The sequence below is a fragment of the Zea mays genome, chromosome 5 (assembly GCF_902167145.1).
Source record: "Zea mays cultivar B73 chromosome 5, Zm-B73-REFERENCE-NAM-5.0, whole genome shotgun sequence".
Lineage (NCBI taxonomy): Eukaryota > Viridiplantae > Streptophyta > Magnoliopsida > Poales > Poaceae > Zea > Zea mays.
The window spans coordinates 213,237,152-213,308,813 of NC_050100.1; the positions used below are offsets into that span (position 1 = coordinate 213,237,152).

At 49.5% G+C, this 71,662-nt stretch overlaps 3 protein-coding genes across 3 annotated transcripts; 1 reads left to right on the plus strand and 2 right to left on the minus strand.

Moving 5' to 3' along the window:
• Nucleotides 1–30,332: 30,332 nt before the first annotated feature.
• LOC100280598 (uncharacterized) lies at nt 30,333–32,449 on the minus strand. Its single transcript, NM_001153517.1, is given in 2 exon segments — nt 30,333–30,655; nt 31,907–32,449. Coding segments are annotated over 2 exon segments (465 nt in total). The 5' UTR covers nt 32,225–32,449; the 3' UTR covers nt 30,333–30,508.
• A 6,599-nt stretch (nt 32,450–39,048) lies between these two features.
• LOC100192969 (endoglucanase 1) lies at nt 39,049–42,071 on the plus strand. The gene is made up of 5 exons (NM_001138145.2): nt 39,049–39,389; nt 39,512–39,919; nt 40,008–40,262; nt 41,128–41,242; nt 41,315–42,071. The coding sequence occupies exons 1-5, from the start codon at nt 39,162–39,164 to the stop codon at nt 41,827–41,829; spliced, it is 1,521 nt and encodes a 506-aa protein (NP_001131617.2). The 5' UTR covers nt 39,049–39,161; the 3' UTR covers nt 41,830–42,071.
• A 25,076-nt stretch (nt 42,072–67,147) lies between these two features.
• LOC100284929 (polcalcin Jun o 2) lies at nt 67,148–67,967 on the minus strand. The gene has a single exon (NM_001157824.2). It carries the CDS (start codon nt 67,882–67,884, stop codon nt 67,345–67,347), a length of 540 nt encoding a protein of 179 aa, NP_001151296.1. The 5' UTR covers nt 67,885–67,967; the 3' UTR covers nt 67,148–67,344.
• Between the last annotated feature and the right edge of the window lie 3,695 nt (nt 67,968–71,662).

Consider the following 71,662-nt stretch of genomic DNA (forward strand, 5'->3'; position numbering starts at 1 on the left):
TGATCTCTTTAGTGTGTCTAGAATTGAATGCTAGAGCTCTTGTAGTAGTTGAGAAGTGGAAAACTTGGATGCAATGAATGGTGGGGTGGTTGGGGTATTTATAGCCCCAACCACCAAACTTGACCGTTGGCTGGAGGCTTCTGCTCGATGGCGCACCGGACAGTCCGGTGCACACCGGACAGTCCGGTGCCCCTGCCACGTCATCACTGCCGTTGGATTCTAGCCGTTGGAGCTTCTGACTTGTGGGCCCGCCTGGGTGTCCGGTGCACACCGGACATGTACTGTTTGATGTCCGGTGCACCGGTATGGGCAAGTCTGACGTCTGCGCGCGCTGCGCGCGCAATTAATGCACCGCAGGGAGCCGTTGGCGCCGCAGGGAGCCGTTGCTCCGCTGGCACACCGGACAGTCCGGTGCACACCGGACAGTCCGGTGAATTATAGCGGAGCGGCTGCCGCGCGAACCCGAGGCTGGCGAGTTCAGGAGGCCGAGTTTCCTTGGAGCACCGGACATGTCCGGTGCACACCGGACAGTCCGGTGAATTATAGCGCGCCGGCTTCCGAGAATTCCCGAGAGTGAAGAGTTTGAGTCTGAGTCCCCTGGTGCACCGGACAGGTACTGTTTACTGCCCGGTGGCACACCGGACAGTCCGGTGCGCCAGACCAGGGGTGCCCTCGGTTGCCCCTTTGCTCCTTTATTGAATCCAAAACTTGGTCTTTTTATTGGCTGAGTGTGAACCTTTTACACCTGTATAATCTATACACTTGGGCAAACTAGTTAGTCCAAAGATTTGTGTTGGGCAATTCAACCACCAAAATTATTTAGGAACTAGGTGTAAGCCTAATTCCCTTTCAATCTCCAATCACACGACATATGTAGCACTTAACCCTTGCATATGTCAACCCGCCACCGGGGTTCTTAAGACCAGATCAGGTTCACGCAAACCGAGAGCACAGATACACCACCGTCCAGCCTCTTGCCACGGAGGGTACACGCTACTCTCGCCACCGCTCCACGCCCATTTCGTGTTATCTTATTCTGGCCTTAGTCTGCCCGAGGCAAGGCTTACCCATGACGAGGCATGTGACCAGTTAAAGGGTCCTCGATCATCAAGCCTACATCGACAAGGTCCTTAATCGACTCAGACGGAGACACTACACCGAGACTCTCTTCTCGTGCAAGTCACCCGCCCGGTCTCAGCTTAATCATTTAACCCCAAAGGTTGGTACCTGGCAGAGGTACATCTTTTCCGACGTTGAATCCATCACGGCCCCGTGGACTTGCGTGCCGTTAGCCTGGTGCGTGGCGGCATCTTTTCTAAGGGGAAAATGTTATTAGTAAGATTCTTAGCATGATGCATGTATAATTACAGAATCAACCTTAGTCGATTCAACCTTCTATACGTTGCACTCTTCCTATCTGGTCTTTAAGATAGACTCTTCAGAATACTTAGGTAAGAAGGGAAAAGAATTTTTTTTAGGTAAGACTTTTTGAAAATCCCTTTTGAAGATGCCTCATAATATCTGCAAAGAAGGGCTACGCTCCGATACCAGCTGTGACGGAACCTCCCAAGTAATTAGGCCCACCTATAGTTGTCCTTGTCCAAAAGACGTCAGACACCCTGTAGATGTTCCTAAGTTACTTGACAAGCTCGGTATCTTTCCTTACCTTACCAGGAACGTTTCACCCGTCTTGCAGACATTACAGAACATCGGAGATAAAGAAATGCGGAAGCGAATTACATAAACTTACATTTATTTCAAAAGCAAGCTTGAGTTATTTTATTACAGACCAGACTAAAAGTGAGTGCAGAGTAGTAATATTATACAAACCAGGGAGGCACAAACTCCTCCCGAGAAGCTAAAAGCAAAAGATCCTAAGTGGAGGACCGAGTCCTCCCGCACTTCAGTCTTGTTTTTCTTCTTTTTTTTCTCTTTTTTCAAACAACAAAGGGATAAACCCTGAGTATGGAATTACTCAGCAAGTCTTACCCGACTAAAGAAAAGACTCTCAAGGGTATGCTGGTTATGTGGGAGTCTAGGTAAGGCTTTTCAATCGTCAATGACTCTGTTTTTGCAGAAATGCTTACTAAAGTGGATCCTTAAAAATCCAATTTTTATTAGTCAAGTTAGGTAAAATTACCTGCACTAGAGTTCTTTCTACCCTAGTTCAATCACTGGTCCTGCACTAGCCAATTTCTTATCAAAAGCCCATCGTCTTTAGTGGAATGCTACGTGTAGGGTAGTGACCAAGTCTTCATAACCGCGAAGGTACGGCGATCCGAATCGATTATACTCAGCTGAGGATCTCCAATCACATGACATATGTAGCACTTAACCCTTGCATATGTCAACCCGCCACCGGGGTTCTTAAGACCAGATCAGGTTCACGCAAACCGAGAGCACAGATACACCACCGTCCAGCCTCTTGCCACGGAGGGTACACGCTACTCTCGCCACCGCTCCACGCCCATTTCGTGTTATCTTATTCTGGCCTTAGTCTGCCCGAGGCAAGGCTTACCCATGACGAGGCATGTGACCAGTTAAAGGGTCCTCGATCATCAAGCCTACATCGACAAGGTCCTTAATCGACTCAGACGGAGACACTACACCGAGACTCTCTTCTCGTGCAAGTCACCCGCCCGGTCTCAGCTTAATCATTTAACCCCAAAGGTTGGTACCTGGCAGAGGTACATCTTTTCCGATGTTGAATCCATCACGGCCCCGTGGACTTGCGTGCCGTTAGCCTGGTGCGTGGCGGCATCTTTTCTAAGGGGAAAATGTTATTAGTAAGATTCTTAGCATGATGCATGTATAATTACAGAATCAACCTTAGTCGATTCAACCTTCTATACGTTGCACTCTTCCTATCTAGTCTTTAAGATAGACTCTTCAGAATACTTAGGTAAGAAGGGAAAAGAATTTTTTTTTAGGTAAGACTTTTTGAAAATCCCTTTTGAAGATGCCTCATAATATCTGCAAAGAAGGGCTACGCTCCGATACCAGCTGTGACGGAACCTCCCAAGTAATTAGGCCCACCTACAGTTGTCCTTGTCCAACAGACGTCAGACACCCTGTAGATGTTCCTAAGTTACTTGACAAGCTCGGTATCTTTCCTTACCTTACTAGGAACGTTTCACCCGTCTTGCAGACATTACAGAACATCGGAGATAAAGAAATGCGGAAGCGAATTACATAAACTTACATTTATTTCAAAAGCAAGCTTGAGTTATTTTATTACAGACCAGACTAAAAGTGAGTGCAGAGTAGTAATATTATACAAACCAGGGAGGCACAAACTCCTCCCGAGAAGCTAAAAGCAAAAGATCCTAAGTGGAGGACCGAGTCCTCCCGCACTTCAGTCTTGTTTTTCTTCTTTTTTCTCTCTTTTTTCAAACAACGAAGGGATAAACCCTGAGTATGGAATTACTCAGCAAGTCTTACCCGACTAAAGAAAAGACTCTCAAGGGTATGCTGGTTATGTGGGAGTCAAGGTAAGGCTTTTCAATCGTCAATGACTCTGTTTTTGCAGAAATGCTTACTAAAGTGGATCCTTAAAAATCCAATTTTTATTAGTCAAGTTAGGTAAAATTACCTGCACTAGAGTTCTTTCTACCCTAGTTCAATCACTGGTCCTGCACTAGCCAATTTCTTATCAAAAGCCCATCGTCTTTAGTGGAATGCTACGTGTAGGGTAGTGACCAAGTCTTCATAACCGCGAAGGTACGGCGATCCGAATCGATTATACTCAGCTGAGGATCTCCAATCACACGACATATGTAGCACTTAACCCTTGCATATGTCAACCCGCCACCGGGGTTCTTAAGACCAGATCAGGTTCACGCAAACCGAGAGCATAGATACACCACCGTCCAGCCTCTTGCCACGGAGGGTACACGCTACTCTCGCCACCGCTCCACGCCCATTTCGTGTTATCTTATTCTGGCCTTAGTCTGCCCGAGGCAAGGCTTACCCATGACGAGGCATGTGACCAGTTAAAGGGTCCTCGATCATCAAGCCTACATCGACAAGGTCCTTAATCGACTCAGACGGAGACACTACACCGAGACTCTCTTCTCGTGCAAGTCACCCGCCCGGTCTCAGCTTAATCATTTAACCCCAAAGGTTGGTACCTGGCAGAGGTACATCTTTTCCGATGTTGAATCCATCACGGCCGTGATGGATTCACCATCAAGTTTTATTTTCGAAAACATCCCACCCACCTTTTGCCACATCATATTTTGTAAAAACAAAACATTTTGTTTATCTAAAGCAAGACTAAGCATCAAAAGCTTTTATAAAACGGGTGATCAAGGAAGGTAATCAAGTCCAAGGAAGGTAATGCAGGAATTGTTTTAGCAATCAACTCCTATCACCTAATGCAGCAATCAAGTGAAAAAGATTTTAAAAACATCAAGGGAGGTGGCAAATGCACCGGGGCTTGCCTTCGTTCACAGGTGAATCAGGCTCAGATCCACAGATATCAAAGTAAAAATGATTCCCGGCCTGAGACTCCGAAGGTGGTGGTGTCTCCTCTTCAGTTACTTCGATTTCTTCCTCACGTTCTAATCATAACCATACATATGTATAAGAGTGGATGCCATGGGATGCTCATGAGGATGCAAAGATAACATAAACTTACTATCTATGTCTTGAATACAACTTTCCTTCACGGAGTTCCGGGAACTTAGGGTTTCCGGAGTCGGTAAAGGAGTTCATAGGGCGGGGGGGGGGGGTGTTTTGGGGTTTGGTGATCAAACAAGGTCCAAATCAATTCAAACTCTACCCAAGGCTTCTAAATAGTGTATAACACTCATATAAAAATTTTGGGCATTTTAGGACTTACCAATTATTTTCTAAAAATCTATAACCAAGACTTTTAAATACTTTAAATACCTTAAAATTTCTTATTTCCACTAAAAATCACAAAACTATTTTTTTAAAATACTAGGGAAAATAACAAACCTAGGAAAATTAGTTTCACAATTTTAGCATTTTTCTACATTTTTCTACATATTTTTAAAGCTCTGCTGTAAAAGAAAAAGGAAAAGAATTAAATAGAACTGGGCCGGTTCTGGCCCAGACGGCCCAAGTCCAGGGCAATGCGCGCCCGCGCGCCCGCGCGCCCTGGCGGTTTTGCGCAGAGACCCTCGCGTCTTTATCTAATAGCGAACGAGCCCTTTCACTATTCCTGTGTGTCGCTGACCGATCACAAAAAGGCCCCTGCACTTCTACTAATTCACAATTGGAAGTCCACGACGCCGTTCAAGCGCGGCCGTGCTCCGGCGAGCATCTACGCCGACCGATTGAGGCTAAGACAGGCGCTAGGCTTCGGCCGAGACCAAATCCGAGTCCCCATGAACGTTTCCCCCAACTTAATTTGGCTCATGATCGATTAAGGAGCTCTGGCCACGGTGGCCGTGAGCAGCGTGGCAGGACCGACGCGTTCCCGGCGACCAGAGGCTACTCCGTGCAAATTAAGGGTTTGGCAGGCATCACAACGATGTGAGAGTGCTCAAACAAGAAAGCAGGGGACGAGAACTGACCGGAGTTGGGCTGGCGACGGTGAGCTCGGTTTCACGGTGGCGGAAATCGGATTTGGGGGGAATTCCAAATTCAAGCTCTCTGGTGGGAGGTTTGGGATGCAAGCGGGTGCAATAGCTAGTAGAGTACATGGCGAAGCAGAGGGGGGGCTCAATTTATAGACTCCGAGAGCGGTGGCTCTCAATTTGCCCACGGCGAGCTGGCGGCCGGAAAGGGAGAAGAAGGCGCTGGCATGTTTTCCGCGCGGCGGCTTCCGGTGAGAGCACGGGGTCGCCGCTTAACCAGAGGTCGCCACCTCGGTAACTTTTGCCACGGTGCCAAGGGACTTTACCACGACCACCGACGACCGGTCATGCCGCGGTGGCGTTCTTATCGCCGGCGGGGTGAATCGTGATCTTCAGTGCGATATTTCTGATGGCTATGAACAGTACTCTGAATTCAATAAAGAGCCTGACTGACAGAGCAAGTTCAGGTCACATTTTCTCTAAATTTTCCTTAGCAACTCATCCAAGGCTCTGCATGAAAGTTGTAGTGCTACATACCAGCTACAACTCGACTATAGGACTTGAACACATTTGAGCACTAAATCAAGGTGGAATTCATACTCAAAGTTGACTCTGCTACACTGAATATCTGAATTTCAGATTGAATCAGCCTGACAACCAGTCTTTAGGCTTAAATATCTCCAAAATTTTCTTAACAACTCTGCTAACACTCTTAAGCAAAGTTATGCTCCTATAGTTGGGCTACAATTTTGATGTGGTGACCTAGGGCAAAAACCCTATGCTTTGAAAGTTACAAAGCCCCAAAGTGGAGCCAATTCTCTGATTTTCAGACTTCATCACATGAGTCAAGTGTGGCCCTTTTGCACTTAAGTCCAAATCTCAGGGTTTGGCTTGTAAATTCACATATTTGTGAACCAATTGGCTTTAGATGCTTAAACATAGTAGTTTTTACATTTTAGTCCAAAGGTTCATCACTTTTGCACATAAGCCCCTAGGGTTTGGTTTTAGGGTTTTCTAGGGTTCCAATTAGGGTTTCTGGTATTCCAGGGGTATAAAAGTGATTCAAGTTTATTCTTGGGGTCATTTTAGGACTTTTACCCTAAAGCTTTTAGGTTTTCTTAACTTGGGTTAAGTTTTACCCCTTTAACCACTATTTAGGGTTAAGTCCATTAACCAGGGTTTCATTTGCAAAAACACTTAAAACAATACAACTTGTTTGAAATTTTTGCCTAGTGAATGCACTCTAGGTGTATCAAACATATGCAATGCCAATGCTATGATGTCATGCTCAAGTTTTAGTTATAGTAACACCAGGGGTGTTACAATACGGATACCTCACTCATCACCTTCTGCGATAAGTAACTCGCGTTCGGATAAAGTGATTCCGCAGACCGAACAAGTCTTCACGTTCGGAAGCTCTTCTGCCAAAGCGATCCTTCGAGCCTTCTCGACTGAGTCGGTGACGGGGCCTCATGGACGGGTGAAAGTGCGCGTAAGCGGCAAGGCCGACCGAGCCGAGGGACTCCCACGCCTCCGGGATACGGATACCTCACTCATCACCTTCCGCGAGAAGCAACTCTCGCTCGCATAAACATCCCTGTTACCGACAAAAAAGTCCAGATACTCGAAACAAGAGGAAAGGAGACGCAGCTTTACAACACAGCAAGGGTGTGTATTCTGGCCTCGGCGGCCGCAGAAGGCACACGCTACAAGACACTCTGATCCTGCAGGCTCGGGTCTTGACGCTGGAAGGGGGCAGCAGCGCCCTCGGCATCGACGACACCTTCGGCAAGGTCCGACCTAGCCTCGGACGGCGACGCGGTCCAAGGATCCCCACTCCGGAGGACGACATCATCATCACGCCCGGACAATCGCTGTCAGGGACTTCTCCGGGAGTTCGGCCCGAGCAGGCGGCTCGGCCGGTTACCCCTGGGGCCTCGGCCAACCATCTTCCAAGGGCGCCAGTCCGACCCGAGGCTTCGGCTGGTCAACTCCGGCGTCGGTCCCGCTAACGGACAACCCGGCTAGGCTTCGACCAACCAGGTTTCATTTTCAAGCCAACTCCGCCTCTGTTCATGCTGATATCGCTACCCCTGGCCTCGGCTCGTCGAAGAGCGGCCGAGGGGTCCCTTTAACTAAGCTAGAGGAGCCTCAGACAACAAGGTCGACCGAGCCGAGGGACTCCTACGCCTCCGGGATACGGATACCTCACTCGTCACCTTGACACGGGGCGACTCATGCTTGGTGAAGCGGTTCAGATAATCAACAGGCGAGTCTTAGTGCTCGAAAATGAGGAAAAAACACGGCTCCGTGCCAAAATTACATACATGTTCAGGCCTCGACAGCCACAATGAACAAAAACACTGGCATTCAAAGTGCCATTACAAACGGAACTCCGGTTCCCCCTCCGCAGGTACGAACAACCCCACTCGATAGGGGTGGGCCTGCGGAGCAACGAAAGACTGACGAGCGGCTCGCCGCCGCCCGCTCTAACCACGACGACAACGACCCCCGCTCCGGATGGCCGAACTGCAGCAGCGCAGGCCTCAGGGTGGGCGCTGCTGCAATCTTGCCCTCGCCCACGCCGACGCTCGAGGGGCGAGGACAAGTACAAAGAGCCGGAGGCCCGAAGCGCGGATGGTGGCGGTGATCCCGTCGGCGACGGGGACTTCTCGAGCCGCCTCCGCCTCGGCACCGACGGCGGGGGCCATCAGCCCTCCGGCAGATCCCACTCAAATCCTCCCGGACGAGTGGGGCACCGGCCTCCGCGTGAAGATGCCACGCCGGTGCAAAGGAAGGACCACCCCAGAACACGAACGCCACCCTAGCAGCGCGCGGCATCTGGAGCGGTCCTCCCGTGCACGCGGCGCGGCAGCCGCCCTCCGGCAGAAGGGGTCGCCGGGAGCCAAGCCGACGAGCCCGACCCGCTGGAGGTGACGACGTCCGCCGTCGACCAGCCCCGCGTTGTCGAAGTCCGGGCCGCCCGCAGGGCCAGTGAGCGCCCCCTCCCTCGAACGCCGCAGGAGAGGGTGACCCGCGAACCCGCGCGGGAGGTAGAGCGCCGGCTCAGCCCGGCCCCCACCCCAGCGAGGATGATGAACATCCTTGAAGCTGAGGGTGGGACCAAGATCGCAGCCCGGCTGGCTTCTCCCCACCCAGGAGCTGGTGGTCACCGTCTCGGGTGACCGCCGGCGGGGGGGGGGGGGGTACAGCCGGGCTACATGATGAAAATCCTTGAAGCCGAACGATGGCTGAAAGGTACCAACTCCCACGGAGTTGCGTTCCTCCAACGATGAGGCAAAAAGACGGCGGGTATCCCCCATCCGGGGGCTTGGAAGGTGGAAAGACGCGATGCATAAGGGAGCAAGAAGACATGGTCGCCTTCCGAAAGGGGTCGCCCTCCTTTTAAAGGTCACTCTCCCTACTTGCGCCTCCAACCGTCACGGGTTGAGTCTTCTCCAACACGCTCCAAGGCCCTCCCCTGCGGCGCGGGGGCTGGGTCCCGCATGTCATGCAAACCGGCTCAGAGCGGAAGAAGCCAAACCGCCGCGCATGGTTCACACAACCGCCCAGCGGTCACAAGTGACCCTCCACTTTTGCCCAGACCAACGGGCGAAAGAGGCGGGCAGCCATGCAGGCGGCATGCAACCGCGCCAAGTGGACGCGCTTCTCCGACTCCTGACACGCCAGCATGAAGGCCCAGGCCCACGCGTCACGCAACCGGCGCGCCGGATGCTGCATGCAAGCAACTGCACCGCCACTTGCGCCACCACCACGCCTCCTCGATTGCGAAACCAATACCGCTACTCGACGCGACCCAGCGCACGACCCAGCAGCGCCAGCCTGACGCGGCGGTCAATGCGGCCGAAAGTGGGCCGGCAGTAATGACGGTGGCAGGCGGGCGGGAGCAGCGGTCACGTCGTCGGCCAAGCTCACGGAGTCACGTCCCATCCGGGGGCAGCAAGAGAACCCCCTCTCACGGCGTGAAGACAACGCACCCGTGATCCGTTCCTCGAACGGCTCGCGCACGCGCAATGGCCGCCCCGCCAACCGCTCGCCCCGTCGCATTAACTCCGCGGCAGGACAGGCGGCGCTTCTGGCAGGAGCAGTGGGCGACGCTTCGCCTTCGCCGTAATAACTGCGCCAAAAAAGGTACGCCGTGTCGTTCGATTTCGCATCCTTTTCCTTTTTTCCTCTTTCTCTATCTCTTGCAATAGGGACCGGGAAAGGGGGATACCCCGAAAAGGATCCTTCCCCGTGAAGGAACCAGGCTCCGAGCCTCCTTACTGATCAGAGGTTCGAAGGCTGGCCCCCCGAAGGGTTTCAACAGCCGCCTCAGATCGCGTGGGCCCTACACCCACTACTGGTCAGAGGTTCGAAGGCCGGCCCCCCGAAGGGTTCCATGGCCGCCTCAGGCTACCTGGGCTCCGCGCCTATTACTGATCAGGGGTTCGAAGGCTGGCCCCCGAAGGGTTCACAGCCGCCTCAGACGCCGAGCGAGGGATGACCAGGGGTACGTTCTGTCAAACAATTAAGCCCAGCTCCAGTTAGTTCAGTTACTGCATATTGCATATTCAGTTAAGTTACATGTCTGCATTTGAGTTAGTTAGTTCAGTTAGTCTATATTATCAGTCAAGGGTCGAGCCCCGATTTGTGGAGGCCAATGTCCTGTAGAATAGGTCCAGTTTGTTATCCACAACGGAGAACTCGCGCAGCATGCGGCGTGGGGATGGACGCGCACTCGAGCACGTCGCGCGGCTTACTCGGTCAGCTTATTTTACTGCATGTACGTTCCACTTCTACTGTAATAAATAGAAGAAACAGAAAACGTCGTGAAGCTCTCGCGGCACAAAAACTCTGTCTCTGTTGGTTCCAGTTTTACAACTGTGTGTGAGCTGATAGTGAGTAGAGAGCTTCGTTCTCAACTCCGGTAGTTGCCCAGGTCAGATCTGACACGTGGTATCAGAGCCATGTCGCTTCCTCCTGAGCGCTCGCGCACGCCGCAGCGCCGTGGTCGTTCTCCACCCCGTCGTCCGAGGAACCGCGAGGTCGTCGTGGAGCGCCTTGTTCCAACGGCCGGTCCGGCAAACTACCCCATGTTGACGAAGACGAATTACAACGAGTGGTCATTGTTGATGAAAATCAAGTTAGAGGCCAGGTGTCTCTGCAACGCCGTCGATCCCGGCGACGTCGAGTTCCACGTTGATCGCATGGCATTGGACGCGATCTGCAGCGCCGTCCCACCGGAGATGGTGGCATCGATCGCCACCAAGCCATCGGCAAGAGCAGCCTGGAATGCAATCCGCACCATGCATGTGGGTGATGATCGAGTGCGGAAGTCCAGTGCGCAGCGGGTGCGACGTCAATATGAAGAATTGACGTTCAAGGACGGTGAGGGCGTTGAGGATTTCGCTCTGCGTCTCACCGGGCTCGTCAACCAACTCGCCATCCTCGGTGACCCGGAGGATCCTGCCAAGGTTGTCGAGAAGTACCTACGCATCGCCCGAAGTAGGTACAAACAACTTGTTATCTCCATGGAAACTCTGTTGGACATCTCTGCTCTCTCTGTTGAGGAAGTCACCGGAAGACTACTAGCGTCGGAGGATTCATCTGGTCCAGCACCGTCCCCAACCGATGGCAAACTGTTTTTGACTGAAGAACAGTGGCTGCAGCGATACAAGCTGAAGGAGGGTGAGAGCGGTCGCTCCAGTGGCGGTAACCGTGGTCGTGGCAGACGTCGTGGTGGCCGAGGAAGGGGCCATAACGGCGGGAACCGGAACCCACGGGAGACATCTGGTGGTTCATCCAGCAGGAACGGTGATGAATGTCACAATTGTGGCAAATCTGGCCATTGGGCCAGGGAGTGTCCAAGCCGAAAGAAGGAGCAGGCGCGCCAAGGTGGACAGGTGCACGTGGCTCAAGATGACGAACCAAGCCTCCTCCTCATTCATGGCAGCTCCATCAACACCATGCTGGAACCTGCGTCGAGCTCAGTTTCAACACCAGGGCATTGGGCAGAGGCTACCCCGTACACAACTTGTGTGCTATCGGGGTCATCCTCTGACGAAGTTCAATTGCAGGAGAAGAGTGTGCATGCTGTACTCGACGGCGACTCGGATCGAGATCCATATCGATGGATTTTTGACACCGGAGCAACGAATCACATGACAGGATGCTGGGAGGTCTTCTCCGACCTTGACACGGGCGTCACGGGCACGGTGAAATTCGGCGACGACTCCGTCGCGCAAATTGAAGGTTGTGGCACCGTCCTCTTCAACTGCAAGAACGGGGAGCATCATGCACTCTTCAACACTTATTTCATACCCCGCCTCACTGCTAATATTATCAGTTGTGGTCAATTGGATGAGGTTGATTGTGAAATACTCATCAAGCGAGGGATGATGCGCGTCAGGGACCAACAGCATTGTCTTCTTGCCAAAATCCACAGGGGGCCGGGGCGCCTGTATGTGCTTGACATCGTGGTCGCTCAACCAGTGTGCCTGGCGACGCGAGCTGAAGAGGATGCCTGGTGTTGGCATTCACGCTTTGGGCACACCAACTTTGCTGCGCTGAGGAAGATGGCCAGAGATGGGTTGATTCGAGGCCTGCCTGCTCTGACTCAAGTTGAACAGCTCTGTGATGCTTGCATCGCAGGGAAGCATCGGCGTGCCCCCTTTCCGACGCAGGTGCAAGGACGCTCCGAGCACCCACTTGACCTGCTCCACGGTGACATTTGTGGGCCGATCACCCCTGCCACTCCAAGTGGCAATCGCTATTTTCTACTCCTCGTCGACGACTTCAGCCGCTTCATGTGGGTGGTGCTCCTGGGGTCCAAGGACCTCGCTTCAACGGCGATCAAGCGAGTCCAGGCGGCTGCTGAACGCAAGTGCGGAAGAAAGCTTCTCGCCCTCCGTACCGATCGGGGGGGGGAGTTTACGTCGCGCCACTTCAATGAGTACTGCGCCGAGCTCGGCGTCGAACGTCAGCTGACGGCCCCGTACACCCCACAACAGAACGGGGTCGTTGAAAGGAGGAACCAGACCGTGGTGGCTATGGCGAGAAGCATGATCAAGGCGAAGGGCCTCTCAGGCACGTTCTGGGGGGAGGCTGTTAATACCGCCGTTTACATCCTGAACCGAACCACAACTCGAGGAACAGGCGGCAAGACACCGTACGAGCTCTGGGTTGGGACCACGCCAGCGGTGCACCACCTCCGGACCTTTGGTTGTGTGGCGCACGTGAAGAACACCGGTCCAAATCTGAAGAAACTCGAAGATAGGAGCAGACCGATGATATTTGTGGGATATGAACCCGGGAGCAAGGCGTACAGGGTCTATGATCCGACCACAAGGCGTGTGCACATCAGCCGTGATGTCATCTTTGACGAAATGGCCAAATGGAGATGGGAAGACGATCAGATGGTGAACCACAGTGATGACTTCGCAGTGGAGTACATGACGACAGTGCATCAAGAGCCAATGACCAGGCTCCAATCTCAGCACGGTGCGACGTCGCACTCGCCCACACCTTCTTCGGTGGCTCCTATAACACCTGCGGTGACTGCGACGCCAGCCGTGGAGTTTGTGTCACCGCCGACTGTTGTCGATGAAGACCTGGACGCAGACCACGATGCGGATGTGCCCCTCAGATTCCGCACCATGTCTGATGTCTTCGGACAGTCGATGGCTCTAGGACTGTCGCATGGTGAACTGAATGAAGACTTGATGCTGGCAAACTCTGATGACCCAATCAGCTTTGAGCAGGCTCAGCAGCACGACTGCTGGAAATTGGCCATGTTGGATGAGATGACATCCATCGAAGCCAATGGTACCTGGGAGCTGGTGAATCCGCCGCCTCGTTCTCGGCCGATCGGACTTAAGTGGGTCTTCAAGACGAAGAGAGACGCGGCGGGCATCGTCACCAAGCATAAGGCCCGCCTCGTCGCGAAAGGCTATGTACAGCGCCACGGCATCGACTACTCGGAGGTGTTTGCTCCGGTTGCTCGCCTAGAGTCTGTACGTCTCCTACTCGCTCTGGCGGCGACTGAAGGATGGGTCATGCATCACATGGATGTGAAATCGGCATTCCTCAATGGTGAACTGAAGGAGGAAGTTTTCGTTACACAGCCACCGGGGTTCGTCGTCGCCGGCAAAGAGCACATGGTGATGCGCCTCGACAAGGCGCTGTATGGACTTCGTCAGGCTCCACGCTCCTGGTATGCCAAGCTGGATACTTCATTGACATCACTTGGTTTCAGACGCAGTGCATTTGAGCATGCAGTTTACACCCGGGGGAGGATGCAACAACGACTGATTGTCGGCGTGTATGTCGACGATCTAGTGATCACTGGTGCAGACCCTGTCGAGCTCAACCAGTTCAAGAGAGAGATGATGAACACGTTTCAGATGAGCGACTTGGGGTTACTCAGTTACTATCTCGGACTAGAGGTGTGTCAGACCGAGACAGGCATCACCATCAGCCAGGGAGCATACGCAACGAAGATCTTGGAGGGAGCAGGACTCTCCACTTGCAATCCCAGCACAACCCCCATGGAATCCCGATTGAAGCTCAGTAAGTTCAGTACCAGCCCACTAGTTGATCCTACTCAGTACAGGAAGATCGTTGGAGCCCTACGGTTTTTGGTAAATACACGTCCAGATTTGGCGTATGCAGTTGGATACGTCTCAAGATTCATGGAGAAACCAACAATCGAACACCTTGTAGCTGTCAAAAGGATACTGCGGTACATCGCGGGGACTGTCAACTTTGGGTGCAGCTACCAGAGGAAGAGAGGAGAAGTGTGCCTCATTGGTTTCAGTGACAGTGATCACGGTGCTGACATAGACGTGAGAAAGAGTACCACAGGAGTCTTTTTTTCCCTTGGAGAGAACCTGATCACCTGGCAGTCACAGAAGCAAAAGGTCGTAGCCTTGTCAAGTTGTGAAGCTGAATACATAGCAGGAGCAACGGCGTGCTGTCAAGGGGTGTGGCTGTCTCGACTGCTAGCTGAACTCAGAGGACGTGAGGCGAATATATTCACCCTCAACATCGACAACAAATCTGCAATCGAGCTAAGTAAAAATCCTGTTTTTCATGATCGCAGTAAGCATATCGATGTGAGATATCACTACATCTGCGAGTGCATTGAGGAAGACAGGGTGAACATAGAACAGATCAATACTAAGCTCCAATTGGCGGACATTTTGACAAAGGCTCTCGGGCGAAACCAGTTTCTTCTGCTACGTGAGAAGATCGGTCTTGTTGAGATTGTCCAAAGGAGCAAGGCTTAGGGGGAGATTTGTCAAACAATTAAGCCCAGCTCCAGTTAGTTCAGTTACTGCATATTGCATATTCAGTTAAGTTACATGTCTGCATTTGAGTTAGTTAGTTCAGTTAGTCTATATTATCAGTCAAGGGTCGAGCCCCGATTTGTGGAGGCCGATGTCCTGTAGAATAGGTCCAGTTTGTTATCCACAACGGAGAACTCGCGCAGCGTGCGGCGTGGGGATGGACGCGCACTCGAGCACGTCGCGCGGCTTACTCGGTCAGCTTATTTTACTGCATGTACGTTCCACTTCTACTGTAATAAATAGAAGAAACAGAAAACGTCGTGAAGCTCTCGCGGCACAAAAACTCTGTCTCTGTTGGTTCCAGTTTTACAACTGTGTGTGAGCTGATAGTGAGTAGAGAGCTTCGTTCTCAACTCCGGTAGTTGCCCAGGTCAGATCCGACACGTTCGATACATAACCAAGGCTCGGGCTACGCTCCCAAGGTACCCTAGGACATTTCCGAGACCAGCGGGAGCGATCTTGTAACGGAATCCCATCGGAGGGAGGCATCGAGCCCTCGGACCCCGTCGCCAGGGGACCGTGTCCGGCAGATCACCCGCAGGTACTTTTGGGCATGCCTCTGGGCCCTAGCCGACCCCTAACGAACGGGGCACGGACGTCCACTCGGATTACCCGCTTGCAGCTCACCGGAGACACCATGTTCGGCGCCCATCGAGGGTAACATGGCGTTTTCCCCCCTCCTCCTTGCGGAAAGGCGACGCAGGGGCGTATGTAAAAAAGCCGAGTCTGTCCCTGATCGCCCTCTCGCCCTGTGCGGAGGCTCGGGGCTGCTCTCGCAAACCCGGCTCCGGCCGAACCGTTGACAGCGTCAACATACCAGCCCGAGAACTTGGGCCCCGACCGTACACCCGGGCTACGGCCAGTTCGCATGAGGGAACAACCAGACCAGCCGAAGCGTTACGCAAGGCATTAAGACCTCGGAGGAGTGAAACCACTCCTTCGAGGCCTCGAGGGCTACACCGGAACAAAATGCAACCGAGAAAGGCTGGTCCCCTTGCAAAAAAGTGCGACGAAAGCCTCCAAGCGAGTGCTAACACTCCCTTCGAGGCTCGGAGGCTACTGTCGGGGACCATAATTAGGGGTACCCTCAAGACTCCTAATTCTCAGCTGGTAACCCCCATCAGCATAAAGCTGCAAAGGCCTGATGGGTGCGATTAAGTCAGGGATCAGTCCATTCGAGTGACTTGATCATGCCTCGCCCGAGCCTAGCCTCGGACAAGGGCAACCGACCCCGGAGGATTTCCGCCTCGCCCGAGGCCCCCCTCCAACGGCGGACACATCTCCGGCTCGCCCGAGGCCCTGCCTTCGCTAAGAAGCAACCCTGACTAAATCGTCGCACCGACCGACCAAATCGCAGGAGCATTTAACGCAAAGGTGGCCTGACACCTTTATCCTGACGCACGCCCCCCGGCAGAGCCGAAGTGACCGCCGTCACTTCACCGCTCCACTGACCGGCCTGACAGAAGGACAGCGCCGCCTGCGCCACTCCGACTACAGTGTCATTTGACAGAGTGAGACTGACAGGCAGTCAGGCCCTGCCAAAGGCACCATAGGAAGCTCCGCTCCGCCCGACCCAGGGCTCTGACTCGGGCTAAGACCCGGAAGACGGCGAACTCCGCTCCGCCCGACCCAGGGCTCGGACTCGGGCTAAGTCCCGGAAGACGGCGAACTCCGCTCCGCCCGACCCAGGGCTCGGACTCGGGCTAAGTCCCGGAAGACGGCGAACTCCGCTCCGCCCGACCCAGGGCTCGGACTCGGGCTAAGACCCGGAAGACGGCGAACTCCGCTCCGCCCGACCCAGGGCTCGGACTCGGGCTAAGTCCCGGAAGACGGCGAACTCCGCTCCGCCCGACCCAGGGCTCGGACTCGGGCTAAGACCCGGAAGACGGCGAACTCCGCTCCGCCCGACCCAGGGCTCGGACTCGGGCTCAGCCCCAGAAGACGACGAACTCCGCTTCGCCCGACCCCAGGGCTCGGACTCCGCCCTGGCCTCTCCCGAACGACCTCCGCCTCGCCCGACCCAGGGGCTCGGACTCGGCCTCGGCCATGGAAGACAGACTCGACCTCGGCTTCGGAGGAGCCTCCACGTCGCCCAACCTAGGGCGCAGGTGAAAGGGAAATGTGCCCTTGGGCCATTTCTAAGTATTTTGGTGATTGAGTGCCAACACAAGTGCTTAAATGTGAATTTATGCTCATGGATGGACAAAGTGCAAATCAAGAGTAAAGGTATGTTTCTAAGCCTTAGTACATTGGTTTTGTGTACTAATATACTTGTCTAAGTGTTAGAAACAGAAAGAAGAAGAAAAGAAAAGAGGTGAAAAAGGCTTGGCTGTGTACAGCCAAGACTCAGCTCAGTCTGGCACACCGGACTGTCCGGTGGTGCACCGGACAGTGTCCGGTGCGCCAGGCTGACTCGGCGTGAAGTGGCCGCTCTCGGGAATTCGCCGACGGCGTACGGCTAAAATTCACCGGACTGTCCGGTGTGCACCGGACTGTCCGGTGAGCCAACGGTCGGTCGGGCCAACGGTCGGCCGCGGAATCTGCGCGCGACACGTGGCCGGGCCAACGGTCGGGAGGGGGCACCGGACTGTCCGGTGTGCACCGGACATGTCCGGTGCGCCAACGGCTCCCAGATCTGCAACGGTCGGCCGCGCCATTTTAGGAAGGAAATCGGGCACCGGACAGTGTCCGGTGTGCACCGGACTGTCCGGTGCACCCGATGACAGAAGGCAACAATGGCTTTCCAGATTTGTGCTCAACGGCTCCTAGCTACCTTGGGGCTATAAAAGGGACCCTAGGCGCATGGAGGAGAACACCAAGCATCCCTTGAGCATTGTTGATCACTCACACTACATTCTTGCGCACTTGTTCGATATTCTAGTGATTTGAGCTCCGTTCTAGTGTGCTAGTCACTTGAGCTCAAGTCTTGGTTTTGTGTGTGCGTATTCGCTGTGATCTTTGTGTCGTGTGTGAGTTGCTGATCCCTCCCTTGCTCCGTGATTCTTTGTGAACATCTTTTAGGGCGAGAGGCTCCAAGCTGTGGAGATTCCTCGCAAGTGGGATTAAGAAAAGCAAAGCAACACCGTGGTATTCAAGTTGGTCTTTGGACCGCTTGAGAGGGGTTGATTGCAACCCTCGTCCGTTGGGACGCCACAACGTGGAGTAGGCAAGCGTTGGTCTTGGCCGAACCACGGGATAACCACCGTGCCATCTCTGTGATTGATATCTCTTGGTTATTGTGTTGTGTTGAGATCCTTCTCTAGCCACTTGGCAAATTACTGTGCTAACAATTAATCAAGTTTTGTGGCTTAAGATTTTGAAGTATTACAGGATCACCTATTCACCCCCCCCTCTAGGTGCTCTCAATTGGTATCAGAGCCGTTCTCTTCAAGAAAGGGACTAACCGCCCGAAGAGATGGATCCTAAGGGCAATGGGATGGTGATCAACGACAAGGAGAAGGAGACCTTCGTCAACGAGCCCAATGATGACAAGCTCACCGACTCAGGCTCGGGCCACAAAAGAAAAGACGGGAGGAAGAAGAAGACAAGGCGCATCAAGGAAATTGTCTACTACGATAGCGACGAATCTTCCTCCTCCCAAAAGGACGACGACGACCACGATAGACGAAAGACGGTTAACTCAAACTTTTCTTTCGATTATTCACGCATCCCGCATAGTTCAAATGCTCAATTGCTCCCCATTCCACTTGGCAAGCCCCCTCACTTTGATGGAGAGGACTACGGATTTTGGAGCCACAAAATGCGTACTCACCTGTTTTCTCTCCATCCAAGCATTTGGGAGATTGTGGAAAGTGGAATGAAATTTGATAGCTCGGATAGCCCTGTGTTTATTAATGAACAGATTCATAAAAATGCACAAGCTACTACTGTGTTGCTAGCCTCTTTATGCAGGGACGAGTATCACAAGGTGAGCGGCTTGGACAATGCCAAGCAGATCTGGGACACCCTCAAGATCTCTCATGAGGGAAACGACGTCACCTTGCTCACCAAAATGGAGTTGGTGGAAGGCGAGCTTGGACGGTTCGCGATGATAAGGGGCGAGGAGCCGACACAAACATACAACCGGCTCAAGACCCTTATCAACAAAATAAGGAGCTACGGGAGCACGCGATGGACGGACCACGACGTCGTCCGCCTAATGCTAAGGTCATTTACCGTTCTTGATCCTCATTTGGTGAACAATATTCGTGAAAATCCCAGGTACACCAAGATGTCGCCCGAAGAAGTTCTTGGGAAATTTGTTAGCGGGCGAATGATGATCAAGGAGGCGAGGTACGTGGACGACGCCTTGAATGGTCCGGTCAACGAGCCGCAACCCCTTGCTCTCAAGGCAACACGAAGCAAGGAGGCGCTACCAAGCAAGGTGGCACAGATTGAGGCGACCGGACTTAATGATGAAGAGATGGCTCTCATCATCAAAAGATTCAAGACGGTGCTTAAAGGTCGCAAGGGACAGCCAAGCAAGACCAAAGCCAAGGGGAAGCGCTCATGCTTCAAATGCGGTAAGCTTGGTCATTTTATTGCTAACTGTCCCGACAATGATAGTGATCAGGATCAAGGGAACAAGAGGGAGAAAAAGAAGAACTATAAGAAGGCAAAGGGCGAGGCTCATCTTGGCAAGGAGTGGGATTCGGACTGCTCCTCGTCCGACTCTGATAATGAGGGACTCGCCGCCACTGCCTTCAACAAGTCATCCCTCTTCCCCAACGAGCGTCACACTTGCCTCATGGCAAGGGAGAAGAAAGTAAGCACTCCTAATACTAGTACTTATGCTTCTTCAAGTGAGGATGAGTCTAGTGATGATGATGAGATAGATTACTCATGCTTATTCAAGGGATTAGATAGAACTAAGGTAGACAAAATTAATGAATTGATTGATGCCTTGAATGATAGGAATATACTGTTAGAAAAGCAAGAGGATTTGTTGTATGAAGAACATGATAAATTTGTAGAAGCTCAGAAATCTCTTGCTCTAGAAATTAAGAGGAATGAAATGCTCTCTAGTGAATTATCTTCTTGTCATGAAACTATTGCTAAGTTAAAAAGTTTTAATGATGATTTAAATGCTAAACTAGAAGTAGCTAGTAAATCTAATTCTTGTGTAGAAATTGTTGAAACTTGTAATAGGTGTAAAGATTTTGACATTGATGCTTGTAGTGATCATTTAGTTTCAATTTCTAAATTAAATGAGGAATTAGCTAGTCTTAATGCCCAACTTAAGACTAGCAAGAATGAATTTGACAAGCTAAAATTTGCAAGGGATGCCTACACGATCGGTAGACACCCCTCAATTAAGGATGGACTTGGCTACAAGAGGGAAGCCAAGAACTTGACAAGCCATAAGGCCCCATCTCCGCCAAGGAGAAAGGAAAGGCCCCTATGGCTAGTAGTGTGCAAAAGAACCATGCTTTTATGTACCATGATAGGAGACAATCTAGAAATGCTTATAGAAGTTGTAATGCATATAATGCCTTTGATTCTCATGCCATGTTTGCTTCTAGTTCTTCTTATGTGCATGATAGAAATGTTGGTAGGAGAAATGCTGTTCATAATTTGCCTAGGAGAAATGTTGTTAATGTTCCTAGGAAAGTAAATGAACCCTCTACAATATATCATGCTTTAAATGCTTCTTTTGCTATTTGTAGAAAGGATAGGAAGATAGTTGCTAGAAAATTAGGGGCAAGATGCAAGGGAGACAAAACTTGCATTTGGGTCCCTAAGGATATTTGTGCTAACCTTGCAGGACCCAACATGAGTTGGGTACCTAAGACCCAAGCCTAAATTTGCCTTGTAGGTTTATGCATCCGGGGGTTCAAGCTGGATTATTGACAGCGGATGCACAAACCATATGACGGGGGAGAAGAAGATGTTCACCTCCTACGTCAAAAACAAAGATTCCCAAGATCCAATAATATTCGGTGATGGGAATCAAGGCAAGGTAAAAGGGTTAGGTAAAATTGCAATCTCAAATGAGCACTCTATCTCTAATGTGTTTTTAGTAGAGTCTCTTGGATATAATTTGCTATCTGTTAGTCAATTATGCAATATGGGATATAACTGTTTGTTTACAAATATAGATGTGTCTGTCTTTAGAAGATGTGATGGTTCACTAGCTTTTAAGGGTGTACTAGACGGCAAGCTTTACCTAGTTGATTTTGCAAAAGAAGAGGCCGGTCTAGATGCATGCTTAATGGCTAAGACTTGCATGGGCTGGCTGTGGCATCACCGCTTAGCACATGTGGGGATGAAGAACCTCCACAAGCTTCTAAAGGGAGAACATGTGATAGGTCTAACCAATGTTCATTTCGAAAAAGATAGACCTTGTGCAGCTTGTCAAGCAGGGAAACAAGTGGGAGGCTCTCATCACACCAAAAATGTGATGACAACATCAAGACCCCTGGAGCTGCTACATATGGACCTCTTCGGACCCGTCGCCTATCTGAGCATAGGAGGAAGTAAGTATGGTCTAGTTATTGTTGATGACTTTTCCCGCTTCACTTGGGTGTTCTTTTTGCAGGATAAGTCTGAAACCCAAGGGACCCTCAAGCGCTTCCTAAGGAGAGCTCAAATTGAGTTTGAGCTCAAGGTGAAGAAGATAAGGAGCGACAACGGGTTCGAGTTCAAGAACCTTCAAGTGGAGGAGTTCCTTGAGGAGGAAGGGATCAAGCACGAGTTCTCCGCTCCCTACACACCACAGCAAAATGGTGTGGTAGAGAGGAAGAACAAGACGTTAATCGATATGGCGAGGACGATGCTTGGAGAATTCAAGACCCCCGAGCGTTTTTGGTCGGAAGCCGTGAACACGGCTTGCCACGCCATCAATCGGGTCTACCTTCATCGTCTCCTCAAGAAGACTTCGTATGAGCTACTAACCGGTAACAAACCCAATGTATCTTACTTTCGTGTATTTGGGAGCAGGTGCTACATTCTAGTGAAGAAGGGTAGAAATTCTAAATTTGCTCCCAAAGCTGTAGAAGGGTTTTTGTTAGGTTATGACTCAAATACAAAGGCGTATAGAGTCTTCAACAAATCATCGGGTTTGGTTGAAGTCTCTAGCGACGTTGTATTTGATGAGACTAATGGCTCTCCAAGAGAGCAAGTTGTTGATTGTGATGATGTAGATGAAGAAGATGTTCCGACGGCCACTATACGAACCATGGCGATTGGAGAAGTGCGGCCACAGGAACAAGATGAACGAGATCAACCTTCTTCCTCAACAACGGTGCATCCCCCACCTCAAGACGATGAACAGGTTCATCAAAAGGAGGCGTGTGATCAAGGGGGAGCACAAGATGATCACGTGATGGAGGAAGAAGCGCAACCGGCACCTCCAACCCAAGTTCGAGCGGTGATTCAAAGGGATCATCCCGTCGACCAAATTTTGGGTGACATTAGCAAGGGAGTAACTACTCGATCTCGATTAGTTAATTTTTGTGAGCATTACTCCTTTGTCTCTTCTATTGAGCCTTTCAGGGTAGAGGAGGCCTTGCTAGATCCGGATTGGGTATTGGCCATGCAGGAGGAACTCAACAACTTCAAGCGCAATGAAGTTTGGACACTGGTGCCTCGTCCCAAGCAAAATGTTGTGGGAACCAAGTGGGTGTTCCGCAACAAACAGGACGAGCACGGGGTGGTGACGAGGAACAAGGCTCGACTTGTGGCAAAAGGTTATGCCCAAGTCGCAGGTTTGGACTTTGAGGAGACGTTTGCTCTTGTGGCTAGGCTAGAATCAATTCGTATCTTGCTAGCATATGCCGCTCACCATTCTTTCAGGTTGTTCCAAATGGATGTGAAGAGCGCTTTCCTCAACGGGCCAATCAAGGAGGAGGTGTACGTGGAGCAACCCCCTGGCTTCGAGGATGAACGATACCCCGACCACGTGTGTAAGCTCTCTAAGGCGCTCTATGGACTTAAGCAAGCCCCAAGAGCATGGTATGAATGCCTTAGAGACTTTTTAATTGCTAATGCTTTCAAGGTTGGGAAAGCCGATCCAACTCTTTTCACTAAGACTTGTGACGGTGATCTTTTTGTGTGCCAAATTTATGTCGATGACATAATATTTGGTTCTACTAACCAAAAGTCTTGTGAAGAGTTTAGCAGGGTAATGACGCAGAAATTCGAGATGTCGATGATGGGCGAGTTGAACTACTTCCTTGGGTTCCAAGTGAAGCAACTCAAGGACGGCACCTTCATCTCCCAAACGAAGTACACGCAAGATCTGCTAAAGCGGTTTGGGATGAAGGACGCCAAGCCCGCAAAGACTCCGATGGGAACCGACGGACACACCGATCTCAACAAAGGAGGTAAGTCTGTTGATCAAAAAGCATACCGGTCAATGATAGGGTCTTTACTTTATTTATGTGCTAGTAGACCGGATATCATGCTTAGCGTATGCATGTGTGCTAGATTTCAATCCGATCCTAAGGAGTGTCACTTAGTGGCAGTGAAGCGAATTCTTAGATATTTGGTTGCTACGCCTTGCTTCGGGCTCTGGTATCCAAAGGGGTCTACCTTTGACTTGGTTGGATACTCAGACTCCGACTATGCTGGATGTAAGGTCGATAGGAAGAGTACATCGGGGACGTGCCAATTCTTAGGAAGGTCCCTGGTGTCATGGAACTCTAAGAAACAAACCTCCGTTGCCCTATCCACCGCTGAGGCCGAGTACGTTGCCGCAGGACAGTGTTGCGCGCAACTGCTTTGGATGAGGCAAACCCTCCGGGACTTTGGCTACAATCTGAGCAAAGTCCCACTCCTATGTGATAATGAGAGTGCTATCCGCATGGCGGAAAATCCTGTTGAGCACAGCCGCACAAAGCACATAGACATCCGGCATCACTTTTTGAGAGACCACCAGCAAAAGGGAGATATCGAAGTGTTTCATGTTAGCACCGAGAACCAGCTAGCCGATATCTTTACCAAGCCTCTAGATGAGAAGACCTTTTGCAGGTTGCGTAGTGAGCTAAATGTCTTAGATTCGCGGAACTTGGATTGATTTATAGCATACTTGTGTTTATGCCTGTGATCATGTTCCTTCTGCATTTTGTTGCTTATTGTGGTGCTCAAGTTGTACAAACACTCCCTGGACCTCACAAGTCCGTTGCAAAGTGATGCACATGTTTAGGGGGAGATGTGTTACAACTTGACCCTTTGAGACTAACCATGTGCTTGAGTTTGATGATTTAGTCTCGAAGGAGGATTGAAAGGGAAAATGTGGACTTGGACCATGAAAGACTTCCACTGCACTCCGATGAGAGGGTAACTTATTCCAAGTTCATCTCATGAACTCTTATTGCCATTTGCTCTTAATTGAAGATTTTGGTGAGGCAATGGGGTTATCGGGCCAAGATTGATCCCGTTTTGGTGCTTGATGCCAAAGGGGGAGAAAATAAAGGCCAAAGCAATAAATGGATCAGCTACCACTTGAGAAATATTGGAAATAGTAAAATAGAGCCTTTTGTTTTGTCAAAACTCTTGCATTGTCTCTTTTGTCAAAAGTTGGCCTCTTGTGGGGAGAAGTGTTGATTATGGGAAATAGGGGGAGTTTTTGAAATCTTTGATCAATCCCTTTTGGAATGACTCTATTTATGCTTCAACATGTGTGTTTGACTTAGAAATAGAGATTTGAGTTTGATTTGCAAAAACAAACCAAGTGGTGGCAAAGGATGATCCATATATGCCAAAATTGAATCAAAATAAATTTGAGTTTTATTTGAAGTGATATTGCACTTGTTCTAGTTGCTTTATGTTGTGTTGGCATAAATCACCAAAAAGGGGGAGATTGAAAGGGAAATGTGCCCTTGGGCCATTTCTAAGTATTTTGGTGATTGAGTGCCAACACAAGTGCTTAAATGTGAATTTATGCTCATGGATGGACAAAGTGCAAATCAAGAGTAAAGGTATGTTTCTAAGCCTTAGTACATTGGTTTTGTGTACTAATATACTTGTCTAAGTGTTAGAAACAGAAAGAAGAAGAAAAGAAAAGAGGTGAAAAAGGCTTGGCTGTGTACAGCCAAGACTCAGCTCAGTCTGGCACACCGGACTGTCCGGTGGTGCACCGGACAGTGTCCGGTGCGCCAAGCTGACTCGACGTGAAGTGGCCGCTCTCGGGAATTCGCCGACGGCGTACGGCTAAAATTCACCGGACTGTCCGGTGTGCACCGGACTGTCCGGTGTGCACCGGATTGTCCGGTGAGCCAACGGTCAGTCGGGCCAACGGTCGGCCGCGGAATCTGCGCGCGACACGTGGCCGGGCCAACGGTCGGGAGGGGGCACCGGACTGTCCGGTGTGCACCGGACATGTCCGGTGCGCCAACGGCTCCCAGATCTGCAACGGTCGGCCGCGCCATTTTAGGAAGGAAATCGGGCACCGGACAGTGTCCGGTGTGCACCGGACTGTCCGGTGCACCCGATGACAGAAGGCAAGAATGGCTTTCCAGATTTGTGCTCAACGGCTCCTAGCTACCTTGGGGCTATAAAAGGGACCCTTAGGCGCATGGAGGAGAACACCAAGCATCCCTTGAGCATTGTTGATCACTCACACTACATTCTTGCGCACTTGTTCGACATTCTAGTGATTTGAGCTCCGTTCTAGTGTGCTAGTCACTTGAGCTCAAGTCTTGGTTTTGTGTGTGCGTATTCGCTGTGATCTTTGTGTCGTGTGTGAGTTGCTGATCCCTCCCTTGCTCCGTGATTCTTTGTGAACATCTTTTAGGGCGAGAGGCTCCAAGCTGTGGAGATTCCTCGCAAGTGGGATTAAGAAAAGCAAAGCAACACCGTGGTATTCAAGTTGGTCTTTGGACCGCTTGAGAGGGGTTGATTGCAACCCTCGTCCGTTGGGACGCCACAACGTGGAGTAGGCAAGCGTTGGTCTTGGCCGAACCACGGGATAACCACCGTGCCATCTCTGTGATTGATATCTCTTGGTTATTGTGTTGTGTTGAGATCCTTCTCTAGCCACTTGGCAAATTACTGTGCTAACAATTAATCAAGTTTTGTGGCTTAAGATTTTGAAGTATTACAGGATCACCTATTCACCCCCCCCCCTCTAGGTGCTCTCAGCAGGCCAGCCACGTCAACAGGAAGCGCCATCATCACCCTACCCCAAGCTGACTCGGGCCGCAGAGAACAAGACCGGTGTCCCATCTGGCTAGCTCCGCCAGATAGGCAATGATGGCGCCCCGCATGCTCTGTGACGACGGCGGCGGCTCTCAGCTCTCTTACGGAAGCAGGAGGACGTCAGCAAGTACCCAACCGCTCCGACAGCTGTCCCTCCGCCAGGCTTCGTCGCTCCTCCGACGGCCACGACATCACACCAGCTGGGTGCCAAATTCTCTCCGGCTGCCACATCGGCATGTACTTAGGGCGCTAGCTCTCCCCCGCTAGACACGTAGCACTCTGCTGCACCCCCATTGTACACCTGGATCCTCTCCTTACGTCTATAAAAGGAAGGACCAGGGCCCTCTTAGAGAGGGTTGGCCGCGCGGGGACGAGGACGGGGCAGGCGCTCTCTTGGGGCCGCTCGCTTCCCTCTCCCGCGTGGACGCTTGTAACCCCCTACTGCAAGCGCACCCGACCTGGGCGCGGGACGAACACGAAGGCCGCGGGATTCCCACCTCTCTCACGCCGGTCTCCGGCCGCCTCGCTCCTTTCCCCCCTTTGCGCTCGCCCACGCGCTCGACCCATCTGGGCTGGGGCACGCGGCACTCACTCGTCGGCCCGAGGGACCCCCCGGTCTCGAAACGCCGACACAAGGGTCTTTAGCCGGTTGTACGTTTGAGTTGGCTCTTCTCCCCTTATCATAGCGAATCTCCCGAGTTCGCCTTCTACCAACTCCATCTTGGTGAGCATTGTGACATCATTCCCCTCATGAGAGATCTTGAGGGTGTCCCAAATTTGCTTGGCGTTATCCAAGCCGCTCACTTTGTGGTATTCATCCCTGCACAAAGAAGCTAGAAGAACAGTAGTAGCTTGTGCATTTTTATGAATTTGCTCATTGATAAACATGGGACTATCACTACTATCAAAATGCATTCCATTCTCAACTATCTCCCATATGCTTGGATGGAGAGAGAACAAATGACTACGCATTTTGTGACTCCAAAATCTGTAGTCCTCTCCATCAAAGTGAGGAGGTTTACCAAGTGGAATGGATAATAAATGAGCATTTGTACTATGCGGAATACGAGAGTAGTCAAAAGAAAAGTTTGAATTAACCGGTTTCCTTCTCTCGCAGTCGTTGTCGTCGTTGTCCTTTTGGGAAGAAGTGGACTCATCGCTGTCGTCGTAGTAGACGATCTCCTTGATGCGTCTTGTCTTCTTCTTCTTCCCATCTTTGCGTCTGTGGCCCGAGCCCGAGTCGGTAGGCTTGTCATCCTTCGGCTCATTGACGAAGGACTCCTTCTCCTTGTCGTTGATCACGATTCCCTTCCCCTTAGGATCCATCTCTTCGGGCGGTTAGTCCCTTTCTTGAAGAGAACGTCTCTGATACCAATTGAGAGCACCTAGAGGGGGGGTGAATAGGTGATCCTGTAAAACTTAAAACTTAAGCCACAAAACTTGGTTAAGTGTTAGCACAATAATCACCAAGTGGCTAGAGAGAAGAACTTGCACAATATGACAACCACAAAGAGATCAACACAGAGATGACACAGTGGTTTATCCCGTGGTTCGGCCAAGTACAAAACTTGCCTACTCCACGTTGTGGCGTCCCAACGGACGAGAGTTGCACTCAACTCCTCTCAAGTGATCCAATGATCAACTTGAATACCACGGTGTTTTGCTTTTCTTTTCTTATCTCGTTCGCGAGGAATCTCCACAACTTGGAGCCTCTCGCCCTTACACTTTTGATGTTCACAAAGAGTCACGGAGTAAGGGAGGGATGAGCAACGCACACAAGACACACAAATCAGAGCAACAACACGCACACAAGTCGCAACAAGAGCTCGCAACACAACCCAATGAGTTTACAACTCAACTAGAGCTCTAGATGCTATCACACAGAAACAAATGCGTGGAATCGAAGTCTCGGTGCTTAGGATTGCTTTGAGTATTCTTGGTATGCTCCTCCATGCGCCTAGGGGTCCCTTTTATAGCCCCAAGGCAGCTAGGAGCCGTTGAGAGCAATCAGGGAAGGCAATTCTTGCCTTCTGTCGCGAGGCGCACCGGACAGTCCGGTGCACACCGGACACTGTCCGGTGCCCGATTTCCTTCCTAAAATGGCGCAGCCGACCGTTGCAAGTTTGGGAGCCGTTGGCGCACCGGACATGTCTGGTGCACACCGGACAGTCCGGTGCCCCCTTCTAGCCGTTGGCTCGGCCACGTGTCCCGCGCAGATCGCTCGGCCGACCGATGGCTCACCGGACAGTCCGGTGCACACGGGACAGTCCGGTGAATTATAGCCGTACGTCGCCGGTTAATTTCCGAGAGCGGCCAGTTCGCTCGAGCCAGCCTGGCGCACCGGACACTGTCTGGTGCACCACCGGACAGTCCGGTGCTCCCAGACTGAGCAGACTTGGCTGAACAAAGCCATCTCATTTCCAATTCGATTTTTCCTGTTTCCAGCACTTAGACACAACACATTAGTCCATAAAATAATGTACTAAGTCTAGAAACATACCTTTTGACATGATTTGCACTTTGTCCACCATATTGCATAGATCAACACAAAAGCACTTGTGTTGGCACTCAATCACCAAAATACTTAGAAATGGCCCAAGGGCACATTTCCCTTTCAGCGGCTTTATGTGGCAAGGTCTGGTGGTAGACCGGAATGGACTGGTGAGCCTGACAAGACTTCACCCCGTTAGAACGGTCACCTACAACAGTAGTCTCACAAGGTCCGGTGGGGCACCAGACTAGTACTATTCAAGGTCCCGTGCACCCGCAGAGGAAACAGTTTTTCACCATTCACTCCAACGACTATATTGGTTGTTGGGGGCTATAAATACACCATCAACCAGTACATTGAAGACACATGAGCTGGAGCAAACATCCATATATTCAAATCACCAAGTCCAAGTGATCAAAAGCCTCCCAAATGCCATATTCAAGAGATTTGAGCTAAAGAGATATTGCCTTGTGTGAGAGATTGTGTTGAGTTAGTTGTTGCATCTTCGTGCCCTTAAGTTTGGAGTTTTAACTCCCGTCCATTATAAAGCTAGTAAGAGATTGTGTGTTGTGTGGAAATAATTGTGGAACTAAGGTCCTTCGATTGAGAAGAGAGAGCTCGAGTTTGATTTTCAGGATCACTCGAGAGGGTTGAAAGATACCTCGTTTTTTATGACACCTCAATAGGGACGTAGGTTCTTTGAAACTGAACCTCAGTAAACCAAATCACTTGTATATTTTGTGTGTGTTCATTTTGTGATTTATGTCATCCCTCTTCTATTCCAAAACTCTTACTACTTCGATCATATTACTTCTCGTTCCAACGTCTAATTGTGATCGAAGTTTTTGTTGTTAAGAGTTAAATTTTAGATTTCGTCTATTTACCTCCTCTAGGCGACTTTCAAGTAAGAGTGATTTGATTAGGTAAGTTTTGCAAATTTAAACTGGGAGATTACATAGTTGTATATAGATAGACTAGTCAGTGTGTATATATCAGAACTCAGACGAGATAATTCGTTTGACTTTCTTTGTTTTAGTCCACATTTTTTTTGCGTATTTCTTTAGAAATAGACGTGGTATATTGTGCTGCACTTACCTCTCGCATTTTGATGATCACAGGCAGCAATGCCTGCCTTGCAAAACAACATAAGGTTCTGTATGACAAGATCATCTAAATATATACCCTAAGGCTGGCTCCAACAAGGGCCCATGAAGCATCCTCTATTTTAAATATAGAGGATCAAACAGTACTCTACACTCTCCAGCAACGTTCTCTAAATGATCCTCTAAATTTAGACGACGTTGCTGAATTCTCTATATATAAAGTTTCTCTAAACGGTTATCTATTCATCTAAATACTTTAAATACCTGGTTTAACAAAACTAAAATATGTACAATACATTTAAGAGTATGATAAATATGTATGTACAAAAAATAAAAATAAAAAATGTCTCTAATATAGGTATTTGCGTATAGAAGACGTGATTTAGAGGACGTTGTTGAAGAGGAATAAGATATAGATGATGTAATCTTTTAGAAAAAGACTGTAAAAGACAGATATCGAAGATGTATATAGAGGACGTAAGATATATATGATGTAATCTTTTAGAAAAAGACTGTAAAAGACAGATATCGAAGATGTATATAGAGGACGTTGCTGGAGACAACCTAAATTTGTTCAGCGTGCAAATTTTGGTACTATCTGGCCATCTACAAAGGAGGCAGAAATATCAGGCACAAAAACAAAAAACCATTAGCAGTCTTGAACAAATTGAGCTGAAACAGATGATCCCGAACAAATCAGAAATTTTATCAGAAACACAAGGAGTTTCCATTTGCCTTCGAAGAAACAATGCAATTTACAAGTTACAAGGCCTCGGCCTAGCTGACTGAACAACTGAATTTGGTGTGAGCTATCCCAAGAACTGGGCATTTTTATGAACCATTTGTCCATTGCTGGTAGGCTGGTGGCCGTCAATGCGGCTAGGGCTCCACGGCTGTCCTGAAGAGCAGGATGTAGACCTTATCGACGGAAAAATACAAGAATCCACCCCGGGCGTGCGTGACATATGAACCGAAACTCGTCCCCACGATGCAGTGCCAAGCTGGCCCGTAAGCAGCATCGAACTCCTGTCAGCAAAGGATAAGACCTTATCAGTAGGTACAGACGTACAATGGTACAGGATTGCAATATGAAACAGGACGGACAAAATGAGGAAATTGCGGACAAACAATTGGAATATGTGTTATATGTGGTTGTATGATCACATATGGGGGATGGATTGAGCGAGGTGGTCCTAGATTCAGTTGTTTTGTTGCTTGGAGATTTTTGTCAGATTCATCTAAAGCCATGTTTGTTTCAACATTAATTCATGTGGATTGGATGATATTGAATCGCTTTAAATCCATAGCAAATCAAAATCCATTCTAATTCATTCAAATACACACCAATCCACATGAAATTGAAATAACCCAACAAAACCTAAGTGAGAAAAGATCCATGTAGTCTTTAGTTACAATATATAAGCAAAAACCAATTTGGATGGTACAAAATGGAACTTTCCAAATGATAGATTAAATTTGGAAAACTGTGCATTAAAATCATACAAAATACAAATACGCAAAATGCAAGACCAATAATCGGTTCAAAGTTGCTGCATGATCCAGTCAAAATTGGACAGGAGTACCATTTTGTGAAATGGCAACCAGCTGAGAATATGACGACACGACTTTATGGATGTGCAGTGTATAAATCGATAACATTGGTTGGTTTGGTGATCTACCATAGATTGCACAAGGATGGCTTAGGACAGTTACGAAGAAGTATAGTTGATTCAACCTGACCCCATCGCCTGGTTGCTCAGAAACTGATACTTGAACTGCCAGTGGTGGGGTCCAGCAACTCCCGGAAGGCCGGAACCTTCCAAATGAGCTGAAATGCAAACGAACGACAAAAACATTTTGGATTTGGATTTTGGACTCACGAAGACAGTCCAATAATACACCAATGGCAATCAAATGAGAACGGATATGAATGGATCATGTACCAATTCTTATGACTGCATTCCGGTGAGAAGGCGCAAGTGCACTATGAGGGATTGAGGGTATAAGAACAACTGAACAAGTGCAATCACACTATAGGCCTATAGCAGCAATGCCGCTCCAAGAATCCTTGATTCATGGGGGCGACGGAGCAAACCATTTTGTAAAAACAAGCAAGAACGCAATCTGATGTCCTCGGTCCAAGACTAAGCAGCATCTCCGATACTCTAATTAGCGACTAGTAAGTGAACTGCCCAATAGGACTACGCAAGTCCAAGCATGGCTAGCTACGGGTCTTCTCCGAATAATCAATCAGATGGAAAAGAAAAAAGAACTTACCTTCTTGAGCGCGAGCGCGAGGCGCTTGGGCTCGAGCCGGCGCGGGAAGTGCGGCATCGCGGCGAGCTCGTCGCGGGCGCAGCGGAACGCGCGGCGCTGCAGCGCGGGCGGCATGTCGGCCGCCACCACCCTCACCACGGCCTTCCTTTCCTCGCCACCGCCACCGCCACCGCCCTCGGTCGCCGGCTGCTTGCCTGAGGAGACCCCGACCGCCCCCTCGGCGTCGCCCTCCGCGAGCCGGCGCTCGACGCCCAGCAGGGACCTGATGACCCCGCCCCGGCGCCCCGCCACGTCGCCGGAACCCTGCTGCTCCCTCATGCTACACCCCACCGCGCCCGACTCCCTTCGCAGCGCGCCGTAAGTTTTGACCTGGAATGGAACCAGTGCGTTTTCCTATACTGCCGCGCCGTGCTGCGCAGCGATGGGGCGTGTTTTTTTTTTTTTTTTTTTTTTTTGCCCGGGAGCCGGGAGGGGGGACTGGGGACTGGGGAGTAGCGAAGGGCGGAAGGGATGGGAAGGGCACAGAGACGGCGGCCGCGGACTGGGGACTGGGGAGTAGCGCAAGTCTCTTTTTTATTTTTTGCCTGCGCAGTGCCCGGGAATCCTCAAGCCCGTGGGTGTGGGATCACCGACGCGCCGGGGCGGGGCTCGGGGCAGCCGTCACGGCCGAATTTTTTGCATTTTGATCCTTCATTCGAAAAAAATTCACGTTTGGACCCTAGAAAATTTTAATGTCATTTTTGGACCCTTTACTCGGCGTCGTAGCCTATGGCGCCGAGGTAACACAGCTCGGCGCCATAGGCTATGGCGCCGAGGTACGTGCTGCGTTGACACAAACGGACGTCGTGGCGCCGACGTGGTACCGAGCTCGGCGCCGACGTGGTACCGAGCTCGGCGCCATATATCTTGGCGCCGAGCTCCGTTCTATACAAAAAACTTGTCTAGCTCAGTTGGTAAAATACAAGACTCTTATACTTGTGGTCGTGGGTTCGAGCCCCACGATGGGCATTTTTTAATACTTTTTGTCTTTGTCGCTTATTTATTTTTTTGTTGTCCATATTTTTCGTTTATATCGCTGATTTGTCCGTCCTGATTTATTTCTCATGCAGTTTTATTTTTGTGACTGATTTGTTTATTCGTCCAGATTTTTTTTATCCGGCGAGCACAACAGCTGTATATGCAGTAAATTCTAAAATATATCATCCATGAGACAAGTATATATTGGAGTATACTTTTATTTAGTGCAGAAGAAAAAAAGATGAATATGTGTGCTTCTTTTTACTGGGAATTTGTTATTATGTATTTAAAATTTATGTTCAAAAGAATTCAATGAAAATATAATATTTTTATTTGATCACGATTGAAGTAAGAGTGTTCTTATTTGATTTTTATTGTGGTTAGTTGAGCAAACAATTAGAGAAGTTGACGGTGTTGGGCCTATGCTTCGTCGCCGAAGGTCTTACAGGGAGAAGCAGTCTTCAGCGGAAGCTGTTTGTATGAAATGGCCGAAGGTTCCTCTTTGTGAAGCTTCGGTATTGCAAACCGACTTAAAGATAGAATGACCTTTTAGTCCATAAAGGTCTGAGTCAATGTTGTAAGCTTTTATAAGGGGCTTACTTGTAATTCCTCACAGGCTGCGTCCTGTGCCTATAAATAGTGAACAGTATTCCATTACTGTTCACGCATTCGAGTGATTGCAATCGCATCTTCTGGAATCCAACCTTTTGCCAAGGCAAAGGTATTATTGTATTCAATGATTCCATACATTAAATAAATACAATGAAATTTGTCTTTGATGTATTTATCCCTTTTATATCTTTTTATGTCACCTTATAATTTTTACTGAAATTTTATTACGAAGATTTAAACTTCGTAATTATGCTCTTATCAGCCTTCGTCCAAGGCCCATTATCCTCAAGGGAATAATGTTCCATGGACGAATGACATTGACATTTAACACTTTATGTTGCATTGTTCTTAATTCATAACAGTTGAGAACAAGTCCCCAACAGACGGCTTGTGAGCACTGTGGCACACAGCTGCTGTGCTCGCCGGATAAAAAAATCTGGACGAATAAACAAATCAGTCACAAAAATAAAACTGGATGAGAAATAAATCAGGACGGACAAATCAGCGAAATAAACGAAAAATATGGACAACAAAAAATAAATAAGTGATAAAGACAAAAAGTATTAAAAACGCCCACCGTGGGGCTCGAGAACCCACAACCACAAGTTTAAGAGCCTTGTATTTTACCAACTGAGCTAGACAAATTTTCTGTACAAAACGGAGCTCGGCGCCATAGCCTATGGCGCCGAGCTGTGTTACCTCGGCGCCACAGGCTACGGCGCCGAGTAAAGGGTCCAAAAATGACATTAAAATTTTCTAGGGTCTAAATGTGATTTTTTTCCGATGAAGGATCAAAATGCAAAAAATTCGGCCGTCACGGCACGAGCGAGGCGCTGAGCTCGCGCGCAGCAACGCACGATGTGTGGGATCACCGATGCGCCATGAGTAGACCTGGAAGTTCGGATTTTGGATCGGACTATTTAGGCCTGGCAAAAGCACGGACATGAAGGAAAATAGTCTGAACCGGCACGTGCATCAAATTTAGATATGATGGATTGCATATCATGACTAGATGGAAAATACTTAGGCCGACACGACGTAAGTGAGACACGAATTATAGAAAACTAGCGTTTAAATGTTTAAATGGTTATTTCATTCTATTTTTTATATGTTCACAAAAGTTATACAAAAGTTATAGAAAATATTAATTTCTCTTTCTCATATAATTTTTAGTCTATAGTAAAATTATGGATATTAGCTCGAAGCATGATGGCTTGGGCCGTGCCTGACCTAAGTTCCAGCTCTAGCCATGCGCTCGTGGTTCCAGGGGCGGGAAGGCGACACCGACACTTGTGCCTGCGGTCTGCGTACGATGGTGCACACCAGGCCACCAGCAGCCGCAGCTGCTCCATGTGACCATGTCAGTGTAGCGCGCCTTCACTACTGTGCTAGACTATTGGTACTAGCGTTACGGACTACAGGACCGTTGCGGTAAACATGTTTCGAGATTTCTCGAGCACTCCCATCTGTCTATCCGAAACGTAGGAATTTCATATAGATTATTCAGAAATTTGCAGAAGTCAGTCTATTTTTACGCAAAAAAGATCTACGTCCGACGGTTATTCGGTTGTTCCACCTATCTATCACACTCTATATTTTAAATTTAACATACAAACAGTATAATCTATCTATAATACGAAACCGAAGCCTAAATGGCCTAACCTGCCTGTTCCTGTCGCGGAAGAGCATGTGAAGCAACGCGGGAAGTCACCGAACGTTGAGTCCACCGGGACCCCGGGAGGGATTCGGCCGGTCTCCACTCCTCATCTACTCCTACCGTTGGCGGAGGTTTCCTAGGACGGAATAATGGCAGTGCCAGTGCGCCCGTTTGTGCTCGTGGAGTCCTGTGCGTGGTTCCGACCGTTGGTCGCATCCGGCCGGCGCGTGGCGTGGCAATAAAACCCAGTCACGAGAGCAGAGAGGACAGAGGCGAGAGCTGTCGAACGTTCGGAAACGGGCTTCAATCTACTACTACTCGTGGTCTTGGACAGAACACTCTACAACGAACACAGCAGCTAGAGCTAGCCAGCGGTTACCCGTCGTCGCCTTTCGCGACCTCACTGCCCCGCAACCGCCGGTCACCTGAAAAGCGGCGGAGCACGCACGCAGACGCAGACGCAGCGACCATTCCCGAGCAGCATGCAGGTGCACACACCCACAGCTAAAAGCCGCGGCTGCCGTGCCCGTGCCGTGCATGCCGACCAAAGTGTGCAGCCCCCCCTGGGCCGTCTTTCGAGTGCGAGCAGTCGCGCATGCAGACGCAGCTAGCATTAAGCAATCGTGAATCGACCACGTTTTGTCGAGGATCCAAGGCTTTGTTTGATGACGAGGGGCATGCATGGCTGGGCCTGGCTCGCGTGCATAACGGCCAGCATGCGCGTTTAACGGCGTAACCTGCTGCTGGATGATGATCCCTTGATTTCTAGTCACGCAAACGCAAGCGAAGCAGCAGGGGTCCGCCCGCCTTTTGGCCCTTTGCGAGCCCGTCCGTCGCTTCGCTTTGGGACGCCCGGTTATTTTGTCCCGTGGGCGTGGGCTGGTGAATGGCGACCGTACGCTTTAACGGCTCCCCCCGTCCCATCCCCTCCGTGAGTGAGTCTCGGCCTACTGGCCTAGCCATCGACGGGACCTATTCACCTATCCCATTCCCACCAGGCCACCACCCCACGACACCCAACGGTCTCATTTAACAAAACCCGGCGGATCTCCGGGCAGCAAGGAAACGTCGGCTGGATCGCCGTGCCGTGATGCTGCATGCAATGCACGGGGGCCCGCCTCGGATGTCATTTTGTTAGTACGCCGCCGAATCCTCATTAGTAGTAATTGTTCGTTCATAACTACGGTAGTGTTTTTTTTGGGTACAAACCCGGGGAAGTCAGCGAAGCAACGAGCTACTGCCGTCTGTCTACCAGCACCGGGAACACTGTAAAAGCAAATGGCCTGGCCTGAATGAACAGCAGTGGCCGGCGCAGCACGAGACGAGCACAGGGACCACTACACTACAGTGTTTACTGCTACCTGTGTCTGTGCGGCAGCGTCATCTACTGTACACTTAACCAATGCAAATGCGAGCCGTCGTCGCGTCGCACGGAACCAAAAAAAACTGCCCCGAAATTCCATACGACGAAGAAATGGCTCTGCTATTAGCTCGCTGCTGCTTGTTTTACACCACCACTAATCCTGGCCGCTCGTGCCGCCGAAACTCGTGAGAAAGGACAGCATACTCCATATCTATTTTTATGTCTGTTCTTTATAGTCCTCTTGAAAAGATTTTTTATTTATATATTTTTATTCTCTAGCAACATCCTTTATACCTCTTCGTCCATACATAAATACCTATATTATAGACATATTTTACTTTTTAATTTATACAAGTGCATATTTCCCATTTTTACATATTTCCCATTTTCTTAAATGTAATGTGCAATTTTTAGTTTTGTTAAATCTATTGTTTAAAGTATTATAATAAATAGATGAGAGAAAACACTATATATATAGGGAATTAAGCAAATCCTCTATATTATGATCATCGTTTAGAGAACGTTGTTGGACTGATATAAAACAGAATTCTCTCTAAATATAGGGTAGATGAGGCTTTAGCAGTCACTCCTTGTTGGAAGCAGCCTAAATGTGCTTAGTCGAGAGCAGTACACCTTTGGTTTAAAACAGGAGAAAAGTTGTACGTGCTCGGTAGGTACTTTTCTGGAGATACTAAGTACGTTAAGACGTGCATGTGCACTGCCCATTTATCCTGCTCCTGCATCTCTCGAGCACGTACACAGGAGTGAGTGAGTGACGACGACTGTTCGCTCTAATCTATAAAGAAAAAATATTTAAAATATAGCAGAAGTCGGTATAAATTAAGGGGGTGTTTGGTTAGAGGGACTAAACATTAGTCTCTAGTTTTTAGTCCCATTTAGTCCTTCACGTAGGTGCTAAAAGAGACTAAATTTAAAGCCCATAATTATCATGTTACCCTTATCTTTTTGTATGGATAACTAATATTATGAGTATATTCTAAGGACATTTGAGTCTTTGGACATTGTATTTAATAACTTTAGAATCTGTTTAGTCTCTAGAATCAAACATGTAGGGACTAAAGTTTAGTCCTAAGACTAAAGTTTAGTCCTAACGGGGCGTTTGGATCCCTTCATTTTATAGGAAATGGAATTCACTCAATAAACTAACTTATTTAGTTTAGAATTTGACATTCCATCACTTTCCAAAGTTCAGATATAAGCCTATCGCAAATTCATGGTGTGGAGGATGAGAAATGATTTTATGCATTAGTAGAATTTGTTTCTACTCTGTAACTTACATGACACTCTTCATCTCACTCCTCTAGAGTAAAAATGTAGCACATAAATATCTCCGACATCTTGCTAATAATAGTATACAAATATCTTTTGTATAAAACTGAATTATCTTAATTGATATATGTCTAAATTACTATTATTAGAATGGAATTCAATTCCAATGATCCAAACGGGGCGTAAGACTAATTGAAACCAAACATAGCCTAAAGTCCACCGAACTGAAGATATACCGGTACGTGCGACTATAGATGGCCAAAAAGCACGAGGCCCGTGAGCCCGGCACGAAGCCCGCTTTTTGGGCCCGGTCCGAACCCGGCACGGTAGAATAAGCGGGCGGGCTTAGACAGGAAACTAGGCACGACGGGCTAGCCCGGCACGGCCCGTTTACCTCTAAGCCCGTTAAGCCCGGTTTTTTTACACTAAAACGTACTTACCGGCCCGTTTAGCCCGCTTTTCGGCCCGTTTTTTCGTGCGGCCCGGCCCGTTTAGGCCCGCTGCGGGCCGGGCTTGGACAGAAAATTAAGCCCGCTGGCACAGCAGGCCCGGCCCGGTTTTTGGCCGGGCTTCACCGGGCCCGGGCCGGGCCGGGCCGGGCGGCCCGTTTGGCCATCTCTACGTGCGACGCTCACCATACAGGCATACACCATCCGAGTGACAGTTTATAGGTTATACGGTGGTACGCGGATAGTGAAGTACAGGGTACTAGTAGTAGTAGATAAGTAGATCACATTAGCATTCCACCGTCAGCATGGGCCATGCGTGTTTTCTATCGCGTCGAGAAAAAGAAAACCGTTGCCACGCTACACAGTAACACAAGCCCTGGTGGTAGTGTTAGTGTGGAGACCGTTTCTGCACAGGAACAGGACCGCCAACAGCCAAAACGAACCAAACAACGGCAGGGGAGCCATCTGCGCTGGCCCCACCCCACAGTGTCTCGGGTCCCAGGCAAAGCCGAGCTGGCCTCCGGCGCCGCAACGTTCGCCACGTCCACGCGGCGTCTCCGCATTGGTCTCGCGCTCCGGCATCCTAGGTCTTCTTTCCCCACACATCATTCCATCCATCGGCCGTCGGCCCGTGTCTGCGGCCGTTCACGTGCCATATTTACCCCTCTCCCTCCTTCCCGTTCGGCCGGCCTCTACCTCACCCGCCGCCCGCCCCATTTATTAAGCGCACCCTCTCCTCCCCCGCCTGCCGTCGCGCACACCTCAGTCTCCTGCCGTGCGTAGTGTGTACGGGCCAGGCGGCAGAGCTAGCTTTCACTACACTCAGTGGCCATTGCCGTTGCTAGCTTTCACTAGCTCTTAGCTGCAATGTCGGCGGCGGCGTCGCAGAGCAGTGTCAAGGCAATGGCGGCGGCCGCAGCCGCTGTGGCAATGCTGCTCTCGGCCGCGGCGGCGGTGGCCGCGCAGCACGATTACGGCGACGCCCTGCACAAGTGCATCCTCTTCTTCGAGGGGCAGCGCTCGGGGAGGCTCCCGCCGGACCAGCGCCTCCGCTGGCGCCGCGACTCCGGCCTCCACGACGGCGCCGCGGCCGGGGTACGTGCACCGACCCAGTCCGACTAATAAATCACTCTCTATAGTTGCCTTTTGGCCTATAGAGTACCGTTGAAGCAAGACATGTGTGAGCATTACCGCGCCATTTGGTCGTCGCGTAACAGGTGGATCTGACCGGAGGGTACTACGACGCCGGCGACAACGTGAAGTTCGGGTTCCCGATGGCGTTCACGGCGACGCTCATGTCGTGGGGCCTGATCGACTTCGGGCGCAGCTTCGGCCCCCACAGGGAGGAGGCCCGGAAGGCGGTGCGGTGGGCGACGGACTACCTGATGAAGGCGACGGCGAAGCGGAACACGGTGTACGTGCAGGTGGGCGACGCGTTCCGCGACCACGCGTGCTGGGAGCGGCCCGAGGACATGGACACCCCGCGCACCGTGTACAAGGTGGACCCGTCCCACCCGGGCTCCGACGTCGCCGCCGAGACCGCCGCCGCGCTCGCCGCCGGCTCCATCGTCTTCCGCGACGCCGACCCCGCCTACTCCAAGCGCCTCCTCGACCGCGCCGTCGCCGTAAGAGCGCCGGGAGCCCGGGACGACTCTCCGTCGCAGCTGGCGGATGACAACTCACCCGTGCGTTCCTGTTGTGTGTGTGGTGTAGGTGTTCGAGTTCGCGGACAAGTACCGGGGCCCCTACAGCAGCAGCCTCCACGCGGCGGTGTGCCCCTGCTACTGCGACTACTCCGGATACCAGGACGAGCTGCTGTGGGGCGCGGCGTGGCTGCACAAGGCGACGCGGCGGCGGGAGTACCGCGAGTACATCAAGAGGAACGAGGTGGTGCTCGGCGCCAGCGACGCCATCAACGAGTTCGGCTGGGACAACAAGCACGCCGGCATCAACGTCCTCATCTCAAAGGTCCATCCATCCATATCGCCTCTTGGTCTTTTTCTGCGCAAACATTAGTCATTGCCTTGCCACGTTAATGACTTGTTACTACGCTTAAGTCAGTACTACGGAGACGGAGTGCCGCAAATTTGGGCTGTTCGCTGATGTCAGAAGCATTGGCCACATCCAAATCTTTTGCTATTATTAGACCGTCACCAGCACTGGTCAGCTTGGTGTTAAGACCGGACAGTATGCCTTTTTATTTTGGCCGTTTCTTCCATACCTACGCTGCAAAATCTCTGTTGCGTACCGGGCAACAGGCGAGAGCACATGGTTGGCCACTTGGCCTTCGCCCCCATCGAGGGTGTCATCAGCTTTTCGGTGGGCTCGGGGCATGTCAGCCTCCGCACGTCCTTGCCTACTTTGGCAATATTATGTTATCGAAACCTCGAACACATTATTTTATCTCAGCACTAGAATGTCTAGCGGACTTTCGGCATTTTTGCATCCTTTGCTCCAAACTTATCTTCTATAAACTAAACTTTGAAGCTCTACCCACTAAAGCTAGTGAAAGCTATTATAGAATTCAGTACTACTACTCATCAGCCTATTTGTAGATTCAGTACTCATCGACTTACCCATCATAGGCTATCACTGTTGTTGGGGCTGCTGTAGTAACATGCATGTCTGCTGCAATCTCGGTATCCTCCTAGGCCCTTGTGCTTCGCATGATGCCGCACACGCCGCACGGTAGAGTAGCAGCAGGGGTTCCCAGCGAAGAAGCCTTCTTCACGGGTGTACTGTAGATAAATGATATCCCAAATGCACTCAACAGTAGGAATCAAAGCGGATCACTAATGCTGAAATCTAATCCTGTCTGTATTGTGTTACTCAGGAGGTTCTGATGGGGAAGGACGAGTACTTCCAGTCCTTCCGTGTCAACGCCGACAACTTCATGTGCACCCTCCTCCCCGGCATCTCCAATCACCCCCAGATCCAGTACTCCCCAGGTACGCTTCACTAGCCATCCTCCTGATCGGACGGTCTGACCGGAAACAAAACAATTAACCGCCGCAATGCAGGCGGGCTGCTGTTCAAGGTCGGGAGCAGCAACATGCAGCACGTGACGCAGCTGTCGTTCCTCCTGCTGGCCTACTCCAACTACCTGAGCCACGCCGGCGGGCGCGTCTCGTGCGGCTCGTCGTCGGCGTCGCCGGTGCAGCTCCGCCGCGTGGCCAAGCGGCAGGTGGACTACATACTGGGCGACAACCCGCTGCGGATGTCGTACATGGTGGGGTACGGCGCGCGGTTCCCGCGGCGGATCCACCACCGCGCCAGCTCGCTGCCGTCCGTGGCGGCGCACCCGGCGCGGATCGGCTGCAAGGCCGGCGCCGCCTACTACACCAGCCCGGCGCCCAACCCGAACCTGCTCGTGGGCGCCGTCGTGGGCGGGCCCACCGACGACTCCGACGCCTTCCCCGACGCGCGCGCCGTGTTCCAGCAGTCCGAGCCCACCACGTACATCAACGCGCCGCTCATGGGCCTCCTCGCCTACTTCTCGGCACATCCCAACCCAGCCGAGTCGGGCGGCGACTGAAAAAAGCCTAGGGAGAGTGATAGATGACGAACGCACGCACGGGCCTGGGTATTTTAGATGGGCTTTGGTTTGTCTTGTTCGGGCCCGATTGTTGCCTGGTGTATCCGTACGAGTAGTTGTAACTAGTTAACCAGAGCCACTCCCTTGCCTGCAAAAGAAAGACCAGGGAAGAGGAATTAGTAGGCTCCAAGATTGTATTAGCTGTTAAGATTATATACGCTAGTAGCAAGGTTAACTGTGCTACGTCGTCTGCGTGACATGTTTTTGCAAGTGCATGACGCTTTATGAGTATGTTATGTGACTCTCTGTAGCTGCACACTGACACAAAACGAGCTACGCACGAAAGGAGCCGTAGGTCACATGTGTACTGCCTGAAGTAGCGTCTGCGAATCTCCTCTGCCGTGCCGGCACGATCCAAATGCGTAAGCAGCGTAAGCAGCCCTCCCCTATTACTGTACACGAGATAGGGGCTACAGTCCCCTCCCTTGCATTCACCGGCGTCCTCCTCCTCCTCCTCTTCCTTCGCGATTCTTTCTCTGTCACGCTAAATGGAGGGGCACTCTATGCCGCTTTCCTCCCCCGCAGCCGCTTCCTTCGCCCACACGCCCGCGGGTTCGGAATACTCCGAGGGCGGTATTGGAGACGAACCAAGTGCGACCGTTCCGCCGCCAGAAAAGGTACCCGTCGAGCCGCCCTCTCCCGCGATTCGGTTTTCTTGCTCCGGGCGGCGACCACCGGTGGGGGACCTCAACGCGGCTCCGCCGTCCAGCTTCGCAGACCGCCGACCCGGCAGATCCGTGCGAAGACGCCGCCGCCGTTGCTCTCTGTCAGCCGGCACGGCGCCTGCGGGGTCTCGTCCAAAGGGAGGTCATCGATTCGGCAATAGATCTACGTTGACCCGATCTGCTTCATTCGATCTTCAAGCTCCAAGGTACGACTCGTGACTTCGCCAATTTCTCCACCTATGATTGAATCCGTTGCCCAAATAAACGTAGCTTCGATTTACACAAGGGTTTAGGTGTTCTTGAACTGGTTTCACAGTTAGGGTTTATGTGTTCTTCAACTTATTTCACAGTTAGGGTTTAGGTTATCTCGGATCTCCGATTCAGCCATTGTGTAGGTTGCTTTCATCCCAAATTTAGCTTAGCTTTCCGATAACTGTAAGGATCCGTAGTTTCCTTTAACCTTGTCGGCCCGTAGTGTAGCTCTGTCTATAATTGCACTAACTGAACCTACAATTTGCAGTAGTGTTTCCTTACATGAGTAACCATTGCATGCAACTAACAAACACCTTTACTTATTATGCATCTTGAAAAAATTAGTTGATTATTTGACGTCCACTTCAAGTAATTGAGGTTCTAAATCCTTTTTCGCTATAGTTCATTGTTTTTAATGAATTTCATAAGTCTAGTTTCCATGGATGCTGTCTGTGCTTTCATGTTTGTTGTGTAATTCTAGTTTACTATATGCAACCAACAGATTTACCTACCCACGGTTCAAGTGTTTATAAAATGTGTATAATTTGTTTAGCATTCTTCTTCCACAATAACATTTTTGGCCCAACATTTTGTACATGTTACCCACACTTCCTGTATTTTTGTAGCTGCCATGACCACTTAAATTTCATTAATTAGTAACAATAGTGGGCCTAATTTTTTCATGTATGCACCTTGTCTAGCCAAGGAGAAACTGCTTGAGGGTAGGATCCAAGATGAGCAACCATGATGCCAAAGTGCTACAACACTTGGTCCTCAATCTTGCATCCTCAGTGGAAACTGGTGCATTGAATATTAGAAGCTTTCTAGAAGAGGCTTTCATACATTTGGGTGACGAGCATTACCTTTTGAATGCTCTCCTTGCAATTCGAAAGGAGGTAGACCTCATGGAGCAGGATGCACTAGAGAGCAAAGCAAGGTCAGACCCAGAGAAGGAGAGGATGGAGGAAGAAATTAAAGTTGTGGAGCATGTGAACCCAGTGCCCCATAATCCTTTCACCCCCCTTCCTCACCAAAATTGTATGAGGCCAGTGACAATGACTCATACGACTCTAACAGGTCCACTAGGTATAGCATTTGGAACCTGTAAATGTGGTACCTAGACCAAGGTCTTAGTTCTAGTAATGCATCAAAATAAATAAAAACTTATGTGTGCTGTCTGTGATGCATGGGTAACCGATGTAGGACATGTGGGATGTTTGTTAATGTTCCTTTTGTATGAACCTTATGTGGAATGCATGAAACTTGTTACATTTTAGTAGAAGTGTGTTATCTGTTGTTCCAATTCATTGATTCGTGTATTTCATTCCTAGAATGGCTGAGAACAACTGAAACACACCTATTCGACCTCCTCTTGCCGGCCCCAGTTCAGGTAACCAGATTTTCCCCCACCCATGTGGGATCCTCAGTTCTGGCAGGGCCAAGGATTAGACCAAACCCATCCTGCTACAATTACTGGTAGTATAAGCCACATGAGCAATCCTACCTGGTCCCAGGGACCTAATGACACATCTTCATTTCCCTTTCGCAATCCATGGAACCCATATTTTGGTATGATGAATCCAGGTGGTCCTCCACCACAAACATCATTGGGTCAAGCCCAGATTGTACCACCTACTCCATTTCCCTAGGTTTATACCCATGTGACAAACCAGACTGACCCTATCAATTTGGAATCAGAAGCAGAGCATAATGTCTAGGAAATAAACAGCCCTACCAAACCTTCGGACACACCTGGGACAGGTAGGAGGACAAAGGAACAGAACTTCAAACCTGATGAAGACCTTTTGCTTTGCAAAACTTGGCTAGAGATTAGTAGTGACCTAGTCATTAGCACAGGGCAGAGGAAGGAGGGTCTATGGGCTAGAATTGAGAAAAGGTACAATGAACTTAGAGGTAAGTTTCCAATGAGAATTAATAGGGCTTTGAGCAGCAGATGGGACAAAATAAGGGCTAAAATAGGCAAATATGTTGTATTCTACGCAAGAGTCCTAAGGGAAAATAAGAGTGGCCTAACAGACAACGACAAGGTAAAATAACATTCGTTTGTAATACTTAAGTATGGATATGGTTTGATGTGTACTTACATTTTTTTGTGATCTGACATGTATTATAAATCTTTTGTAGACTTCGAAAGCTGCAACTCTATATGCTACCGCACAGAAAAAACCTTTTCATTTTATGCATTGCTGGACGCGCCTGGAAAAATGAACCGAAATGGGATTCCATGGTTCATGGAAGCCCCTGGAGAGGCAATGCGGGGATGGAGCCTGTTGGTAGTGGTACACCTTCAGGTTTTGTTAATGATCTGGAATATGAGGAAGCAGGTTTCAAAGGTAAAAGGCCATTGGGACGGGACTCCACGAAAGCATCAAGGAAGAAGGCAATGTCCAGTTCCTCCCAGTCTACTGACTACCTATCAAGAATTCATGACATTCAAATAGCACGATTGAAGCAAAGTGAAAAAAATCAGATAAGAAACAATAGAATATTGAGTTCTTGAAGGAAGTTGAACTAAAAAAGTTGGAGGTCCAATCCAAGGAAATAGAAATGCAGCAAACCAAAATGATGATTGAAGAAAGAATCCGAAAGGACGCAGAGCTCAAGGAACTCCTAGCTATGGATATGGATGGTTTACCAGAGGATGTGAGACCTGTATACATCGCGAGGAGAAAAGGTTTAATTGAGTTTTTCATCAACAATCCTGTCTGAAGAGTACTATTGTATTTCAGAATTTGTTGTGAACCTAGTGTTGGCATAACGTGGTCCGGTGTGGTCGGACATCTGTCATTTTGAGTTTTTTGAACATTTGCTTGATTGTTTGAGAACAATAACTTGCTTTATTATGAACATTTATTATTTTCAGAATATTTATTTTCAAAATAAGGTTGTTTCATACATGACAACACGATTGCGAACATGGGCACTTTATTTGTACCAGATTCATTACATGAAGAAGTAACCATGACTACATCACTGTCGACCTTGATACATGACAACACTTGCATTACTGGTACTAAGCAAATAGTTAACTAAAGAAATAGAACACACATTAGTTTACCACATAAATTGGAGGAAGCCCTTCAACCCATTGACCCTCGACGTGCCTAGAGGTGTTCGATCAGGTTGTGTTGCAAAGACAAGTAGGTGGCCTGACAAGTGATGTCCTGCTCGGGATCGTTCGATAATTCAGATCGAATGTGATTGTTTAGCCACTCGTTGCGGACCTCAGGAAGATTATTGCAAACTTCAAGGGGGCAGTGGGCCCAATGAAATCCATATTTCCTGCACCATCTCCTTCGTCCTCGATAATCATGTTGTGCATAATAATGCAAGCAGTCATCATCTCTGCGAGGTGATTACGATCCCAACCATAAGCTGGGCCACGAAGAACTGCCCACCTCGCCTGCAAAACTCCAAATGCTCGCTCTATATCCTTTCGACAACTCTCCTGCTTGGTTGTGAAGTGAACCTTTTTTCCTCAAATGCGTGATGAATTGCTTTAACAAAGGTAGGTCAATTTGGATATATGCCATCCGCTAAGTAGTATCCGAATTTGTATGTCGTACCATTGATAGTGAAGTGCACTGGTGGCTGTTGGCACTTGCTATCAGTCGCAAGAAGGCCAACAGGGGTGAATAGTGTAGACAGTAGGGTTACGCGTGGGATGGCAAATAGCTCTGTTAACCAGGCCTCTCACGGGCACTGTGCGGGGGTATTTATAGGTACCTGAACGCCCAGCGCCTTGTGTGAAGGATGCATGTGCCCTCAGCTACCTAGGTTATCCCTAGAATATTCCCACAAAGCAGGGTTACAGACTGTAATTACAGGGATGCCTTTACAAATTAGGCCCGTAACACGCGGCGGCTACGCAGGGCCCGTTACAATGGGCCGGATTGCACGTGGGCCTCTGAGCCGGACGAGGCCGCACTGTGGGATGCCTTCGTCGTCGGTCTTCGTCTGGTGCCGATCAAGCGAAGGGTGTCCCTGCCTGCTTTGTCTCTGTCAGAGCAGCGGCTAAGCAGCGGAGACTTCGAGCGAAGGGTGGCGTTTCTGTCTTCGCTCCAACATTTGCCCTCCGAGGGACCAGTTCGACAAAGTCACCTGGTGCCGAAGACGTCGCTTGATGGCGGAGACGCTGCCCTCGCTCAAAGTGGTTCCGCGGGGGTTTTTGAGGTGACCGTTGATTGACGGCGTACTGTTGGATTGCGGGTTTTCCGAAGCGCCGCGCCCTGCCTATAAAAGGGGCCGGGGGCCGGCGCTTTTTGAACTTTACTTTCCGCGCTCCGCGAAAACCCTAGCCGCCCGCCGTCTTGCTGCTCGTCTGCCCGCCGTGCTCTTGTTCGTCGGAGATCTGGCGCGAGTGAAGCAGACTGCCCGCCGCCGCCGACGGTACGTAGCGATGCCGTCCTCTTCTTCTTCCGCTGCCGCTACGCCGCCGGCCGGTTCCTCGCCGCCGGCCGCCGCCTCGTCGGAGGAGACGCTGAGTAGTTTGATGGCGGAGGAGCTGCGCGCCGGCGATTCTGTTGATTTTGGCGTGTCGCGAATGTCGTCGGCCGGCGTGGAGGATATGCAGCGTTTGGGCTACTTCGGCGGCGGAGTTGCTCGTGCCCCGGGGACGGAGAAAGTCCCTGAGCCGGAGGGCGAGTTGGTTGTTTTCGAGGCGTTTTTCGCCGTCGTTCTCCGCTTGCCTGCACACCGATTTGTTGGCGAAGTCCTGCGCAGGTTCAACGTGCAAATACATCAGCTGACGCCGAATGCCGTGGTGGCCTTATCGAAGTATGTCTGGGCAACGACTTCGTACGGCGGACAGCCATCGGTCGAAGTTTTTGCGAAGCATTATTGTTTACACTGGCAGAAGAGGATGATCGGGGACGAAGTTGCTCAGTTTGGGTCATGCACATTCACGCCGAAGACCGGCAAGACCACAATGCAGGTAGTCGAGTTGGTTCCTTGCGCCCGCAACAAGTGGGGCAACTGGAATGAATTTTGGTTTTACGTTGCCGAGGGTACCGTCGAAGGCCATGAGGGACTACCCGTGTCCGAGATGTGCTCTCATTTTTACTCGGCGTACCCGCCCTTTGAAGTGGCGGAGGATGATGTGGACGAAGGGGCCCTTCGGTGTGCCGCCGGCCAGAGCAGTGGGCGCGACTTGGTTGAAGAGTTTGTGGCGTACGGGGTATGGCCCCTGGCGCGTGGTTGGGCGTTGGGCGAAGTATGCCCTCGCCAGATACCTTTTCGTGGTGGAAAGGTGGTGCGGAGTCCCGCCTTCGCGCTAAATCTGCGAAACCGTGATCCGGCCGCCTTTGTGCGTGAGGCGGAGGATGAGGCGGTGCGGCTTGTTGGACGTTATGTGCCGAGGACAGAGGGCCAGCGCAGCTGGGAGATCCGCGGGTCGAATGACCGTCTGAATAGGGTCTTCGAATTGAACCAACTGCCATATGACGGCTATCCTGGTCAAGATGATGCGGACCGCCGAGGGAAGAAACCGGTGGTGGAGACTAAAGACGACCCTGCGCCGGCGGCCGCCCCAGCCTCTAAGAAGAGGAAACTAGGTACTGCCATGGGAGGACTTGGGGTTTCCGATGGCTTTGCTAGGGAGTTGATGAGGACGTGCGCGGCCCCGGGGGAAAGGATGTCTTCGCCCGAGCTCCGGGAGTCTTCGGCTCGGATGCTGAAGGTTACCGGGGGTTGCTGGCCTAGGAATGTTCCTATCCCCCGCGCGGCCAGCGGGGACGTTTTTACATCTCGCATGGTTCGCAAATGGAGAGTTTTTCCTTACGGGTGGAATATTGCTGCTGTTGTGTCGGCAGTGATGGACAAGGATCGCCAGGGGGCTGCACAAAAGCGCCAGGCGGATGTCAGGCTTGTTGAAGCCAGGCCAAAGAGGCAGCGGGGGTCGGCGAAGGCTGCGGCCCCCGGCGGAGGCAAGCCGCCGCTGGCGGCGAAGTCAGGCGTCCCTGCATCTAGCAAGGCGCCAGAGACAGCGGCGGGCGCCGGAGGCTCCAAACCGGCGAAGGCTGTGCCGCCGCCCAGCAGGGTGGCGGAGGCCGCGAAGGCCGCCCGAGCGTTGCCGTCGGCAGGCAAGCGTGTCGCCGACTTCGCCACCGACATTTGTGTGGAGGACTATCTTGGTGGTAAGTCGCTGACTCTTTTTTTTTAAATGTATTGTTGTTTTTTTCGTTGATACGTTGCAGGGTCGGCCGAAGGCCAACTTGTTATGGTTGCGCCTGCCGCGGCGACAGCGGTTGCTGCCGCAGCGCCGAAGGCGAAGGGCGGGGCTCTTAGCGCCGGAGGCGAGGTGTCAGCCCTCGCGGTTGTCATGGATGAGGCAGGCGCTGCGACCCGCCGGCTGAAGGAGGTGACAGAGGCGCTAAGTCAGGTCCGCTGAGCTGGACTTCGTTCCCCCTTCTTTTTTTTACCGGCTTGCTGGGGCCGCGGTCTTACGATTGCTCTGCAGGTGGCTGACTTCGCCAGCCGCACTGCGTCGGGGGCTCTCACGGCAGCTGTGGCTGCCGAAGTCGAGAGACTTCGGATACAACATGCTGACGCCGTCCGTGAGAAGTCGGCCGCCGACAGCAAGTGTCGCAAGCTGGCGGACAAGGTGGCCACGCTGGAGGGAGAGAAGGCTGACCTCCGGCGCCAGCTGGCGGGGGAGAGGAGGGAGACCAACGAGGCTCTTGTTAAGGCGCAGGCTGCGCAGGCGGAGGCTAACCTGGCACGAGCGGAGGGCAATCTTGCCAGGGAGCGCGCCGAGCAGCTGCAGGAGCGGCTCACCGCCCTGGAGAGCCGCGTGGAGAGGGCCGAGGCCATGGCGCGCGCGGAGGCGGAGCGGACGCGCCAGCTGCTTGTGGATACATACCGTGGGCTGGGCGCGGGGACCGGTGATTTCGAAGTGCCGGACCGGGAGTCCGGACTTCGCTGCCTGGAGTGGGTGCAGGAGGAGTTGCAGGCTCTTCCCACTGTCGTGGAGGGGTTTATGGCGTATGCCTCCCTGGTCACCTGCGAGGGGGCGATGAATGCGCTCTCCCGGGAAGGGTGCCGACACTTCAAGGTCTTCGACCAAGTCGAAGAAGATTTTGAGCGAGATATCTTTAAGGTTGAGGACCCCGTAGTGAAGAAATCCGCCGGAGCTATCTTCGACCGGCTATGGGGCGAACACGATCGCGAGGTGGTCAGAGAGCGGGCCGAAATGGCGAGGGTTCAGGTAACGTTTTCGAATGTTTGGTGTTTGTTGGATGTAGGCTGTGTGTGTGTTTGATGAGTTTGGTGTGTTTTGTCTTAGGCGGCGTGTGGCGAGAGGGTCGACGACTTCGGGGCGCTGAACAGCATGCTATCTGACCCGGAGCCAGCCCCAGCAGAGGCCGTGCCTGGGGCCGACCCCGGAGACTGCGGGAGACGCGCCGGGTGCCTCCGTAGCCGCTGCGTCCGGCGAAGGCCTGCCCCCAGAGGTCACCGAAGGCGCACCTGATGCCTCCGCAGCGGCTGCGCCGAGTGCCGTAGATCCCGCAGCGGTGGCGGCGGAGATAACAGCGGAAGCAACGGCGGAGCCAACGGCGGAGGCTCCAGCAACGTCAGGGCCGTCGCAGGTGGCGTAGTGGGTGTAGAGGGTTGGGGAAATTTGTACATGTTACTGAATTTTGGTTGCTGCGCAGGTTCAAGATTTTGGGCCTGCGCACACAACCGCTACTACTAAAATTTTGGCGGCTTCGACCGCGGAAGATGGTAATGAATGTGGTGGGTCTGCATCTGAGTTTTTGGATTGTGCTGACTCTGGGAGCTCGGTTGAGTGGACTGAGGAGTCGTCGGAGGAGGACTTGGACTACTTTGCGGCCTTGGATGTGGCTGCGGCGGAGGCTTCGCCGCACGTCACGGACGCAGGAGATGTGCCAGGTCCTAGCACCGGGCGACGACGACGAAGGGCGGTTGCGAAGCGTAGAGTTAGTGGGACGGAGGGGGCTCGGCTTCGTGTGAGTGGGACTGGCCGGCAGGAACTGTTGGCTTTGCCGGCCGCCGTGAATACAGGTGAAGGGGAACTGCGAAGTCTTTTTGCGGGTGAGGAGCTTAGGATAATGTTATTTAATTATAGGGAGATGGGAATTATTCCTAAGGTTGAGCCGATGTAGAGTGTGGTGCCCTCGCTTGTATATGTAGAGGCCTGTATGATGAAGTTGTGTGCCCTCGCTTGTATACGTGTGCGAAGGCGTTGTGTACTTTGTCTGGTATGTTTTGTTATGCTGTGCTGGTGTGATTATAGTTCGGCTGCACCCTTAGGCGGCTTCTGCGGGGATAGCCTTCGCGGTAGGCTTCGGTTTTTTCGCGCTTGTGCTAATCCGGCTGCACCCTTGGGCGACTTCTGCGCGGATAGTCTTCGCGGTAGACTTCGGTTTTTGCGCACTTGTTGTGCTAGTCCGGCTGCACCCTTAGGCGACTTCTGCACGGATAGTCTTCGCGATAGACTTCGGTTTTTGCGCACTTGTTGTGCTAGTCCGGCTGCACCCTTAGGCGACTTCTGCGTGGATAGTCTTCGCGATAGACTTCGGTTTTTGCGCACTTGTTGTGCTAGTCCGGCTGCACCCTTAGGCGACTTCTGCGCGGATAGTCTTCGCGATAGACTTCGGTTTTTGCGCACTTGTTGTGCTAGTCCGGCTGCACCCTTAGGCGACTTCTGCGCGGATAGTCTTCGCGATAGACTTCGGTTTTTGCGCACTTGTTGTGCTAGTCCGGCTGCACCCTTAGGCGACTTCTGCGCGGATAGTCTTCGCGATAGACTTCGGTTTTTGCGCACTTGTTGTGCTAGTCCGGCTGCACCCTTAGGCGACTTCTGCGCGGATAGTCTTCGCGATAGACTTCGGTTTTTGCGCACTTGTTGTGCTAGTCCGGCTGCACCCTTAGGCGACTTCTGCGCGGATTTGTCGCACGCGAGGGTTGCTAGCGCTTAGCCTCGCGGTGACCTCGTGTTGGTCGAATGTCGAAGACCGTCGTCGCGGTCTTTTTTCGACGCATGTTTTTGCGGGGGATTTTTCACACATATATTACATGGCTCCGCCTCGTTAAAAACCTCACCCCCTGGGAGGAAAAGAGTGCGGGCCGATACAAGATTGTTTTTGCGAATTACAAGGGCGAAATCAGCCCTGAGGAGTCAAACAAAAAATTTTCGGAGGTTGTCGATGTTCCAGGAGTGCTCCAGGTCCTCGCCGCTTGGCGTTGTGAGCCTGTAAGCACTGGGGGAAGCTTTTGTCTTGACTATAAAGGGGCCCTCCCACCTGGGCTCCAGCTTGCCCTTGGACTCCGTCCGAGCTGTCCGGATGAGTACGAGGTCCCCCTCGCTGAACTCCTTCGGGATGACTGAGTGGTCGCGCCATGCTTTGGTCTGGGCTTGGTACTTGGTCAGGGCCTGTAGGGCGAAGACTCGGTCTCCGTCAATGAGATCCTTTGAAGTTGGCTCGTCCACGTCGGGGACGGTTGACGGGACTGTTCGCGGGGACCCATGCTTCATTTCTTGCGGGGTCATGGCCTCCGATCCGTATAGAAGGCGGAAGGGAGTAAACCCGGTCGCCCTGCACTCAGTCGTGTTTAGTGCCCATACTGCCTCAGGTAGCAAATCGGTCCATTTGCCCTTCTTTTCATCAAGGAGCATTTTCTTGACAGCTGTGAAGATTTTCCCGTTGGCGCGTTCCACGACCCCGTTGGACTGCGGATGATAGACTGAAGCGAAGGCAAGCTTGGTGCCAATGGAGAAGCAAAAATCTTTGAAGTCTAGGTTATCAAACTGCTTGCCGTTGTCAACTGTCAGTTCGGACGGTACTCCGAAGCGGCAAACAATGTTCTGCCAGAAGAAATTTTGGGTAGTCTTTGATGTTATTGTAGAGACAGCCCGCGCCTCGATCCATTTGGTGAAGTACTCGACAGTGACGAAGGCGAACTTAAGGTTCCCTTGAGCGGTGGGCAGGGGCCCGACGATGTCCAGGCCCCAGCGCTGGAGAGGCCATGTATGGGCGATCAGCTTTGTATACTGCGAGGGGCTGCCCGACCGAGGAGAAAACTTCTGGCAGGCTTCGCAGGACCGGGTGACCCGATTTGCGGCGCAGATCATTGCGGGCCAGTAAAAACCCTGGCGGATCACCTTAGCAGCTAGGGCCCTTGGGCCTGCGTGAGAGCCGCACGTGCCACTGTGGACTTCACGTAGGATCTGCATGCCTTCGGCTTCGGTGACGCACTTAAGCATTGGCTGACTGACCCCTTTCTTGTAGAGTTGGCCCTCAATCAGTGCGAAGTCCCGGCTTCGATGTCTGAGGCGCTTGGCCTCACTGACGTCGGTTGGATGATAGTACCCCTGTAGGAACAGGGTTATTGGTGCCCGCCAGTCTTCGGTCATGATTAGGTTGACTATGCGGTGGCCCTCGCTATCATTAGTTATTTGGAGTCCTTCGGGGCTCCGGACGGCTGGCGTGCCGATGGTGTGAAAGAACACGTCGGAGGGCAAGGGCTCGCCCCTGGCGGCAGCCTTGGCCAATGCATCGACCTCCTCGTTCTTGGCCCTATCCACATGCTGCAAGGTGAATCCCTTGAACTGTCTCTCGAGACTTCGGATGGCCGCGAGGTATTGCATGAGCGCAGGATCTTTTGCTGTAAAGTCTTTCTCGACCTGGCCGGCAACTATCTTGGAGTCTGTTTTGATGATACATGTGGTGACTCCGAGGGCCCTTAGCTTGCGGAGGCCGAGGATGACCGCTTCATACTCTGCTATATTGTTTGTGCATCTGTCGGATTCCAGAGCGAAGCTGAGGCGTGCTGCATATCTGTGTTTGACTCCGGCTGGTGAGGTGACGACTGCAGCGACGCCTGCCCCCGCATGGCACCATGCGCCTTCGCAATGGATAGTCCAAACCTTCTCTGTGGACAGGTCTGGCTGTGTTATTGGCCCAGTCCAGTCGACGACGAAGTCTGCTAGGACTTGTGACTTGATGGCTGTCCTGGGCTCGAAGCTGATGTGGTAACCGGATAGTTCGGCTGCCCACTTGGCAATCCTCACCGATGCCTCCGGGTTTCTGAAGAGTTCGCCGAGTCCTCTGTCTGAGGTGACTCGGACCTTGAATGCTTCAAAGTAATGACGCAGTTTGCGCGAGGACATAACGACTGCGTAGGCGATCTTCTCCAGCTCTGTCATGTTGCACTTGGACGGTGTCAGTACCTCGGAGACATAGTAAACAGGGCACTGTCTGACCGCACCCTCAACTGTCTGCTCCTGCACTAGTGCCGCGCTGACCGCGTGCGGCGAAGCCACGACATAGAGCAGTAGGGGGAGCGAGGAGTCGGGGCTTGTGAGGATGGTCAGCTCCGACAGGTACTGTTTTAGTGAGGCGAAGGCCGCTGCTTGCTCCGGTCCCCAGGCGAAGTCTTTTGCACCGCGGAGTGTTTTGAGGAAGGGGAGACTTCGCTCGGTGGACCTGGAGATGAATATGTTGAGAGCGGCCAATCTGCCTGTCAGACGCTGGACGTCCCTGGCGGACTGCGGAGGCGACATGTCTACGATGGCCTGGATCTTGGTTGGGTTGGCCTCGATGCCGCGGTGTGACACCAGGTAGCCCAATATCTTGCCCTGGCGAACACCGAAGACGCACTTTTCCGGGTTTAGGCGGAGTCGTGCATCTCGCATGTTCGCGAATGTCTCGGCGAGGTCGGCGAGATGGTCCTCCTTATTCTTGCTGGTGACGACGATGTCGTCCACATATGTAAATATATTTCTGCCAACCTGCCCTTCGAGTACTGTTTTGGTGAGTCTGGAGAAGGTGGACCCGGCATTCTTGAGACCCTCCGGCATTCTGATGAAGCAATAAGTGCCGAAGGGTGTTATAAAGCTTGTGCTAGCCTTGTCTTCCTCCTTCATGTATATCTGGTGATAGCCGGAGAAGCAGTCGAGGAGTGACATGACCTCGCATCCGGCCATGCTATCGACTATTTTGTCGATCCGTGGCAACAGGAAATTGTCCTTTGGGCAGGCTTTATTGAGACTGGTGAAGTCTATGCACATTCGCCATTTCCCGCTTTTTTTCTGCACCATTACAACATTGGAGAGCCACGTGGGGTAAGCCACTGGCTCGATGAATTTGGCCTCTAGGAGGCGGTGCACCTCCGCCTTGGCGGCCTCTGTCTTTTCGTCGGACATTTTGCGAAGCCTTTGCTTTTTTGGTCGCACCGAAGGGTCAATTCCCAAGCCGTGCTCAATTATGGATCGGTTGACTCCGACCAGGTCGAGGGCGGACCAGGCAAAGACATCTTTATTCTTGGCCAGGCAGCAGAGAAGCTTCTCTTCTTCATGTGAGGTAAGGTCTTCGCTGATAGTGACTGTCTGCTTGGGCGTGGCCTGATCGAGGGGGACAGTCTTGGTCCCGTCTTGGCTCTGCAACTGTGCCTTGTCGTGCTGCTTATCGGTTGGGCTGGCGGGCGCAGGGACCTCGCGCTGGGTCGTGAGACAGTGCACGTTTCTTTGACCGGGCACGAAGTCCCGCTCTATGTTGCGCGCAATCTGTTGATTGCCGAAGACTGTGATGACGCCTAACGGACCTGGTATCTTCATGCATAGGTACAGTCCGTGGATGGCAGCTTCGAACTTATTGATGGAGCCCCGACCCATGATGGCGTTGTATGGATATACCATGTCGACAATATCGAAGGTTACTTGCTCACTTCGGGCATTGGGTGCTACACCGAAGGAGAGGGGCAACTCTATTTTGCCAACGGGAAAGGTGCCCTTGCCGCCGAAGCCATACAACGGGTTGTCCGAAGGCTTGAGCAGGCTGTGGCTTATACCCATGCGGTCGAAGGCGTGGAGGAAGATGATGTCCGCCTGACTGCCGTTGTCGACTAGGACTTTGTGTAAGTCCCAGCCTGCCACGCTGCAATTGATGACCATAGCGTCGATGTGGGGGGCGCTGCGCAGGTCGACGTCTCGTGCGTCGAAGGTTAGCGGTATGTGGGACCACTTTGTCTGCACGACTGGGCCAGTGACGGCGACATGGTTGATGCTGCGGTAGTGGTCTCGCTTCTGCCGCTTGGTGTCGAAGTCAGTGCTGGACCCCCCTGTTATCATGTGAATGACTCCGCGATATGGTTGATCAGCGAAGTCTTCCTGCTTTGGGGCATGGGGGATGTTTTGGTGCTGCTGGTGCGGTGGTGGGGGTGGAGGAGGTACGATTTGTACTTCCTGATGGTGTTGGTAAGCGTGGTGCGGTGGATGCGGGGCGGGAGCGTGGATATATGGTGGAGGGGGTGGCTGGTAATTATGCGCGACAATTCTGGGATTGTCGGCTGGCTGCGCCCGCGCCATTCTGTCTCTGGTGGCCTTCGTTTCGGGGCAGTCTTTGGTTTGGTGGGCGCAGTCTTCGCCGTGGAAAAGGCAGTAGAACCGGCGCGGGGGCTGCGCACGCCCTCGGCCCCTGCCACGAGTTCCATTTCCGCGGCCCTGGGGGGGATATTCCTGGTGGCGAGGGGGGTCAGCAGCAGGCTGCTGGTTGGCGATGTTGTGCACTTGCTGTTGACTGCGGCCATCTCGACCGGAGTCTGGCTGCGGAGTCCTCGTCCACGTGCGGCTGAACTGCGGGGCATCTTTGGGTTTCCGCTGTGACTCAACCTTGCGCTGGTGGAGCTCTTCGGATTTGGCATATTTTTCAAAGAGCTGATATAGCTCCTGGAGGTTCTTGGGTGGATCTCTGATACAGTGGCTGTAGAGGACGCCAGCCCGAAGGCCACTGATGGCGTAGTGGATAGCGATCTGATCATCGACGGAGGGCAGCTGTGACTTGAGTGTTAAGAATTTGCGGTAATACTCCCGCAGAGTCTCCTTTTCCAGCTGCTTGCAAAGCGAGAGCTCGGCCAAGGCGTCGGTGTCTGGGCGGTACCCTTGGAAGTTGAGCAGGAACTTGTCCCTAAGACTTCTCCATGAATCAATGGACAGCGGAGGCAATCTGGTGAACCAGGTGAGTGCTGGGCCCTCTAGGGCGATGATGAAAGACTTCGCCATTGTGGCGTCGTCCCCTCCGACGGATGCAACGGCGACCTGATAACTCATTATGTATTGCGCCGGGTCGGTGCTGCCGTTGTACTTGGGGTAGGTCCCTGCTCGGAAGTTAGCTGGCCAAGGCGTCACTTGCAGGTGTGGCGCCAGGGGACTTCGCTCGTCGAGGTAGTTGATCCCTTGGAATGGCGCGCCATGCTGGAAGGTGTAGTCACGTTGGGGGAAACGCGGGTTCTCCGGCTGTGCTCGGTGTTGCAGGGGTGGGCCATGCTGCAGGCCGAGGTGGCCTTCGCGCGTGTCTTCCAGTTGTGCGCGCTGCTGGAGGGGTGGTTCTTGCTGCAGGCCAAGGTGGCCTTCGCGCTGCATCAGCGCGATTTCGCGCTCGAGGTCTTGGGCCTTCTGCTCCTCGTCGCGTGTCATTTGCCGGACCTTGGCTAGTGCGGACACACGCTGGCACTTGGCCTCCAGTATCTCTTTCTGCCTCTGGAGATTGCGGTTCTTGAGGCGCAGGGCGCGCAGCTGTAGCTGTTCTTCTGTTGAGACGCCGAGGACCTCACCATCCTCGGTGAGGTCCGCGCCTTCCAGTGGGGCGAAGCCTGGGGCGGCTGCGATTGTCCTTCGGGCCCGCAGGTGCGGAAGGTGTCGTCTTCGCAGGTGTGGGGAACATTGTCTTCAGTGGGCTCTTGGTGGGTGGATTGGGTGAGGGCGAGGGCCTTGCCCTTTCTTGCGGCAAGCAGTGCTGCCTTCGCAGCCTCGTCAGCCTTCGGGTTAGCTCTCTTGGGTGCCATCGCGGGTGGTTTTGTCGTAGCACGAACGGTGGGCGCCAAATGTTGGCACTTGCTATCAGTCGCAAGAAGGCCAACATGGGTGAATAGTGTAGACAGTAGGGTTACGCGTGGGATGGCAAATAGCTCTGTTAACCAGGCCTCTCACGGGCACTGTGCGGGGGTATTTATAGGTACCTGAACGCCCAGCGCCTTGTGTGAAGGACACATGTGCCCTCAGCTACCTAGGTTATCCCCAGAATATTCCCACAAAGCAGGGTTACAGACTGTAATTACAGGGATGCCTTTACAAATTAGGCCCGTAACACGCGGCGGCTACGTAGGGCCCGTTACAATGGGCCGGATCGCACGTGGGCCTCTGAGCCGGACGAGGCCGCACTGTGGGATGCCTTCGTCGTCGGTCTTCGTCTGGTGCCGATCAAGCGAAGGGTGTCCCTGCCTGCTTTGTCTCTGTCAGAGCAGCGGCTAAGCAGCGGAGACTTCGAGCGAAGGGTGGCGTTTCTGCCTTCGCTCCAACAGTGGCATTGTCCCATTACGTAACGGATCAAACACTGGTGAGCGATGCAGCACGTTCAGATCATTGTTAGTACCAGGCATTCCGAAAAAGGCATGCCAAATCCAGAGGTCATACCCAGCTACTGCCTGTAGTATCATTGTTGGCCTCGAATTGCGCCCACAAAACTGTCCGCACCATGCAGTAGGACACTTGCGCCATTCCCAATGCATACAATCGATGGAGCCTAGCATACCCAGAAACCCCCTGTCGGTGTTTACACTAAGTATGCGAGCAATGTCTTCGTGGTTAGGGATACAGAGGTATCGTTCGCTAAAGCAGGATATGATAGCGCGACAGAAACGGATCAGACAGTCCCTAGCCGTAGTCTGCCCAATCTGTATGTACTCATCGACAGCATCGGTTGGTAACCCATAAGCAAGGATACGCAAAGCAGCACATACTTTTTGCAATGGACCAAGCCCTGCTAAACCTGTTGCATTACATCGAATAGTGAAAAAATCGTCTTCTCGCTGAACGGCACGAAGGATACGTAGGAACAAAGGACGATGCATCCAAAACCTAAAAAACAAAGCAAATAAAAAAAAGAAAACGAACCTCAAAATCAAAGTTAAAGCATTACTTAGGAAATGTACCTTCGACGAAAAACATGTGGTGGATACACTGGATTAGGTCCGAAGTAGTGGTGCTTGATGAGATTTTCTCCAGCAGCGTGGTCCCTATGGATAACTCGGCGAGGCAATGAAGAGCACCTACGTCGCGTGCTCGAGGCTCCTAGACCAAGGTCGTCAACATGTTGACAAAGCAACAAGTTATCTATCTCTTCGTCTGAATCATCGGATGACGAAGACAACACTAGGCTTTTGAATGAGTCCATGACGAGCTAAACGAACAGTACGTAGTACGTACAATGGATGGAATGGCTGTTGGTACAGAAGAGAGAAGTGTGGAGATGAGTTCACCATGGCCGCAGGACACCTTATTTATAGAAGGCTTCAACGTGTCAAGGAAGCGAGAAGGTCGTGGCGTGTCGTGGAAGCCAGTCGTGTGGTGGAAGCCACCCGTGTCGTGTACTAGAAGATTGCGAATTTGTTATTATTTAAAAAACATATAATTCCAATGATTTTTGCCTAACGATTTTTGCCTAACGATTTTTGCCTAACATATACTAATTACGAAATTTGCTAATTAATTGTGTACTAAGTTGCGGGCGCGCACTGTTCATAGAGCAAATAAAAATAAAACAAAATTTGGATGGTAGTTGAGTTAGTTAAAGATGAAAGTATATAATATTGATGTAGTGCGGTATAGAGGTTTGATATAGGGGGAACCGCTGTAGAGCGTGGAGATATAGGGGGAAAGAGAACGTTGACGTGACATGTGAGTGGGATATAGGGAGAGAAATTTAGGGGGAACCGCTGAACACAGTCTAAGCTAAGAGCCTGACTCTGACAAACGCGATCAGCTTCCAACAAGTGAACTTCATCGATTATCACACTCATTCATCGACTTGGATCAGAAACGGTAGGTTATGCAGCTCCAGTAAGACTGTCTCCAGCAAAGTCCCCTAAATTTGATCCCCTAAAGGAATATTCTTTGTCCTTTACAGCACTCTCTAAAAAATTCTGTACTCTATATCTTCTTCATCTCCAGCAATATCCCCTAAATTTCATCCTCTATATCAACAGTGTACTAGATTTGACATTCTATATTATTTTTTACTACTCGTCACCACGTGAGCGTACAGACACAAAAAGGTGTACAGTGTATAGAGCACCCTCTACAGATAGCGGACGCATGTCATCCTCTAAATTTTAGAGGACGTTTTAGAGTTACTTGCTGGAGAGATAAAGGACCTGACCGTCCCCTACATTTAGAGTACAGGACCCTTTACAGTCTCCTGCTAGAGACAACCTAACTGACAAATAACCGGTGAGCATGAATGCATGACAGACAACTGAATACCCGAAACGTTGGACGGGGGCAGGTTACGCAGCTCCAGTAAGATACTCCATACCGTCCATAAATATGTAACATCGATATTTTTTAAAAACTTTGACGGCACGTCTTATTTAAAAAATAATGAGTTATTGTTTTTTTATTTGTTTGATGTAATTTATGTTTAACTTAAATTTTTATTTGTTTGATAAATATTTCGAATAAAACGAGTAGTCAATTTTTTCAAAAAAAAAATCAACGGTACCAAATATTTATCAACAGTACAAATGCTTAGGCTATGTTTGTTTCCCTCATAGATTATATAAATTAGATTGTGGTGGAATAATACGATGTTAAAATATCAGTTTGGAATCATAAATAAGCTACTCATTGCTAGCTTATTTCAGTTTATTAATGATCCTAAAATAATATTTTATCTTCTTACACTTTCATTATAATCCAACTTACATAATTTATAAGGGAAACAAACACACCCTTATAAATACAAATACAAGGATTGGAATTAGGCTGGCTACTAAATTTTAATTTGTGAAAGGAAATTTAGAGAAGATCAATTTATCCTATCTTGATCCTCTCTCTGTCCTTATCCTCTACCTATTTCAGATTTTGACTTTCTGTCCCATTGTAAATTGATACAATATGACGGTGAACTGCATGACTGCTGGCATGCTGGGTGGTTAATGTTTGTGCGCTATTTGAACAATGATGAAAATTTGAATCTATGTGACCGAACCCATATCTGTTTTGTAATCTGGTATGTTCTGTTGGCTTGTTGCTTTTGTGCTGTGTGACACGCTGAGATAGTGAGACTGCTACTTTGTGTTGACTTGAGTGCTTCATTGTTACCCGTTAGAACTTACAACTGCTGCAATGGACCAGTGATGCTGCTTGGACAATTGGTATATCTTGCTGCATGCTTATGCAATCTTTTGGTGATTGATATGTTGCTGCATGGCTGCATGTTGTTGGCCTGTTGGCTGTTGCTATCTTATATTGGTTCTGGCGCTGTGCCGCACCACTTATTTTATCAGGCACTCCTTGTGGACTCAATTAGTCTGAGTTCTCCTTGGTCCGATTTAAACCAAAAACAAAATAAAAAAACCCAAAATCAAAATTGTCAGTTTTTTAGTTTCCCAATAAATCGATAAGGTACTATGATAGGAAATCGAACCGAATTTATGGTTTAAACTGAATGTCAAGTCTGACTTAGGAGACCGTGCTAGCACTGAGAGAGCTCATGCCGGGTGGCCATCAGAAAAACAAAACCGCTCGAAAATCGACGGTTTCCGCCAAAAAATCCCGTTTCCGACCCACGGTGGCACCGGTTTCTGGCGTCCTTTTTCGAATTTTTTGGTTTTGAATTTCAGAAAAAATCATAAAAATCTAAAAAACCCCTATAAAAATTAGAGGGTCCTAGGAGTTCCAAAAGTATATTTGTTGTTGAAAATTACATCTTTTGGTGTGTAAAAATATTTGAACTTTGTGTGGATGTATTATGACTACAACTGAATGTGGATGCATTATCATTCGACTATATACTTTGTGTGGTAATTTGTTTTTATTGAGCAATCTGTGTTATGGAAAACTTTTATATGTACTTGTATGACACATCTGCAACCTTGTATTGATGCGTGTTGCACTCAAATTGTGGTTTTCTATTTGCATATATATGTTTTATGTGTTTTTGTGCATCAAATTGACTGTAAATATATTGTTGTTAATTGTGCAGCGTGTTTTGAATAATTTACACACGTATCCCGTCAAAAAAATATTTTTTTTGTAGAGTTTACAACATTTCTTGGTATTTTTAGTGAAAACCGATACTTAACGGCGGGTTTTGACCGAGATTTTCGAAAAACGTCGGATTCAAATTTAAAAATGCAAACCGTTCGGTTTTAGCGATTTTTGGCGGTTTTCGGTTGTTTTCTCGTTTTTGACAGGGACCGAGAAATGACGCTAAAACAAGATTGAAAACCTGGTGACCACTGAAGAACTGCATGAAGAAGGGCCAAGCAAGAAACGGCGACGTGAATGTGGGACGGAAAACCGTGATGTAAAGGTGGGACAAGCTACTCCAAGTGTCCAAGTAATGAGTCCGCCCTCAAGTTCTATGGAATATTTCATGTGCATGTTGTGCCACCCAACTAAAACACCTGCAAATTCGTATCTGTTCCATTCCATTCCATCCCACCTCACCTAGCCCTTGCAACCAAACACTAATGACCTACAGTAATTGGCTCATTGGCTAGCGAGAGCCTAGCTAGATGGGGACGAGGAACAGGCCCAAGGTGTCCATCATCTCTACCTACAAATATGGCTTGTTTGGTTAGTTGTTCTATTCCAGCCAAATTACATTAACCTTGATTGGTTGGATGGTTTTTTTTACCGTGCTTACTGCTTACAGACAATAGGTGCACGGTGCACCACAGCCCTTGCATCACGTTGACCAGCCCCATCAAACTTTTGCAATACTTTTATTTTGTCACTTTTATCTATTTTATTCAAAAATAAGATCAGTTGATCAAAGCATGTTTATGTTTAAAAGCATATTAAGGAATATAGTGTTTTTATAAAGTAAAGGATGTAAAATTAACACATAGTTACGGTTTCGGTTTCGTTCTCGTACGTCCTCCCAGACCTAATTTCAGAATGGCACCCACGGTTTCATTCTCGTTCGTCCTCCCACATCCAATTTCACATTGACATAATGTTTCGTTCTCACGTCCATGATAGGAGACGCCGGTCGCGACGGACAATGCTTGGTCGATCTGGGGCCGAGAAACGTGCATACTGTTGGATTTGGGATCGGGAAAGAAATCTCTACTACTTATTAAGTTAGTAAGGTGTAGGCTGTCATTCCTGGTTCTGCCATTCCCATTCTTATTCCCATTCCCTTTTCTCAGCGTCTCCCCCTCCGCTCGCACGGACGTGTGCGTTGGCTGCTTCTCTGTTATCCCACCCCACCACAGATGCAACCTCTCCCTCATCCACCTGCGCGATGTCGCTACTACCCACGATCGACGATCCCATCTCCCAGCGCTCCCACATGAATCCCAAAAATCGTTCTCCATCTGTCTCCACCAATTACCGTAGCCGAACAGTTGCCAGCGGCGAGTACCGCGGCCTCATCTCCCTCTCTTCATCCTCTCCCACATCTCGGCTAGGGTTAGGTAGTCTCGCCAAGCCACCGTGATGCAGCAGCTCCGTCGTAGCAGGGCTTGGCAGATGGCGCCACCTCTTACCTCCGCGGTCCACCAGGCAAAGGAAGGCCCACCAGGCGGGCGCGCGAGTGCCAGGCGTGAATGGGCGTGGCCAAGATCTAAGACCCTAACTTTTGGTGAATCTCACGACCGCGTTCTTCTTCCTCTCCACACTCTGTCTCGGCACTGTCCCGCACTCTCGCTCTCAACGCCGCCATCGCCGCTGATGATACCTCGTCTCCGTCGGTCCCTGTTCTGCCCACCAGCAGTATGATAGATGGACCCCATGTCTTTGGCGGAGGGAATGGCAAGGCAAAGCACAGGTAGGCACTAAACAAACCTGACATAGCCCGATCCAGTCAATTGGTGTTGCGCTCGTTCTCCATGTTCAGATCTGAGGGTTCAGTTTGGTACAAACGCGACATCGAAGGTGAAATTCTTTTCGCGTTCAACTAATCCCCCTATGTCATTCGCTGATAATCCCTTGCTTACTTTGGTAATGGTTTGGCTACTACACATAGACTATTGTTGCTCTGAATGTTGCACGACATCTTTTTCGAAGAAGACTGGGTTGATTCGACTACAGCCTTTAAACGCAACTAATCCTTGGTGCTTCTCTAGTAGTCCAGCGCATGTGCTTCAGTTATTTGTACAAGAACATTTTTGTTGGCTATTGTACTCATGCCAGTTGCAGATTGACCATGCATAGTAGTGAATAGCGAGGATGGTTGGTACTATAATTTTCTCGCCATTTGGCTGCTCATAGGCTCTCAAGAATCAAGGATATTCTTTTCAGGCATCAAATCATGTCTGTCCTATGTAGGGAAAGAAGACCTGGGTAATGCCTTGCTATGCCCATATGAGATTACGAGCACACTGAATTTAAGCTTTCTTCTATCTTTGATCATGTTCTAACTACTAGCATGCATATTATCTTAACTTTGACATGGGAATTAAGTAGTTCCAAGTGTGCACATTATTGTGTTTATCCATGTGGATGGTGCTCGTGGCAGCCATCACCTAGGTGGCTAGGTCAAGTTGGGCTCATCGGGCTTGCTTTACACCTCCGGCCATGGTCGCCCTGCAGCTCCCCCATCACGTTCCTCTTAGGTCAGCACCTAGTGCCATGTTTGTTCTGTTGGGAAACATTACAAGTTCATGACCAATACTTAGTCTAAGTTTTGTGGACCGAAGCAAGGAGGAAGAAGATGTACAATTCAAGCAGGTATAGACCCATTCATTTTTCTCTAAACCTGACTTTAATCAGCAAGTTGGTTAATTCAGTGCCAAGTTACTAATAAAATCCATTTTTGCTTCGTGGTGACTATCATCCCTTGTACGTTTGTTCCTTTGGTCTTGCACGTTTTAGTATATACATATGTTTTTGTTTTGCTTTTTTGTCCCAATTAACAAGAACAGAACATGTGTTGACTTTTAAATCTATCTTTTTATAGATAAATATAGATAAAAGTGTCACATCTTATTACCGTAATTGAATTCATTTTTATATGTTTTACCTTTTTTAGCTTAGTTCAACCAAAGAATATGCAACATAAAGTAGGCCTCAGTTTAAATTTGAACTTGAATTACCTATATGATTCGCATGTGGAGTAATGGGTCACCAATGCACAAGTTTGCTGGTTGACGTCCTACCCAGTTCTACAGCATGGACTCCTTCCAGACCGCCAACAACCCTGTCCGCCCCCAGGCATCAGCAAGACAACACAGCAGTTGGATGGAATCTATGCACACTTTGCAGTATTGAGGCTTGCTGTTGTTGATACAAAAGCAGGTTTTCCACAATTTCTTGTATCCACGTGCCTTTTTTGTATGCTTGCTAGCACATTTTGCCTTAAATATGGTTTGATGAATATGCAGATGGTGCCATTCTAAAGGAGAACTGTGGACATTGATTGCTCAAAATGAACCCTCATTAGTCTCTTTGTAGTTGGTAATTCTGTTGTTCTGAATTTTCCACTAAGAATACTTTGTTATCCCACAAATGACACGAAAGTGCATGTATGGATGTACTTCAGCATCTCAACACCTTTTTATTTATTATTTAGATCCTGATGAGCTACTTGTGGAATATACATTTATGTAAACTGTGTTTGGAGAAATAATTCTTAGTGGTTACAAGAACTCTAAAGGGTGTAGTGTAATCATTCGTAGTAAATCTTATGACTTTTAAGATCTTTGATGATACCTCGAAACTAAATCTCTTTGTATTAATGCTTTTGTAACACTGTTTTCTCCTGACAGCTTCTCAAACTAGCAGATGACGATTGGTTAGCCATGCTGGATCTTCTTCAATCACTGCTTGTAGATCATTACTTTAGGTCTAGCTCTAGCATATGAATTTGGTTTTGTGTGTCAGACCAATACCTTTCTTTTCTGCCCTCAACTTAATTTTTTCTCTTGAAAACGCGCCGGAGAACTGTGCCTCATTATATTAAGAAGAAAAAGAAATCAGTGTCTAAAGGAAGGTCCAATACAAAAGACCCCTTACGGGGCCAGAAACATGCATATAGGAAGGAATCCATCTAGGAAAACAAAAAAACCCACACACTACCAAGGAAGTCCCTAGGGCTCAGCTTATGGGGTTGCCAGGTAAGAAATGTCTTTTGCCTCCACTATTTCCTATCGATGCATCTCCTCAAGCAGGTATTTCTTATTCTAAATTGTTGAGTTGGAGAATATTTTCCAATCTAGTCATTGCTGTAGGTACATATATTTGGCTTGAATGCTCTAAATTATTGACCTTGTTTTTCTTATTCTAAATTCTTTTAAAATGTTGATGCACACATTTAGATTCTTACTACTGGAGAAATATTTATATGTCTGTAGCATGTATTGATTCATTGTCCTTTTGTACAGCTGCTAATATATCTACTTTGCCATCCAAGCTCGGAGGTGAGAAGGTAGTTTATGATGCTACCAAGAAAATCTTCTCAAGCTCTAGTGGTCTAGCTGAAGATATTCTATTCTTATTCACAGATTGGTTGTCACTACTTGGAAAAATTGTCAATATTGAAACAAGGGTACACACCTAATTCTTTGTATTCCTCTTGCAATCATCTGCTTTCCTCTGAATTTGCTTGGGACTCATGTTGGGTACTTGGGTTTCAACTATAGCCTACCACAACTTGCTTGAGACTAAATTGCTTTGTTGTTGCTGTTGAATCCTCTGCTACTTCAAGCTTCTTTGATGTCGGGTGTAATGTCGTAACTGGCTATCGTTGTTGGCCCAACATTTGGCTAGAGTGGATGATATATATTGTAATGTGAATTCAATAAGAGGCTTGGCTCTCCATATAGCCAATAACTAGGAGAGTGATCAATGTATGTAATCGTTGTAAACTAACATTGTCCAATATTTTGTATATCGTTTCAAGGCACCTAAATATTTTCTGAAGGTTTGCATAAGTTTGTAGTTTTTTGTGATAGTCTTAACATTTAAATGATGCAATTGACATGACATTATTAAAATCATATATAGAAGTCCGTATAGTACTGTGTAGTGTTGAAATAGCTAGATTAAAATAACAAAATTTATATATGGTTGGATCATAAATAGATTACGAAACGTTTTCTCACAACAGTATAATGCACATTTGTACATAAGCTATTGTGATATTATATGTTTCTGTTGCAATCACCGAGTGATCATTGAGGAGAGCAAGGAGCAAACGTGTCAAACTAAGGCAAGCAGCCCAAGCGATATCGGAACTGGATTTGGGAGGAAAATATCGGTACCGGATTTCTGGGGGGCCATCCAAATTGAAATTGTATAGGTAATTCAAGTTTCTATAGTTCCAAGGATCAAAATAACCACAACACAACTACAAGGCTCAAACGTTAAATTTTCAGTTTACCTCGAAAATCTGAGGGCAATGCATACCTCCAAATTTTCAGCACGTTTACTGCTCTCACAGCAAACTCAAACTACTTTTCCGAACAACAAGGCTTCACAAACCAACCCCGAACTTCCGAACAATCAGAGATCGTCTCGATGAAGACGTATGGGGCGCCGGGCGCGTATGGTTCACGCCGCCGGCTCGGTGGCCATCATGGCCTTGAACTCGTCGAAGGAGATGACCCCGTCGCCATCTCGGTCCACCGCCGCGATGATCTCTGCGCACCGCTCAGCCGTCATCTCCTCCCCGACGATACCCAGCCTCCGCAGCGCGCGGAGCAGCTCCTCCGCGGTGATCACGCCGTCGCCGTTCTCGTCGTACTCGGCGAACGCAGCGCGCAGCGTGTCCGACAGGTCTTCGTCCTCGAAAAGCGCCCCGAGCTCGTCGAGGCTGATGAACCCGTCCCCGTCGCGGTCTGCGGCAGCGACCATCTCCTCCGCCTCCGCGGCCGTGCACCCGCAGGACTCGCGCATCTCGGCCACCGAGATGCGGCCATCGCCATCCGCGTCGAAGTGGCGGAAGACGCGGACGAGCTCTGGCTCCGGTGTTGTATCCGTGAGCGGTGGGGTACTAGACGTGGGGGTAGCAGTTGCGGGAGGCAGCGTCGAGGAGCGGCGTCGGCCGAAGATGTCGCTGCACGAGGCGGTGGCGGAGACGACGAGACCCATTACCGCCGCCGCGTGATGGCGTCGGCGTGGGATGGTTTCGCTTCGCTTGACTTGGTGACCAGGGTTTGGACTGTTGCCTATTTGAGGTTTTTGATTCTGTTTCTGTATGTAAGACGCCGTTATCGATTTTGAAAACCTAGCTAAAAAAACGTACATCCCTAGATTAAAGGGACTATATTTCATAGAAATTTTAACACAGATTTTTTGCATCTTAAAATCTAATAAAGTTATTGTTTTTTTTTCCTTAATTATCAAAACTTTTGGAATGTAAACGGCACCTAAATATAACTCGTCATATTATTCGATTGAAAAAATATGATCTAAATATATATATCTAAAAGTTTTCTTAAAGTAACTTCGTCAACGTCAGTAATTTATTTCACGATCACGGAGAGTTTTTGACCTGTTTTTACGTAGAACTTGCCAGGTCGTTTTATTGGAAATTAGATCAAAGCGTGTCTATAAGTTTGCTTAGAGCAAATGCAACAATATCGATAATTTGTCCATCTTACCATAGTTAGCATCAGGGCTGTCTCAAAGATTTTAAGAACCTTATGTTAACCACAGTAGATCGTGTAAAATATGTGATTTACGTTGTAGATAATATTGTTGTCCACAGCACCGCCGCTTATACGTCTCGCTCGACCATCTTCCACAGTTAGCCAAACTCTACTTCGATCCGGTCGTTACACTACCACACCACCTCAACCTCTACAACTTTTCACTGTCACGCCTCTGCTCTTCTTCAGCAACAATCGCCTCTCGTCTACGACTCATCACCTTAAATCGTTGACCTTACCTTTCGTTCACGACCCAAACGTGCTAGATGCATGATAAATTAATACTTCTTTTATCCATCACCAGTGCCGAAACGTGTTTACGGGCTCAAAGTTCTGGATGCATGATGAGTTAATATATTTTTTAAGAACAGACAGGAATGCCAATTTCTATTATAGATTTTGCGCGTTTTTGGATTGTCAATTTCAAGTTTTTTTATGAAGGGGCGAAGCCCCTATTTCATTAAGAAATAGGAAAGTTTGAAACAACCGCCACCACGCGGCACATCATCTCAAAAGATCGAACGTGGCCATGAACCTATCTAAACTCTAAACACTATCAAGCTAGATCAGTGAAGAGCCTAAGATAGCAGAACAAGTTTTGGCCTACGATGAACTACATAAGACTTTCTTATTTACAACCCAAACATACAGGCAAAACCACACAAGGATCTGAACAATCTAACCAACAAAAGACACACAAACATCAACAGCAACTTCCAAGTTCCAGCTTCCATATCAACCAGAAATGCGCCTGTCCAAAGGGCACCACCCCAAGGCCCTGCCGAAAGCTTCACTTGTCGTCTTTCGGATTAGCTTGCTTCCTAGCATCACCATTCTTTGCTCCTTCTTTTTCTGAAGAGTAGCCCAAGAATCCAGCCAGAAGCAGCAAAGAAAAATGATGTTAGATGGATCAAGTAAATGATTTTTTTCCAAAGCACCAATCATTTCTAGTGCGCCAAATAGCCCAGAATAACGCACCACAACCAAATAACACCAAATGAGTCATTTTGTCTTTTGGTTTACATAACCAATTGTCATAAAGATTGCTGATACTATTCGGAATCAGCCTTAAATTCAAGGCAACTTGAATCACTCTCCACATATATTTAGCAATGGGGGAATGAAAGAACAGGTGATCGATAGATTCATCCATCCCACAGAAACAACAATTCAAAGAACCAATCTAGTTCCTTTTCTTCAGGTTGTCCTTAGTAAGAATTTTATTTCTTACCACTAACCAAAAGAAAACCTTGATTTTATGAGGTAATTTAGATTTCCACAAGAACTTATATGGAATCAAAACTTGCTCTTCCATTTTCTTTTTGTACATAGAGTTAACTGAGAAGCCTTTTTCCCCAGATTCCACACAATTTTATCCTCCTGATCAGACAGAGTTACCTGATTACAACAACTTATCATTTCATCGAATAACATCCTCAAATTACCCACAATCCTTCTTCTGAAAGTAAGAGACTCAAAGTTAGAAGTGAAAACTTCATTAACAGAAACATCTTTGTCATAGGTCAAGTCGAAAAGAATAGGAAACTGGATAGACAGAGGCTGATTACCAATCCAATTACTCTTCCAGAAACTAGTCTTCAGACCATTACCAACTTCAGTTTTACAGTACTTGTAAAAATTGTCCCGTAAACTCAGAATTTTTTCCAGAAATGAGAGTCACTTTGTTTTTGCTTAACTAATATAAGGGGTTTTCCCTTAATGTATTTACTGGCAATAATTTTTTGCCATAAGCCTTTCGAATTTTCAATATTCCAAAGCCATTTAGATAGCAAGGAATCATTCATAAACTCCAGATTCAAGACACTCAATCCACCCTGATTTTTGGGAGAGCACACTGACTCCCAATCAGCTAAATGAAATTTTTTAGACTGACAACCCCCCTGCCACAGAAGTCTCCTCCTAAGAATATCAATTTTTTTGATAACCGTCTAGGGGCAGGATAAATCGAGAGCATATATAAAGGAACATTAGATAGGCAACTGTTTAGAAGAGTAAGTCTACCACCAAGACTCAGGAATCTACCCTGCCACCCAGCTAGTCTTTTTTCCAACTTCTCAATCATGGGGATCCAAAGATTTTTATTAATTTTCTTCTTATCAATTGGCACCCCTAAGTATTTCAAAGGAAGATTTTCTATTGGACAAGTAAAGATATCAGCATACAAATAGTCTATCTCTTTAGCGTTACCAAAGCACAAAATTTCACTTTTGTGAAAATTTATTTTCAAACCTGACATGCTTTCAAATAAACATAATATGTATTTAAGATTTCTGGCCCCTTCCAAACAATCTTGAATAAGAAAAATGGTGTCATCGGCGTATTGTAAACAACAACAACCATTGTGAATGATATGAGGGATCAGACCTTCAATCAGACCCTCATCTTGAGCTTTCTTAATCATACAAGCTAAACCATCAGCAACCAAATTGAACAGAAGGGGAGAGAAAGGATCCCCTTGTCTAACTCCTTTGTGAGTAGTGAAATAAGGACCCAGGATATCATTAGTTTTGATGGCTACTTTGCCACCTCTCACAATCCTCATAACCCAATCACACCAAGTGTTCCCAAAACCTTTTTTCTCCATCATAGTATAGAGGAAATGCCAATTTACTTTGTCATAGGCTTTTTCAAAATCAATTTTTAAAACCACTCCACTTTGATTTTTCCTCTTAACCTCATGAAGAATCTCATTGAGAGAGATGACCCCATCCATAATGTATCTATTTTTAATGAATCCATATTGAGAATCACTTATCACATTTGTGATACAACCCACAAGCCTGTTATTCAGAACTTTGGAAATGATTTTGTAACACACATTCAAAAGATAGATAGGTCTAAAATTCTTCATGTCAGCCGCATTATCCACTTTTGGTAATAAAGTAACCATCCCATAATTCAACCTTTCAATCTTAAGATTTCCATTATAAAAATCATTGAAAAGATGAACAATATCCAATTTAATTGTATCCCAAAAATTTTGAAAGAATTCAGTAGGGAAACCATCGGGACCAGGGGCACTATTATGTTTCATCTCAAAAATCACTTTCTTAATCTCATCAACTGAGAAAGGAGCCGTTAGGAAAGACCTATCAGTGTCTGACAACTGGTTCATATTGAAATGAGACATATTAATACTAGATAACACCGAAGGGCCAAAGAGATCTTTATAATAGGAAGTAGCAATTTTATTTATA

What these genes read in the sequence shown, in the direction of transcription:
- LOC100192969 (NM_001138145.2), top strand. Translation starts at nt 39,162, where the DNA reads ATGTCGGCGGCGGCGTCGCAGAGCAGTGTCAAGGCAATGGCGGCGGCC. An exon ending in TCAACGTCCTCATCTCAAAG is followed by an intron (nt 40,263 to 41,127) that starts GTCCATCCATCC and finishes TGTGTTACTCAG; the next exon opens with GAGGTTCTGATGGGGAAGGA. An exon ending in CCAGATCCAGTACTCCCCAG is followed by an intron (nt 41,243 to 41,314) that starts GTACGCTTCACT and finishes GCCGCAATGCAG; the next exon opens with GCGGGCTGCTGTTCAAGGTC.
- LOC100284929 (NM_001157824.2), bottom strand. Translation starts at nt 67,884, where the DNA reads ATGGGTCTCGTCGTCTCCGCCACCGCCTCGTGCAGCGACATCTTCGGC.